The 72,089-nt window shown below is 43.3% G+C and overlaps 2 long non-coding RNA genes across 5 annotated transcripts in view; one reads left to right on the plus strand and one right to left on the minus strand.

Annotated features, from left to right (window-relative positions):
• LOC123362893 overlaps positions 1 to 10,401 on the minus strand; it is a 21,707-nt gene extending 11,306 nt beyond the window's left edge. Inside the window, exons 1-2 of one of the 2 annotated variants that reach the window (XR_006576631.1) lie at positions 10,315 to 10,401; positions 8,075 to 8,221 (exon numbers count right to left, since the gene is read on the minus strand). This is a non-coding gene — a long non-coding RNA (uncharacterized LOC123362893). Of the gene's footprint in view, positions 1 to 8,074; positions 8,235 to 10,314 lie in introns of both variants that reach the window. The other variant, XR_006576630.1, reaches the window with a different exon arrangement.
• Positions 10,402 to 30,832: 20,431 nt separating this feature from the next.
• On the plus strand, positions 30,833 to 57,027 carry LOC123362892. Of its 3 annotated transcripts, none has more exons than XR_006576628.1 (3): positions 30,833 to 30,862; positions 52,779 to 52,930; positions 55,340 to 57,027. It is a non-coding gene; the product is annotated as an uncharacterized LOC123362892 (long non-coding RNA). The 3 variants fall into 3 exon arrangements; XR_006576627.1 differs by lacking the exon at positions 30,833 to 30,862 and adding an exon at positions 35,148 to 35,427; XR_006576629.1 differs by lacking the exon at positions 30,833 to 30,862 and adding an exon at positions 51,266 to 51,369.
• The last annotated feature ends 15,062 nt before the right edge of the window (positions 57,028 to 72,089 follow it).

The following is a 72,089-nucleotide window of genomic DNA, read 5'->3' on the forward strand; positions in this document are numbered from 1 at the left end:
CCCATTACCTTTAATTAGAGAGGAGCTCAAATCCATCATCCCAGATGTAAATGCCCTCAAAATTTGGGGCTGTCTGGGCTCTGACCGTTGATCAAGATTTGGATTTTGCAAATAGCCCCTGTCTTTATAATGGCTGGATCAAATGCCAATGAATTCCCCAGACTTTTAAGGTATTTGAAATCTGGGACTAGATCCAGAGCTAAAATGGTTGGCTTCGGCACATCTATATTGCTTATATAATCAATTACCTATATGTTACATTGTTCCTCCGGTTGAAAATATAGTCTTAGTTCCTCATAACAAGATTACTTCTGGTTACCTATCACACTGTCAGAATGAAGCTGCCTAAAGACTTGGAAACAGCACCGCTTAGCTATAGGGTCCTAAATGTTTCAACATCTCCGTGAGGCAGCACCTTGACAACATAAGTAAACCCAACTAACCTTATAAATATATCGTACATGACGTTTATTTTGGAGCAGACTTGTTGCCCTGCATTCCAAGCCTCAGGAGGCATCATGCCATCCTCTTTATTCATCAAGAGTATGCCCAAATCCCAGAGTTGGCTGATTTGCAGCATATCCACATGTTTCCTGTCTCGGAAAGAAAACGCAGAACACAGTATTCAGGTGCTATCCCAATACAATTGTTGCTGGCTGAGTAGGATTTAAGGTGCTTCCTGACAGTGGTATTGATAATTGCATGTTATTTTAAGCATTGACGGAGATTGTGCTTCGTTCCGTGCAACAACTGGCCTTGATTCACGGCTCATGGGTAAGATCAATTCTGTCTGAGGGTTTTAAGGCCCCCAAGCTATTTTGCATTCTACTTGCACTGTGCCAGGTTGTGTAAAGTTAAGGGTGTGTCTACGTTTGGAGCTAGGAGTGTGATTCCCAGCTGGAGGAGACACATTAGCACTAACTCTCATCAAGCTAGCATGCTAAAAATGATAATGTAGCTACAGCAGCCACTCGAGGCTGTACTCATGGGGTCCAGATGGGTTTGGACTCAGGGCCACTAGCCCCTCCTGCTATTCACCACCGCCTCTGCTATCATGACTACACTACTATTTTTAGCACACTATCTCGATGACAACTAGTGCAAGTATGTCTCCTCATGGTGGAAATCATAACCCCAGCTCCAAGTGTAGACACTCCCTTATTCACTGAATAGCAGATTCTGATCTCAGTCACTTTGGTGCAAATCCAGAGTTACTGATCTGGTTTCCAATCCCTATCAAAGTTGTCTCTGCTAAGACTGACACACTTGGCTTAAAAGCAGTTGGCATTTTTAATAGCCTTTGCATCCATTTACCCTCAGCTACTTATTTCCAGGTTGATATTTGTGACATGAGTCAGTGTGGTACTACACAGATTGTGTATTTTGATAACCAGACCAACAGCCAAGGCCAGCTGCAATTTGGAACATATCACTCTTTATATCTCACTCTTTATTCCTCCGGCACCGGCTTTAAAAATAGATTGCGGGTTGTTGTTGTCTCTTCACAACACAGTGGCAGGTACAAAGAAGCAATGACACCAAAGTTGCAGCAAAATCAATACACACTGAAGAACCTATGCATTGAAAAGGCAAAGACTGCAAAAGTACGTCTCCCCATCTTGCCACTCAAACCACCAGGACAACAAACTGTGTTCATGGTCCGGTGGCAGTTTTTTTTATAATGTTTATACAATCAGGAAATGACATGCAGGATGTGAACATCAGGCCCGATCCTGAGCCCAGCACCTACCTCATGTAGCCAAGTAGGATGCTGGGCATATGCACAAAAGGAAGGAGGATTCCAGTAGCAGGAATAGCATATGGCCACTTCCTTGGCAATGGAGGACAAGAGGACCCACACAGTAACACATCTTCCAGCTCCACCCCAAACCCAGTCCATCCATATCCTCCCCGACTTGTTCTCAGAGAGCAGCCCTCCCAAAATTTGACTGCCTCCTTCCCACTGCTGGGGGCCAGCCCCTCTGTGATGCAGAAGAGGCAATGAGAATTGCACCATCACACGTAGCATCTATCAGCTCAGGAGTACATGTTCATTGCATGCATTGCTGTCCATCACAATGGAGTGGCCTTGTGGTTTGGACTCTGGACTCAGATTCTGGAGATGTGGGTCTGATTCCTGGCTGGCTCCATCACATATATCTTGTGTGACCTCCAGCAAGTCACTCAGCCTCTCTGTGCCTCAATTCCTCATCTGTATAATAGGGAAATGTTACATCTCTGCCTTACAGGGGTGTTGTGAAGGCTGATCATTAATGGTATAAAGTGCTCTGATATTTCAGCGATGTTTGTCATGTAAATACCTAGGCAGATGATTGGATGACCTCACAAACTCTCACTGGGATGAAAGGGTATATTAATTCCAATGAAGGTTTGGAAGAGATGAATGAATTGTGGGTAAATTACCAGGAGGGCTGGGCCACAAAGGGAATCAGGAACTAAACTTTCCCCGCCCCTCTTTCAACCCCATACAAAATACTGCACAATTGGCTGGGTGTGTTATCTGGGTGTTCCCCTACCGCTGCAGACTCAGATACAGTATTGGGTACTTCTGGAGGCAAACGCTTGAATTTAGTACTGTAAATGAACACAGTCCTTTACAAAGGAAATAAGAAGACCAGGTTTATTCCCCAAAGAGTTTACTACCTAACCACATATATCAGTGGTCTGAGTCAGTAGCGCAAAATCCATGTTCCTATACTTTGGTAGGGCTTTTGGGGGAGCCATCTAAATATTTCAAAGTCCATTCACATTCAGTGCTGTTGCCTTAATATTCCAACTGCAGGAAGATTTGTCTAACCAGAAAAGTTACAGAAATAAAAACCAAGAGAAATTGGAGAGCATGGTAAGGAAGTGATGAAAAATGAAGTGGCATTTCATATTTTATCAAATTCCCACCTCTTCACATTTTTTTAACCAGCTATGTGTTTTCTGTTTCCCAGGCTAACTATGAAGCAATGTTCTGAAATATACAAGACAAATAACAACCTCAGTCAAAAACAGCTACTGAAGCTAAGTGGCAACTTACTGCGCACAAAGACAGAGCAATAAAGTAAGTCACATGACAGATTTCCTCTGTAGACTGTCTGCTGTATTTCTTAGCTTAAAGAGAAACACCACTGTTCTATCACTAACTTCCGTAGACTGAGGTAAAATACCCAACTTCTGTTGCACTACATTCTTGCCACTTCATTTTGCACACCTCAACCCCAGAATCTCGCTATGATCAACCATTTCCAGAAAACAGCTTCTCTTGTAACAAAGGCAGGCAAAAAATATGAATACCAATAGACCTGTTTTTATTCAGAGCAGATCCTTTTTTACTTAAAATGGCTGTATTTCACTTAAAAAAAATCCAAGCCAAATTTTTCATGGTAATGGAGTCCATTTTCAAGTTCACAAAGTGAAAATACTGAATTTTGAGTGGTTTGGATTTTGTCATCCTTATTTTGCCCACATCAGTATAGCACTACCATACATATACAGTTCCTTCAAAGATATATTTCCCTCTAAAAGTGGTGTTTACTCAGCTCCCTGACTCTGAACAACATGAGCAAGAGATATGCAAGTCTTAAAACAGAATGGTACCTGGTTTATAACACCACTGCTAATTGAAGAAATGTCGTCAACGTCTGAATAGTATATTACCTTCAGTAGTCCAGGAAAATTGTATGGCAGCTACCATTTGATTTTCTCTATATTAGCAATATATACTAGAAGGAACCATTCGGTAGCCAAATCCATATTATTGTGTTGTTTGTGTTATGGTTGGTGACTAACCATTAGACTACATAAATATGCCACTTTGAAAATGCTCCATGAAAGCCAACTGACTGTGCTTGGAACCTTGGATAATCCTTGAAGAATCCAGGTCCAGTAGGATAGATAATGTTTGCTTTTCCTTCTACATTTTCTTACCTGTGAGTCAAAATATTCTTTGAACTATTTTTTTCAGTTGAAGACGTATGAGAGTACTACAGGAAGAAATCAGCCAACACTTCAAGACTTTATCAGATAAATACAGGTTCATGACCTCTCTACCCTCAGACTACATCTCTGCTCCACTATAGCAAGTACTAAATTATTCCTGGCTGAACTACCTTGGACCATGAATCACCTTATTAACCAGGCATGCCTCTAGTCAGCTTCAGAACTCAGTACATACTGCTGTGAAGAGCTATCAGCCATCATGCAACATGTCTAGGACAATATAATTCATATTATGTGCCATGCATATTATATATATACAGCCTCTCTTTATCAGAGATAGTGCCACCAACTTGTGTGTTGATTGGCTCAAATGGATGAAGCAAAGCAGAGGTTGGGAGGAGCTATCTGATTAGTAATAAATAGATACAATGATTTATGATTAAAATAGAGCATCTTAATGATTTACCATAGTTATGAAACCAATAGGCTGGTGTTCCAATCCGATAGCCACAAATTTGTATAATCCTCAGGGTAAAACAATTTAATGTGCTGTCTCTTTTATAGTTACAAAAGGCCTTTCATATGATCAATTATACATAAGAGTGTAATAAATGTAACTTTCTTCATACTAATCGCATCTAACTTACATTCTCTTGTTGGTCTTTGGAGTGTATGTAGCATTCCCCATAAAGTTTTTAGTCTAAGCTCTTAACAAAAGTTAATATACCCAGAACTTCCAAACAAATCATCAGTATAAGGATCTTCAAACTAGTAAAATTGTTCAAACAATGAAGTTTATTACCAAAGTGCAGCCTCCTCCTATGCAAACTCCTTGCTTAATACACCAAACCTACTGCTTCCTATGAACTGACTGTAGGGGGTTTGTCTAATCATTAGGGCTCTGTTTTGTTGAAAAGGCCACAGCTCTGGTGAATAACAGGATTAGCACCATCAACTGGGATAAAACAAACCTGGATAAATAATATAGGAATGGAACCACCCACAGACACACAGGCTAGTGACTGCTCTCATGAAGCACATGGACCGTCCTAAATTCTTATACGTTCAAAATTGCTATTTGTTTGTGTTTCATTTTTTTCTATTTCTGTGTTATAGTAAATGATAAATGATAAAATGGACCAAGAGTGTCATCCTTTTAAATGGGCTATTTGAGCTTTAAACACGGGATACAACACACACAAAAAGGAGGCTTAAATCTCTGAGGGCTATGTTGTAGGATATCAATAACTCTCAGAGACAAAGAGGTAGCCAGAGAGAGAGAGGTCTTTGTACTATACTCTAAATGTTTTGGATAGGCACTATTCTTTGGGGTACACATCTCCAGTATGACATGTGCACTCATTGCTAACCCCAGCTCAGCAAAACAACTGCCAAGCCTACTCAGTCCCATAACAGAGTATTCAAAAAGGAATGAAATTACTGGTAGGAGGCAGATGGAGCCTGTTGGACAGATGCAAGAAAAGGAAAGAGGTGAGGATTATTAGAGGGCTGAAGGGAGGAGATTTGGCAGCTGGTTGGAGGTTTCTGGGGTGGGAAGGAGGAATCTGGGAGATGGGTCTGTGGAGGGTATTAGAGAGAGATGCTCAGCATTTTGGAAAAGCATTCATCCATCAGGATGCTTATTGAACAAACCTGCAAACTTTAGTCTTAAAAGTACTCTGTTCCCTGTGCTTCACCCTTTTCAAGAAAAAGCAGCAGCATCTGGAAAAACAAATAGGTCCAAATTTTCACAGCTGAAGCCTTGAGGTCTGTGTGCAAATATGTACACACATAAAGTGTTTGTGAATGCAATTACTGCAGTTGTGCACAACACACCAAGGCACCTGGGCAGGCCTGTAGATAGATAGAAGTCTGTCTTTTGCATGTGTAGTTACAAAGCAGTGCTAACTTCAGGTGTTACAAAATCATAAGTCAGGGCCCCAAACATCATGAGTTTGGCTTGAAAATCATGGTACTTCAAAAAATAATACATTTGGCATTCTTTTTATTTGCCTTCTGGTCTCTGAGTCTTTTGAATTCATGTTTTCAAGCTTTTCTCTGCAACCACAAGGGCTAGAACTTTCTTTTTGAAAATAAGAGCTTAGATTCTGATGTATTCATCTGACTCTGGGAGCCGGAGCTTTATGAAAAACATCAAGTATTGCAAGACTCATGACAAAAATCACAAGAATTAGCAACACCAAGTTACTTAACTAGCAGAAGCTTTTGTGGTAGCTGTATGCCCTGTCATTGGTTTATTGTTGTGAGTGGACCTGGCTTTTAAAAATGTTGCCTTTAAAGTCTGGCGCATTTTTGGAACCAAGCTGTCAGTGAAGGAAAAATGAACTGGAACATCATAATCTGCTTCAACCACAGTAAAGAGAGAGACATCTGGTAGGCCACTTGGCAGTCAGCCAACAATGAAGACTTCAATTAAAATAATGAACATGTTCTCAGGAGTACATCTCTGAACTCAAGAAGTTACATGGCTAGCATGCTGCTTGAAAGTTCTCTACAACTGGAAGGTATGGGTCTATGCAGTGACATGGCAGTCCACCTATTCACTAGCTTCATTTGTGACACAACACGTCATCATAACATCATCAGACTAAACACACAGGTAGGGTGCTAGAGAAAATAGAGATGCAAGTCACAGAGATGGAGCTGGAATTGGTCTGGCACTTCTTATTGCTCCCCATAACCTAGGACCAATTGATGTTCTCAACAGAGAATTGCTCTAACACAAAATTTGGGCTAGAAAGCAGCCCATTCCTGGGTGCAGGAAAAAAGTACTGACGTCGTCTCTGATAAACAGAAGTTTCAGGTATCCCAGACACCTTTGTGTGCTTCCTAGGGAATCAAGGTGTTCTGAGATTTATGATTGCAAAGGGCAGGGCTATGTGTGTAGTGGCCCTCATTCCCTCCCCCACTTGCTGCCTTTGATGTATAGAAAGGAAGGAAAACTGGGCTGGCTATTGCCTCCGGGACAATCCTATTGAAAATTCTATTTATCTAGTTCAAAAAAGAACTAGATAAATTCATGGAGGACAGGTCCATCAATGGCTATTAGCCAGGATGGGCAGGGATGGTGTCCCTAGCCTCTGTTTGCCAGAAGCTGGGAATGGGCAACAGGGGATGGATCGCTTGATGATTACTTGTTCTGTTCATTCCTTCTGGGGCACCTGGCATTGGCCACTGTCGGAAGATAGGATACTGGGCTAGATAGACCTTTGGTCCCCAGTATGGCCGTTCTTATGTTCTTATATAATGGAATGGGAGCCCAATTTACCAGCCCCAAAGAGGCAGTGGGGTGAAATGGCTAGCCAGTGTCTCGCTGGGGAAATTGGGGTATTAGGCAGTATAGGGATATGAGTCCTCTCTCAGATGACAGGAATGAAGAGTGGCATATTACTGCTATCTTGGTTTAGAGGCCAGTTCCAAATTCAGATCTTGGCTATTGTTGGGATTCAGATAAATATCCCAGTGCTAAAGTCTAACCTTGGGCAACATCCAGATCTGGACACTTCCAGGCCTTCCTATCGCTAACAAAAATGTGCAGTTGTATCAGATTCTCAGTAGGTCATTTACGAGGAAAAAGACAAAAATGTCATGTGTACATAATAAAATATTAGCCCCTTCCCCAGCTTTGGACTTTTAAAAAGCTGTAGATCTCCAGTAAGGATGATATATTTAGATGAGGGATTGGACACAGCAAAATATGTTAGCTAATGAGCCAGCACAGAAGTTCCTTCTTAAGATCATTTAGAATTTGTAATAGCAATTGCTTTATGGCATTGTGAGGTCATTAGAATGTGAGATTAAGATGGCCACATTATTTCAGTGCAGATCTTCAGAGACCCTGTTACAAAGCTATTATGAGGCAATGTTACAATGGAAAAATGATTTCAGTGAATGCCTTGGAGAAGACCCCACTATAGTGCTGTTAGGGTAAAATTGCACGGTGAGATTACAATGAGAAGTAAGAGTGCAGTGCAAGTCTGTGGAGATTAGACTCAATTATGATGTCAAAACAAAAAGGAAACAATGTCAATGCAAGTTATACCATTCAGGTCGGGAGTTAAACCTAGGAAAGCAAGGAAATTCTGAATTAAACCTGCCACATTACCTTTAAGTCACACCTTTGTGCTAAGGTGTTGTAGCATGCAGAGTCCTTTGTTAAACTGTCTCACAGCTCTGGTTATTGTTATGCACCACAGATGATCTCTGGATCAAATCATTGTAGTTGCTTTGTACAGACACATAAGCGATTAACCTGAAAAGCATAACTGGTAACCAAGGATTCAATTAAATTAAAAGTAAACGGGGGAACTCCAAGCTAACAATTTATACTCTAAAAGAACAGGAGTACTTGTGGCACCTTAGAGACTAACAAATTTATTTGAGCATAAGCTTTCGTGGGCTACAGCCCACTTGTAGTCTCTAAGGCGCCACAAGTACTCCTGTTCTTTTTGAGGATACAGACTAGCACAGCTGCTACTCTGAAATTTATACTCAACTCACCATTGTGCCTGGGTGTTACAGGTGATAGTCTCCTGAAAAGGGCTTGGTCTTGTACATTAATAAATTGAAATATTGAGACCTGATGAGATGAGTTAAGAATTTTCACTCTTTAATAATAATAAGAATTCTTCTTCTTATTATTATTTGTATTGTGATAGTACCCAAAAGCCCTAAGCTAGATCAGGACATCGTTGTGCCAGGTGCAATATGCACACACCAGTAGACACTGTTCCCTTCTGAAGAGTTTACAATCTAACTTGAAATGAGAGGCAACATAGAGTGTGACAAAGTCCCCATTCTGGCACTGTGTTTTGCAAGGCTGGACCCCTGTTGAAGTCAGTGAGGCTCTGCACAGGTGCAGGGGTCTGTCTGAATGTAACATGCAAGAGCCGAAAGGAGAGAAGGCAGACAGGAGGGTGAGGGTAAGGAAAATAAGATCGTGCTATTACATAGATGCACTTCCATGGAGAAAAACCCTGAATTCAGTCCCTTCGCATAGTGATTGCAACTACTTCACCTTGCTGTTTGGCTTATTTTTATCATTTCATCAGAAGTTTAAAGGTGCAGAGTGCTTCATGGGCAAATGACAAACAGGAACCCTAATGAGCTGACAGTTTAAGGCAGAGGTGGGTGAACTACGGCCCGTGGGCCACATCTGGCCCGTGGGACCCTCCTGCCTGGCCCCTGAGCTCCTGGCCTGGGAGGCTGGTCCCCGGCCCCTCCCCTGCTGTTCCCCTTCTCCTGCAGCCTCAGCTCACTACGCTGCTGACACAGTGCTCTGGGCAGGACTGCGAGCTCTTGCCAGGCAGTACAGCTGCAGAGCCAAGGCCTGACATGATGATCTGTGCTGTACAGTGGCGTGGCTGGCTCCAGCCAGGCGACATGGCTGCCTGTCCTGGTGCTCTGAGCTGCGCCGCCAGACACCGATGCTCCAGGCAGCACGGTAAGGGAGCAGGGAGCAGAGGGGATTGGATAAAGGGCAGGGGAGTTCAGGGTGGTGGTCAGGGAGTGGGGGTGCGGCTAGGGGTCGGGGCAGTCAGAGGGCAGGGAGGTTGAATGGGGGCAGGGATCCCAGGGAGGCAGTCAAGAAGGAGTGGGGGGTTGGATGGGGTGGCAGGGGGTAGTCAGGGGGGGGATCTGGGGTTGGTCAGGGAACAGGGAGAGGTGGATGGGGCAGGAGTCCGGGGGGGCAGTCAGGAAGGAGTGGGGGGTTGGATGGGGCAGCGGGGGGCAGTCAGGGGTAGGAGTTCTGGGGGCGGTCAGGGAGAAGGGGTGGTTGGATGGGGCAGGGGTCCTGGGGCGGGCAGTCAGGAAGGAGCAGGGGGTTGGATGGGGTGGCAGGGGGCAGACCGGGGGGGGATCTGGGGTTGGTCAGGGGACAGGGAGAGGTGGATGGGGCAGGGGTCCTGGGGGGGCCATCAGGGGACAGGGAACAGGGGGGTTGGATGGGGAAGGATTCCCAAGGGGAGCCATCAGGGGGCGAGAAGTGGAGGGGGTTAGATAGGGGGTGGGGGGTGGGCCACACCTGGCTGTTTTGGGAGGCACAGCCTCCCCTAACCGGCCCTCCATACAATTTCGGAAACCCGATGTGGCCCTCAGGCCAAAAAGTTTGCCCGCCCCTGGTTTAAGGATTCAGTCCAGCAGGATGCTAAGCAGCTTCTGCAGGGTGCTGAGTACCCTCAGCTCCCATTGAGTTGAATGAGGTTTGAGAATATTCAGCATCTCTCAGGAGACACTCAGCACTAGAGAGGATGGCACCCTACATTAGCCATGACACAGTAAGGAAATGCAAACAAGAGGACCCCTTCCTCACAGCCCTTGCTCGTGTGACTAGTGCTTACTCACCAAACACTCGCAGTGAACAGGACTAATCTTGTGAGTATAGACTGCTCAGGTGACCAAGGGCTGATAGGATCAAGCCCATAGTGTGGTAGCTGGAGGACTGGCAAGGGAGGTGAGTATGGGAAGGTTGACATAACAATGGTAAAAAGTCATGTGTTCTACTTTAGTTGTGTGCACACCTTGTTAGTTCCTTGCTCTGTGATTTGTGTAGATGCATTTTATAGATCTTCTTTATGTTAAAATACTGGTTCTTATGCCAATTTACACCAGGTGAGACTGTGCCCCAGTAACTCTGGCCATGGTTCTTTTAGAGCCCCTCAGTTGCTCCAGAGCTGATAACTGCTCTCTTACAGGTTGTTGTTTTTCTTGATACCATGCTTAGCAGAGGTGCACAAAACCCACTGGATTCCATTTGCTGCGGTTCCAGTGTTTGTTTTTTACTCCTGTTTTCCTTCACTTGTGTTTGGCAACTCTTGAGGTTTGCTCTGAGATTCGGGTTCCTTAGAACCACAGCAAAACGCATTCCATCCCCGCTTATAGCAGCTCACTGCAGGAATGACGGACTTCGAATGGTGACCATTTGAATGATAAAACCAGAAATCACTCCAAAGTCAGCTAAAACTCGTCCCACATTCACCAAAACACACGTGAGCCTGGCCCAAACTTTGGGATTGTAACGAAGGCCTGGGTCCTCAAAAGCATTTAGGTGCCTAACTCACAGTGGGAGTTAGGAGCTTAAATACCTTCAAGCCCTTTTAGGTTTTGTAATGAAAGTTTCACATAGTTCTAAATACACTTCCTCTGCCAGGGATATGCAAAGAGTTAATCTTTGTTGTTTTAGATCAGTATTATCCACTGGGATAATTATACTGGTATCACCATGAACATATTGATACCATTAATTAGCAAAAAGAGTTACTCCTCAAATTCACATGGCAGTGTCTCTGTGACTCATTTGCCATGAGGGTAATATAAGTGAAGTACAGCACAGTAATATACCATATTTAGCTTCTGAGGTGTAATCATCTTTATTAATTGCCTAATGTAGCAATGCCTGGAGTAGTAAGTGCCATCCTGCAAGGTGCTGAATGGCTCCTCTGAGGTGCTGAGGCAGCGGCGGCTCCAGGCACCAGCGCACCAAGCACATGCCTGGGGTGGCAAGCCGCAGGGGGCACCCTGCCGGTCCCTGCGAGGGCTACAGTCAGGCAGCTTTTGGCGGCTTACCTGAGGGAAGTCCACCGGTCCTGCAGATTCAGAGGCAATTCGGCGGCAGGTACGCTGAAGCCGCAGGACCGGGGACCTCCCGCAGGCGCGCCACTGAAGGCAGCCTGCCTGCTGTGCTTGGTGTGGCAAAAAAGCTAGAGCCACCCCTGTGCTGAGGGCTCGTAACTCCCGCTGAAGTCATTGGGAGTTCATGGCACTCTGGCTCTGTGAGAAGGGGCTCAGGATTTTGCAATGTTCCAGCTCTTGATGCTGTATGTACGAGGCATCTCTGCTCACAGGAACACAGCCCTCTTGTTTTAGGTCACCTGGGTATGGACACTGAGGTGAAAGGTATTCAAATAACTTTTAGTCACCGTTGTGCCTGATGATTAACAACCGAACAAAAGTAGGTGCTGGTTATACCAATTAACCCTTGAGACTCCCATGGAAAGGTGAGTGATCTGAATTTAACAGTAATAAATGCATGAAAAACAAACAAGAATGCCATGTTACCTGAGCAGCAATCTCCATTAAATCCTCATCAGGCTCAAGAAAAAAAATTAGAAGAATGAGGAAAGAAAAGAGAGAGCAACAAGGTGAGGAGGAAAACGAGAGGAGGGGATGGAGAAAGAGGAGACAGGAACGGGGGGGCTCTCAGATGGCACAGTGAGGTTCATGACAGATAATAGATAGAATAGGATAGAATAGACAGAAACTTGAGGAAGGGAAAGAGAAAGAATGAGGGGCAAAAAACAGGATGAGAGATTGTTGGAGAGCAGGAAGGGGATAGAAAATGAAAGAGAGAGAGAGAGATCTTGAAATCTTTTTCTTTGTGGATGAATAGCAAACTGGAAGGCACAGCATAGATCAGAGGTGGGCAAACTATGGCCCGCGGGCCACATTCAGCCCACAGGACTCTCCTGCCTGGCCCCTGAGCTCCTGGCCCGGGAAGCTAGCCCCCCAGCCCCTCCCCCGCTGTTCCCCTTCCCCTGCAGGCTCAGCTCACCGCGTCGCTGGCGCAATGCTCTGGGTGGCCGGACAGCGCAGCGACCTGGAGCTCTGTGCTTCGCGGTAAGGGGGCATGGCTGGCTCCAGCCAGAACCGCACCGCCAGCCACCGGTGCTCCAGGCAGCACGATAAGGGGGCAGGGAGCATGGGGGGTTGGATAGAGGGCAGGGGAGTTTGGGATGGTGGTCAGGGGGTGGGGATGAGGATAGGGGTCGGGGTGGTCAGAGGGCAGGGAATGGGGGGGTTGAATGGGTGCAAGAATCCCAGGGGGCAATCAGGAAAGAGGGGGGGTTGGATGGGGTGGCAGGGGGCGGGGATTCTGGGGGAGATCAGGGGACAGGGAGCGGGGTGGGCGGATGGGGCATGGGTCCTGGGGGGACCATCAGGGAACAGGGGGGGTTGGATGGGGCAGGAATCCCAGCGGGGGCTGTCAGGGGGCAAGAAGAAGGGGGGAAGGATAGGGGGCAGGGGGCCAGGCCATGCCTGGCTGTTTGGGGAGGCACAGCCCTTGGGCCAAAAAGTTTGTCCACCCCTGGCATAGATGCGTTTCCAAGCTAACATTAAAGTACTGAAATTGGTTCTCCATACCAGGGGCGGCTCTAAGAATCCCGCCACTCCAAGCAGGGCGGCGCGCGGCGGGGCGCGCTCTGGCGGTGCCGGTCCTGCGGCTCCGGGGGACCTCTGGCAGACGTGCCTGCGGAGGTTCCGCTGGTCCTGCGGCTCTGGTAGAGCTTCCACAGGCACGTCTGCAGGAGGTCCACCCGAGCCGTGGGACCAGCGAACCCTCCGCAGTCATGCCTGCGGGAGGTCCGCCGGAGCCGGCTGCCGCCCTGCCGGCAAAATGCCGCCCCAAGTGCGCGCTTGGCGCGCTGGGGTCTGGAGCTGGCCCTGCTCCATACATTATTTCAGATAAGGTTCCTGAGTATGGAGGCACCAAGCAGGCCATTTGATTCCTCACAGCTGCTGTGTTAGTACTCAGTAGGGGATGCACCCTGAACTTTTTTTATTATTTTACAGATAATGGTTCAGTCAATGGTTGGACTGGAGAAGCCTGCAGAGCTGAAATCACAGCTGAATCTATAGTTTAAAGGCAGCATAGAGAGAAGTAGAACTCTATAACTAAGTATAACTTTTTCCGCTAGATTTATGTGCTGATGATCGGAAAGATATTCTTTTAAGCAGATGTCACAGACAATGCAGATCTTCCTGTGCCTCTGTGCCAAGGCCCATCCCACTTACTCCACAGAAAAGAAAGTTAATGCTCTGAAATGGTTTTTGTGATTTCAGGCCCAAAACCTTGATGTGCCTGAGCAAGAAGAAAGTTTAGGTCATATCCCAGCTCTTGGCTCCACACAGGCGCAGCATGGAAAAGCCTTGGCAAACAGTTTTCTGCCCTGCTCCTGCCATTCCCCACCACTCTAAAATTCCTCCCTGCATAAGACCATAATTGAGCTCACCAGGGCAAGTTCTAAGCCAAGGGGAACAATCTGACATTTAAGCCAGTATTGCCCTGCTCTGGCCTCAGGCATACTACTTAGTCTTTTGCATGAGTAATTATCATGGGGAGACCAGATCCATGACCAGCTCTATTCAGTGTCCCAGTCCTCTAAGCGATATGTACTTTTTCTTGACTTGACATCAAGCTGGAAAAATAGACACCTCAGTCCAGATCCTGGGTGCTAGGAGGTCGCGTGGTTCAAAACTTACTTTGGCACACACCTACTCTTTAGGGCCTGTGTATGAAAGGCTGGTACTGTGGGGCTGGTAAGAGCAGCTTCAGGTTCCTCTAATTTACACTACCCACTGGCAGGGTCCAAAAACACCCCAAGGGAGTGTTTCTCTTGCCAGGGCCCTGGTGCTGGCAGCAGAAAGGCAGTGGTATAGGAGGTTCTACATCACCAGAGGTTCCCATGAGTAGTGAGGCTGATCCTCTGAGGGCTGGTACATTCGCTTTCGTGGCTAGAATCTGCAGGTGTTGCACTGGAAAGCAGCCACACTGCACCAGAGAATCTGGCCACTTGATTTCTCAAGTCCCTCTTACAACTTAAGAAAGCTAACAGCTAGGCCTGCCTGGATCCTCGATGCTCTGGGGTAAATGCTCAAAGAGCTGTGTAAAGACTTAGAGTGCATGAGGAAGTAGCATTAACAACAAGCATAAATCCCTGTGCACCACTTTGAAAATGCATCCTTATATGTGTTTTATCATTTTACTTAAGGTATCATTAATGTGGAATAAATACATCTCCAAAGTAAAGAATTGCTTCTAAAACAGTACCATAGTTAATGTTTCCATTATTGATCTGCACAGAGCCATTTTAAATATATGGAGCTGCTTACTCTCTCATTTACAGCAGACTGCATCTGCTTTTGGCACGTTATGAACTCACACATTTTAGGCAGCACTAATTTGAAGTGAATGCCTTATAAATAATCCACGCAAACAATCTTTGACATTAATATACATTTAGTGATACTAAACCCAAGCAGACAAAGTTCACAGTGGTTCAAGAAGAAGACCTACATCATTTCTGGCCTTTAAATCCCATGAGGGCTGAAGCAAAACAGAGATGCACAGAGACTATGTTCTTGCCACCTCCAATTACATTTTTGTTCCTGTTTATTACCCCCCCTGATAAAAATAGGCAGTTTGTTTTTACATTGGGATTGTGGAAGTGAAGGAGATCTGTAGAAAAAACAATTCTCTTTTCATGTGTTCTGGAGGACTGGGTTGGCCTGGATAATCAGAAGCAATTAAATAAACAAAAAATTAGGTTGATGTATTTAATCTGAGGGTATGGCTTAGGTTATAATCACATTTCTCAGACAAATAATTGAAAAATTGAAAGTGTACAGTCACACCGAAAGACCTCTGTGGTCTACAAAGAATGTGGTGATTTTTGTGACCCGTACCCCAGATATTCTGTGTGTTCATTTGTACAGCTGTGCAGAGTGTCTGCAATGAAACCAGCCCCATGCCAAGATCACCTACTTTGGGGTTTTGTAATAAGGTCAAAAAGTTTACACCTTGTTTGCCAAAAAGGTCCCAGACCTTATCAGAGAATGTCAGTCGGTTTATGCTTTTGCATCAGAATCATGCAAAATTCATAGTTCTGCATGGTTCTAATGCAAAACCACATGAAAGCCAGATGGGTTTTGACTATATTTCACATTGAGAGTTTGGGTTCATTTGAACATAAAACTCTGAGCTGAATTTGGGACACGTAATCCCACATGGATTGAAACTGAAGTAAATATTTGTGAAGTAAAACTGCTGAGTTACACGCACCTCTGCTTGGATGGTCTCTAGAGTCGGTCCCTCAGAAACTACAGTGAAAGAAGATTGCCCATATCTGCAGCAAAGGGAAATTGGCCAATTTGGGGCAGAAGGGGATGGACTCGGGGCTAAATCCTGATCCCATTGTAGTCAATGGCAGTTTTGCTGTTGACTTCAGTGGTAGAGCTGAGTGAATTATTTGCAATGAATAATTAATCTGATTAATTCAGCCTACTTTTCTGCTTGTGGAGTATCTGAGGGCAGATTATGCTTTCTTCAAACTTATTTGCTATTCAGAATTATTCAACACGGTTTTTATACTGTGGATTGGGATGGGGGTGGGGCATTAGGAATATAAGAAAAAAAACCCAAAATTGTGACTGTCCCTATAAAATCGGGACCTCTGGTCACCCTAATTGAGCACGACTGATTCTCTGAGTATATTTATCAGCCACATTTTACCACTCTAAGGCCTGGTCTACACTAGGCGTTTAAACCGGTTTTAGGAGCGTAAAACCGATTTAACACCACACCCGTCCACACTGAGAGGCCCTTTATATCGGTATAAAGGGCACTTTAAACTGGTTTCTGTACTCCTCCCTAACGAGAGGAGTAGCGCTAATATCGGTATTACCATATCGGATTAGGGTTAGTGTGGCCGCAGATCGACGGTATTGGCCTCCGGGCGGTATCCCACAGTGCACCACTGACCGCTCTGGACAGCAATCTGAACTCGGATGCAGTGGCCAGGTAGACAGGAAAAGCCCCGCGAACTTTTGAATGTTTCCTGTTTGCCCAGCGTGTGGTGATGCAGCACGTGTGGTGATGCAGTTAAAAATCAAAATAAAGAAAGAGCTCCCGCATGGACCATGCAGATGTGATCGCTGTAAGGGCAGGCAAATCTGTTCTATCAGCGCTCCGTTACAGAAGACGAAATTCAAATTCATTTTTAAAAAATCTCCAGACAGATGCCATAGCAGGGACTCAGCGCACTGCTGCGTGACAAGCGTAACGGAAAGCCAAAGAATCAAATGGATGCTCATGGACTGGAGGACTCAAGCTATCCCACAGTTCCTGCAGTCTCTGAAAAGCATTTGCTTTCTTGGCTGAGCTCCAAATGCTTCTAGGGTCAAACACGTGTCCACAGTGGGTCAGGGCATAGCTAGGCAATTTACGCACCCCCCCACCCACCCCCAGAAGTGAAAGGGAAAACAATCCTCTCTTGACTCTTTTACATGTCACCCTATCTTTACTGAATGCTGCAGATAGACGCGATGCTGCAGCACTCAACACCAACATGTCCTCATCATCAGCCTATTGGCACATGGGGCAGTGCAAAAGGACTGGTAACCATGCTGACTAGCATCGGTAAGGTCAATCAAGGGGGCCTGGTCCTAATTTTTCATGGTAGATGGTACAGTATGGCTGATAACCATCGTCATCATAGCAACAGGGGGCTGAGCTCCATCAGCTCCCACCCTTCATGTGTAAAGAAAAGATTCAATTGCCCCTGGACTAGCAGAGGGATGCTGGGCTCCTCTCCTCCACACTCCTTACTGTCCTGTCTGGACTATCATTGCAGCTGGAGGCTGCCTTCCACTCATTTCTCACTAACAAGTCAGTGTGTCTTATTCCTGCATTCTTTATTACTTCATCACACAAGTGGGGGGACAATGCTATGGTAGCCCAGGAAGGCTGGGGGAAGAACGGAATCAACAGGTGGGGTTGTTGCAGGAGCACCTCCTGTGAATAGCATACAGCTCATAATTTCTGCAGGATCTGACATAGAGCAGCTGTGCTCTCTGGTTCTATGATACAGTGGTTCTCTAGTACACTTGCCCATATTCTAGGCAGGACTGATTCTATTTTTAGATACCAAAAAGGAGGGATTGACTCAGGGAGTCATTCCCAATTTTCGCTTTTGTGCCCCTGGCTGATCTCAGCCAGGGGCACTTATGACAGCAGCAAATAGTGCAGTGCAAAAGGACTGGTAACCACGATCATCTTATTACCAATTTATGGTATGGTAGATGGTGCAATATGGCTGGTAACCATCTCTGCTATCATGCAAAAGCAAAAGCATGCTGCTGTGTAGCGCTGCTGAATCGCCTCTGTGAGCGGCATCTAGTACACATACGGTGACAGTCACAAAAGGCTAAACAGGCTCCATGATTGCCATGCTATGGCATCTGCCAGGGCAATCCAGGGAAAAAAGGCACGAAATGCTTGTCTGCCATTGCTTTCCCAGCAGAAGGAGTGACTGACGACATTTACCCAGAACCACCCGCAACAATGATTTTTGCCCCATCAGGCACTGGGATCTCAACCCGGAAATTCCAAGGGGCGGGGGAGGCTGCGGGAACTATGGGATAGCTACGGAATAGCTACCCACAGTGCAATGCTCCAGAAATCGACGCTAGCCTCGGACCGTGGACGCACACCACCGATTTAATGTGTTTAGTGTGGCCGCGCACACTCGATTTTATACAATGTTTTGTTAAACCGGTTTATGTAAATTCGGAATAATCCCGTAGTGTAGACGTACCCTTACTCACACTGGTACTCTGTGAGTAGCCCCTGGGCAGCAGACCTCTTGGCCTGAGTATTGTTTCAGTTCTGTGGGTCAGGGCTACATTTTCAAAGGATTTGCACCACTAAGCTAGGTGTTTGCAGCCACAGAGCCAGGTGTTTGTGCCTACTGGGCATTTTCTTTCTGGGAATTGCTTGTGAGTAGGGTGACCAGATGTCCCATTTTTAAAGAGACAGTCCCATTTTGGGGGATTTTTTCTTATATAGGTGCCTATTACCCCTCCACCCCCTGTCCTGTTTTTTCACAGTTGCTATCTGGTAACCCTACTCTTCAGGCCCATCCCATATGCAGCCCTCTCTTGCTAAGTAGGAAGGTAAGTACCTTGATTTCTCTCATGTGCTTTTCTCCTGCTTCTCTCTTTCTGTGTTTTACTTCATTACCGTGCAACTGTGTCTTCTTCTTTCTTCACAGACATTGAAGATGAAACTTCTGTTTTGTCACTGGTGGTTCCCTGTTTAAGGTTGGTTATTGAACTGTTTTGTCATTCTAGGGCCCTTTCTATTATGCAAGGGTAGCAGAGACAACCACATCCTGCTGTGGGCTGATGTCAGGCCTGCACATGTATTTCAGGATTGTGGGATGAGGGTTAATTCTGTAGGTATTTAGCAGCCATTTGGTGTGTAAGCTTCTCCCTGAGAGGTGCTTCCTCCAGGGGATACCTCCTTTTTCACCCAATGTCCACTTTCATTCTCAGCTACTTCCTTCCCTTTATCTTTCCTTCTGATTCTGTCAATATCTGGGGCTGTATTCTGCACTTCCTGGTGGCCTTGGGCATAGGGTGACCAGATGTCCCTATTTTATAGGGACAGTCCTGATTTTGGGGTCTTTTTCTTATATAGGCTCCTATTACCCCCCACCTCCTGTCCCGATTTTTCACATTTGCTGTGTGGTCACCCTACTTGGGCATAGCCAGTCAGTGCCAGTGTGACTAGAAGCTGAGCACTGTGATTGAAGAGTTGGGGGAACGTTCCGTGCCCTGACCCTGCTGAGCTGCCCTGTAACTGCACCTGCTTCCTACTGTAGCCTGGTGTGGGTTTGAAAATGTCACTACTACTAGCAGATGTGCCCATTGCGCCAAACTGTCAGTCAGTCCAGTCCATGTGCACTTGCTTTTGTGTGCCTTATGGGTGTGCTCAGACAGGCCTAAAACCAGCAGGCCCAAGGAGTAGGGGCACACAAGTGATTTGATTGTGTGCACAGCTCAGGAATTTTGAAATGAGGCTTCATTCAGATTGCCACACCACTCTGCAGGCCATGAGAGGATCATTTTCAGACACTCCAGGGTGGAGTAGCCAGCTCTGTCCACCTAACATGTGATAACTGTTGTGGCATACCCCAAACCACCCCAAACCATGCAAAGCATGCCAGGCAGCAGGGATGAGGAGGCTAACTCCAGTTGTGTCCTCTCTCCCTCTCTTTTCTTTCCCATGCCTTCCTAAGACCAAACAGATGCAGCGTTGCTGCTTATTCTTGGGTCTTCCTCAAAATCCCTGCCTGTCCCTTTCTCCCACAAGCACCCCCATTACCCAGCTATCTTCTCTGTTTTGCCTGGGCAGCAAGAGCAGCAGCTAATTGAAGTCTCATTGGAAACCTTCTCCACTTGCACCTGCCAGAACCATGGCTAACTAATGAATGCCTGTGTAGACTTGGAGGGGCCAGGCAGTTCTCAGAATAGGTGCCATTTGGCACTGCATCCAAAATCTAGCCCATGCATACACATCCTTCTGCATGCACGTTCTGCTCACTTCCGTCCACTACCAATCTCCTACTTGCTCCCTGTAATACATATGCATAAGGGGCTGAGCATCCATGCAAGCTTTCAAAATGTTTGTCCCACAAGGGGTCTTTGTGTTGGAAGGGGTAGCTGGTCATTCATCAGATTGCTTCTGTTCCAAGCTTCTGTGCCTCTGTCTACTTCCAACAGTTGGGCTCTGTACCTCTGAGTTGCCGGGCAACCACTTTTGCATGGTCTGTAGGAATATAGGCCCACATTAGACCTGGGTGGACCATAGCGTTCAATTGGGTTTGAATCTTAGCATGAGTGGTAGGCCCAATGCGTGTGATCAAACAGAATGAACTCATGAGAAAGGAGGATTGTTTGTGTTAAACTTGTAGTGACCCTGGAAATACCAGTGTTATCTTATTTAAGGCTTGGGTTAAGCAACAGAAACAAAGAAATCATGGTTAATTGGGCACCAGATGCAGTAAATAATTGGTTAAAAACACTTTGCCCAGTAGCAAGAGGAAAATATGGCAAAGTGAGAAAAGGGGGAAAACCTTGGAGAGAGCAGAGTACAGCTCTAAACCAGCTTCAGCTGATTTTAACTAAGATCCAGTAATCAGCAATGACATCACGTGTTTGTTACAGTGTATGAAAAACTGGATTGTAGCTAGGATATAGACTAGAGAGGTGTATATGCTTATATTTGTATTTTGGATGTAACCAACACTAAGTAGCCTTTGAACTATTAAAGGAGGGCTTGTGTGGGAACAGAATCATGGTAAATCTTAATAAACATATCAGGGAAATTGTTCCCAACAAGGTCTTTAGAAAGTGTTTGTAGTGAAATGGAGGTGGGGACCATACCTTCCCAGCACCCCGTGCCCAGGCCTGCCAAATCTTTTCAATGGGACTTGCCTCCTAACTGTCCTTACAATGGCTTTTAAAAAAGAAGGTGGGGGTGGTATAGCTCTATCGCTGGTGCTATATTGTTCAGCCCAGCTTTTGCTGCCACTCTGTGACTTCCAGACTGCTTCTTCACCATCTCCTCCCCTGCCTGACACTCCAGTACTCTGACAATGAGGATATTCATTCCAGCTCTGCAAGACCAAAATGTATGACAAAGACACAAAAGAGGGACACACTGGAAAAGGGAAGAGGAAGGTTACAGGTTCACCCTTTCTGATATTATTAATTTACAGAGAAATAATAAACAGAGAAAGAGAGCATAGGCTTTTATGGGGGATGGAGGTAAATGTGGATCTGTAAATGAGTTATGGACCTCGTAATCAGGTACAGATGAGAGGCAGGCAGATGTGCAATAATAACTGCAAAGGCAGCCAGTCTCCCCCTTATGTTTGCATAGTGCACAGAGAGTCAGGCATACATGGATGCACATATTTGCACCATTTAAAATGTCATGTGCATCTATGTGCAACTGTAGGCTCATTCACATGAGCACTCAAATCTCATTTTCTCTATGCACACGTGTCACTTAAGGCTTTGAAAATATTGCCTTGTAAGAAAATATTGTGTCATAGTGCACTATTTTGTCATTCCAGCCTTACCAAAATAAAATAAATAAATAAATGAAGATTTCATACACAGTAATTTCATCAGCAGAATTTCTCTGTCTCCATTTGCAATATGAAATAAATAAATACTCTGTGAAGTTATCTGTCTGACATTGCCCTTGGAGATAGTCTCTAATGATCAAGTCGGTATAACATAAGATCTGTATCATTTTTTTCTCTAAGACTCACTGTAAATGAAAGAATTGTGCAATATATGACTTTTAGATGATAATATGACTTTAAGATGTACAAATACATAAGACTGCTTGGAATTATACACTTTACATATTTCAATAAGAGACTTTAGAAAGAATCTAGGAACATTTCAGGGAGATTATAGGGAACACAGGGGAAATTTTTATTTAAAAATTGTATATACGGAGCTGATGGTAGGTACCTGAAGAACAACTATTAAAAATTAAATTACTAAGCCTAAACTAACTAAAAATTCCTAATTCCCATACTCTCTCCAAACCTCAGTCAGCCCCATGGGTTCTGAAAGAGACAATGTATTTAAAGCACAGTACTAATTCTTCAGGACTCCACATTTAATGACATCTACAGATGGACTGGTCCCATAGTTAGTACTGTGCACTGTGACACAAGAGTGGATTTCAGTCTCCAGACCCAGTTTCTCATTCCCTAAACGAGCAGATGCTGGATGTATTGCAAAGGCAAGCTTGTTCTAATGTGGAAGACACTGATGAAGGATGCACATTACTTTTACTGCTAATACCTCTATCTTAATTTGGCCCTCAATGTTCTTCCCCATACCCAACAGAGGTTTGGATTTTAGATCCTACTTCTTACTCTGGCTCCATCCGTTACTGGGCCATACGGTAATACTATCTTATTTCCCCGGCCTGGAGTGAACCATTGTCACTTTCAGTTGCTATTTGCTATGAAAACAATGGCTTCTGGATAACAAGGGTTGACGTGACACACTCTGCAAATACCACATTGTGGCAGCAGGGAAGATAATGTGTGTTACCACTGAATTCACAAGGGAAAGAAATTTGAAACATTTTAAAAATGCAGGTGCACAAATTACTCATGCCAGGAGCAGCAGTGGCATTTTGTAATAAAATCTTATGTTTATTCTCTGCTATTGAACACACATACCTTTGAGTTCCCAGAGAGAGACTCGTATTATGCTATCCAATGAAAAGTTTGCAGATGGATTAAATACATGTACAAAAAGAAATCAAACTTGCAGATTTAGAATGGACACCGTCAACGCTTGTACTGTGCATGGAATTCCCATTGATGTCAATCGGAGTTTGGTACGTAATTGAGTGTAGAATTGTTGTAGCTTTCCTAAGGTGGACTTTTAGACCATTACTGCAGGATAGCATAGCATTAAAAATACCACTGTATCCTATAGTAACGGTCCAGAACTCAAACGAGTCAGCTCCCAAAAGGTGACGAGCACTGCCTTTAGTACATAGCTTGTGAGAGCCAAAAAAACATTTCTTATATCTTTTCTATTTTGACTAGGGTGACCAGATAGCAAGTGTGAAAAATTGGGACAAGGGGTGGGAGATAATAGGAGCCCATACAGAAAAAAAGCCCCAAATATCAGGTCCCTATAAAATTGGGACATCTAGTCACCTTAATTTTGACTGCTTGGCCTTTCTGATATGTTCCGTTTTATGGTACTGCTGCTGGAACCAGGAGAAGAGGGGGATGGGAAGCAAATGTAATAACAAAACTCCCAATAGTCAACACTGAACGAATGCCGAGTCCATGTTCCTGTGTATCATGAGTATAAATGGGAATGGGACATGGCACAAATGTAGTCCATTCACATGGTGATTTGAAGGTTGTAATACCAGTGTCCACGTACTTCTAATCTGATTGTTATCTGGTGATCCCTATGGAATGCCCAGCCTCCAAGAAGTTATTTTCAGGCATATTCTTGGAGTAGAAATCACCCCCAAAAAACTTTTTTTTAGAAAGCTGGTAGGTCAGGTTGCCTCATCATCCACGGTAGTTCTCTTATTTCAACACCTGACTGTCTTTAATTTTTATTTGAAACAAGCGCTCATTATAAGAAATCTGCAGTATCCTGCAGTAATAAATCAGATATTTGCAGTCTTCATTCATTACTCAGTTAAAACTCTCATTGAAGTTAATGGGCCAAATTCTGTGAACTGATTAACAACCTACTGAGCACCATTCATTTAAGTGAGTTGTGAGAGCTCAGCCATTGGCATGGGGGAGAGTTTTGCCTGAGGCTTTGCCCCTTCAGTAACACTCTGGGTACGTTTACACTGTAGCTAGATGGTATCATTCCCAGCTCAGGTAGATGTACACGTGCTAGTTCTACTTGAGCTAGCACACTAAAATAGGAGCTTGGGCTAGTCACCCAAATACAGACCTAGGGTCTCAGATGGGGTTGTACTCGGGTGGCTGCCCCAAGCCATTGCCTGTGTCACCATGACCACACTTGAGCATGGCTAGCATTCATATGTCTACCTGAGTTGAAAATTACATCTCCCAGCTGCAGTGCAGACTTTCCCCAATATAAATTGTAGGGCTATATCCTGAGAGGTGAGGAATGGAGAAGAAAAGAAAAACACTAAAGAGGAAACAAAAGCATTTCCTAACTATACTGTGAATTTTCTCTCCCTTACTATACGCCACTACTAACTTCAAGCAATCGGCATGAGTAGATTGATCAGTCATCACGTAGGGCATGCTGAGCTGATGGATCAGCGGTGGCATATGTACAGCTGTGCAAGTCTGGTATAGAGGTATTTCAGCCTGTCTCTGCTAACTTGCTACACATCTGCAGCCATCTTTTGTTTCTGTTGTCATTTCATCAATCAGGCATGCAAGAAAGAGGAATTGCCTGCCCTCCATAATGGGCTCTGTGTCTTTCTCACTTACTACTTCTCAACTGAGAGCACTATCAGACTCTCTCCAACAGGAACATGGGTTGTTTTGGTATAATAATACCATCTGCTATCTGTTCTTTAGTTCTTGTTTCTTCTAAACAAAATTTTGGTCTTGAGTTGGTGCACAGTGGACTTAGGGGAGGAAGAAAGGACATTACACTTGTGGCCCCTGATTCTCCTTATTAAGCAGTTTTACATGGGTCTTTCTCTTCTCAGACCTGAGCAACTCGAGATGAAAATGGAGTATCAGGCCTTTAATATTACTGAAGAGTGTCAGCAGTGGCTCTGCAACTGACATATTTGCCTGGTGCTGCTTTTTTTTGCCAACTTCTATGTTTATTTTGGCTGTACTCAGGTTTCATTTGCTGTATGTTCCCACGCGTAATACTGTGTGTTGGTTTCCTGCACACTCCTACATGTATTTTGGCACTACTGGAAGATAGTTTATTGCAAGCTTCCATATGAATTTTGCTGACACTGGAGGCTGGTTAGCTGCATGTTACTATTGAGCATTCAGATTTGTAATGTTGAGTAAGATTTTTGCATATAACAATTATTTTAATTTCCTCATAATGGAAGGAGGACAAGAGTTATTTAAAGGAAAAAAGAAGTTTGTGATTTTAGCTTGATAATGACACAAGTGAGCTATGGAAACTTAGAAAATATATAATATTCCATGTTCCTTGAATCCAAAACAAAACCCACAGGTGATTTTGGTTTTGCTGTTGAAAAGGTAGAATAGAACCACTGAGGTTTCATTAAAATCAGAACCAACACATGATCACTTTGGCCCTTCTCTAGTGTATGGGGATATGGACAACAACACTCAGTTATGACTAGGACAGAAGGATCTTACAAGCCCTCCAAAATGAGCATATATCCATTTGCAATTTAGGCATCTAGTTTTGAATTTTGGCTCTATGGCAATTAGTTAATCCCAAAACAATCAGGAAGTTTTCAGGTCTATTGTACACTTGATACTCTATGTATATTAACTCACATTAACAACAATTCTATAATTGTGAGCTATTCATGGGGGCTGAGCATGCTTATCCAAGGAAGAATGACCCCCTAAAAATTTACTCATCAGTACATAAGCACAGTGTGGCATCACCCCAGTATAGCTCTGCTGTGCATTAGTGTGGAGATTTTTGGCCTTATTTTTTTCCTCTCACTTATGGTTTTAAACAGGGGAAGATCTACTGACTTCAGTGGAGTTATTTCTGGTTTATCTGGGTCTGAGGGGGAAATCAGGCCCTCAATCCTTTATTGTGATTTTCTTTGCTGTTTGTCTCACTTGTTTTAGGCCCTTTCGATGTAGTTTTCATTGTCAGTTATTTATATAATTAAAGAGTAATTGGCTTAATGATGCAATTAGTGTAAATGTGTGTAGTATTTGCAATGTTAATGACATAATTTCTTTAGTAATGACATAATTATGACGTTTAACCATGTTAATTAAACTCTGAGGAAAATACATACTGCTCTTCGGTTTTGCTATTTCAGGTATTTACAAATATTTTTGTTTTAAGACACGCTAGAAAAATAATTGACCACATTAGACTTAGAGAGCTTGGATGTTTGGGGAGGAGGAAGGTGAGGAATCAGAGCTGACACCAGCGTCGTATTGACTTTGCTATCAATACAGTGCAAGTGAGGTGAGACTGACTCTCTGTTTCCTTCTGGAAAGGTCACGGAAATCCCTGTCAGAAGCACAATTTGCTGGTCTGCGCTGCTGGGTGCACACAAATATCTACACATGTGCAGATAACAGTCAGGCAACTTTGCTGCATGCCAGGTTCTAACCTCAGAGCTTTAACATACCTTGCCATGGAATTACCATTGTTTCAATGGCATTACTATTGGTTACTTACTGTGAGCTTGATTCTTCAGCCCTTGCTCATGTCATGCATCACTTGTTTACTCAAACTGTCCCATTCACTTCAAGTCATTGAGTAAGGATTGCAGAATCAGGTCCCATATAGTAGGAGAGCTCAGACAATATGGTGATGGGCACTATAGAAAAAACCTACACTAGATTATCACACAATATCCTGCTTTGTTTTACTTTTGAACACAGGCAAGACTGTCAAGCAATCAGATTACTGCTTGACTGATGAATATTTATTTAGGTACATCATAAAATTGTAAAAATTCACCATTCATAAAATAGCTTACTACCAAAACATTCTCCCACCTAGGTACCAATAGTCCAACTGAAATGTATAATACTGTAAAGCTGTACTTTATAACTATACTTTTTTTTAATTGGCTACAGCATAGAAAAGAAAATCCCATTTCTGATCCATCATGCTATAAGGACACCAAGGGCACTCTACTCATTATATATATTCATTGTGTACTCCTGTATTCATTACATAAAGCGACAGTGTATTAATTGCAGTGATGACTTCTTTAGATTAATTTATTTTAAGTCATTCTTTAATTCAATATTAATTAAAATGAACAATTTATAGTGCCTCGTTGCCTGGTTGTAACTTCTCCTCTCCAGCTTGTGCAACTGATGCTGATAACACCAGGTCTGCTCTTTCATTTCTGCTGATTTAGGGCAGAATGCACTGCATCCACATAAAGACAAAGTGTCCAGGATTTATTGCAGGGGAAGTCCATGGGCATTGGCCATCAACTCAAGTTCAAGACACAGGGCTGCATTTTAGTTCCCCGCAACTGCCATTCCAGTCAATACAGAATCTCAGAACCACATACACAAGCTGTTAGGGTTCTGTGCAATCTTGAACCCTCCTCTGGCCCACAATGCCCCATCCCATCATGAGTCTCCATTCTAGAGTAAATGGGGACAGTGTGGAGACCTCTTCATGACACCCAGAATCTCCCCTGTGTCGCTACTGTGCTGGAAGCGCCACCTGTACAGCCAGACTTTATATTTGTCATCTGTAGCAAGGGAAATGCCTCCCTTATTTTTGATGCATTTTAATATTAAGTATAATATAGATTCACAAAATCTGAATGTCTCTTCCTATTGGCCCAATACTCCCATATTACAGCCTTTGCCTGATTTCGCTTCAATATTTCTGCGTCCATGGTAAACTGCCAGCACGATGCAAACTCCGATTGCACTGCTGCATAATTATTAATGAACTGAAAGGGAGTTTTGCCTGAGTTAGGAGGCATGAGGGACAGATTGTCTTCTAAGATGCGTGCACGGAACTCCCCTTGAAATCAACGTGAGCTACACGAGAATGAGAATGACAGGGGTTTGGGTCAGGACTGCAGGATTTGACCCTTACTTACACTGTAAGCTCTTTGGGGCCAGGATCATCTCTTTGCTATGTGTTTGACCAGGGCTTAACACCATAGCCCTGACCTATAACTGGGTCTCTTAGGCGCTATCACAATACAAATAGATACAATAATAAAAATGTGGTAACAAGATTTGGCTGTAACCAGGACATTTTTAAATATACTCTTTTTTTGTGCATTTTTCCCCCACTTGGGGACTTCTCCCTACAACATTCAGTTCAATAAAGCCTTTGGGGACAGAAAACTTTCTGTAGATACCAAGAAATAGCCACTAGTGATGAGCAAACGACAAAATATTTCAGTTTGGGTTTGGAGGCACACCCACAATTTGGACACCATCCCAAACAATCAGAAATTCTTGAGTCTACAGCAATAGCCTGGCAACTTTATTTATGGCAATTTCTATTCCTGAGCAGGCTGGAAGTACCACCAAAATAGCTTTTATCACCCATTTTACTTCAGGACTTCATCTTTGGGACTTGGCTGGAGTCAGCAAGCGCAGAGGCATTAAAAATGGAGAAGAAAACAAATAAATGAAATGCAACAACAAAAAACCACAAGGATGGAAAGGTTATACACATTTTGATCCTCAAAAAGGGTTTGATACATTTTTCCCTGAATCCAAATTATTTATTCATCCCTAACAGCCTGCTTCTTCATCACAGAAATAATAATATATCTATAGCACTTTCTACCTGGAGATACTAATATGCTGCACAAACACCCTTGCAAAGAAGGTAATTGTCTCCCATTTCTCAGATGGAAATACTGAGACAAAGTGTAGCAGTACAGAGCTCATCTTTCAAAGGAACCATAGGTGGCAACTGTCCTCTACAAGAGGGGGAAGGTCATTGCTTAAGTAGCTTCCCCCCACCCCCCGGCAGCATCCTCCAACCTCTCAGAGCCTTCCATGGTTCTAGAAATAATATGGGGAGTGAAGATCAATACTGAGGCAGGCTAAAGGTGGGCCGGGGGGTGGTGTTGGAATTCTATCATCCCCCTCAAGCCCTACAAGAAACTTGCCAAAAAGCACATACAGCCTGAGGCTGCACTTACAATTGTGCAACCAACCCTCCTTCTCCACACACCACCACCACCACCCCTCCCTTTCATTTGTGTAATTCACAGGGCCTCCAGGGAAAGTTTGAGTGGAGGAGACCCTAGCAGTCCATCTCCACTGGAGCTATTCTGACTCAGAAGAGGAGGCAGAATAGGGGAGCCCAGAGCAGAGGCCCAAGATTTCTGCATGGGTGACCCTATGCCTCTAGTGGATCCACATAGATTTCAGGAAATCCTGTGGATTCTAGAGACAAACCCCCACTACCAAAAGAGAAGTGCCCCTTTGATTAAGCCACAAAGAGAGGTAATTAGCAACCTCAGCCTTTAGCTGCTAGTAATATTGCCACAGTCTCCTTGATGGCACCTGAGCAGTTTCCAGTGAAACATAATACTAATAAAACAATAAAAAAAAACCATCGTACCAGGGCCCAATTCCACAAAGGGACATAGGTGTTGCAATGCCTAACTTTTTAGGCACTTAACCACCCAGTGGAATCCACAAACTCTGGGTTAGGCGCAGAGGCGCCTTATGCACAATCCCAATGATAATGGGATCCAGGAGAGCCAGCACACTAGGCAGAGAGCTGCCTAAGCTAGCCCATGGTAGACAGTGAAGAGGGGGTCATGCCCTAAGCCCCACTCCTCTCAGTGAGTTTGGGTGGGAGGAAGGTGACTATCTCTGCATGGGATCCAGAGCTGTGAACCCTCTCCTAAAGTCAAGCACCTAAGCCATTTCTTGCAAGAATGGCAGCGACACATGCCAAACTCATAAATATTTAATAAAGGGCTCCTCAGGCTAGCAGAGAGACATAGAACATGATCCAATGGCTGGGAGATGAAGCTAGACAAATTCAGACTGGAAATGAGGTGTACATTTTCAGCAGTGAAAGTAATTAACCGTTGGAACAATTTACCAAGGGTCATGGTGGATTCTCCATCCCTGATCATTTTTAAATCAACAGTGGATGTCTTTCTAAAAGATCTGCTCTGGGAATTCTTCTGGGGAAGTTCTATGGCCTGTGTTACACAGGAGGTCAAACAAGATGATCACAATGGTCCCTTCTGGCATTGGAATCAATGAATGCCACACAAAATGGCCAGGAAAGGGGAGCAGGCAGGAAGAGAAGAAAAATAAGACACCCATATAACTTTAGGGAACTCACTTAGGATATAGGAGACCCCAGTTCAGTTCCTCCCCTCTGCCTGATGAGGAGAAGGGATCTGAAGATGGATTCCCACCTCTCAGCTGAGTGCTCCAATTTCTGGATAACAGTCACTCACCCCCTTTATGGCCCAATTAATATTAAATTATTTAAGTATTTATGCAAAGTAGAACAGGTTCTACAGGAGAGATGGAATATCCAGTAGTTTAGTGGTTGGGGTACTCCCCTGAAAGATGGAACCCCCCCTTCTCATGAGGTGGAGGGGGAATTGAACTATAGTCTCCCACACCCCAGAGGAGTTCCCTGCAGGTGAGATAGGCAGAGGAAAGCCTGCCTTCACCTGGTTTAAGACTGGGTGAAGTGGAAAATAGGTGACTGGGTGCCTAGAGTGAGACAGCAGTCCTCGGAGCAAGTGCACAGGCAGAAACTTAGGCACTTTGGGGACTTTTACGGCAAAAATTTAGGCAGGGAGTGAGTCTAGACTCCTACAGGGTTAGAGCAGGGGTTTTGTAGATTGCAGTGGTGCCTAGATCTGGGCCCAGGCTCCAACCTGGTAAGCCTAGGATTTCTTTCAAGCAAATGTCTTGTCTCAAAAGCAATAAGAATTTCTTTCTTTCTTTATAAATAGCTAGTCACTACTGAAATTCCCCAGTATGTGATCACTGCTATATAAACCTTTCCCAGCATGCTTTTTAGGTAGCTGGCCTTATATATTTGGAAGAGACCAGCAGCTTTAATCCTAAAATGGCCGCTTTCCTCCCTCTTCCCCTTCTGTCTGGTGAGTTTTATCTTTTTCATTTTAGATTATATGTTCCTTGGCCTTGGGGTAGGGGCCATGTCTCTGGGTTTCTGCGCAGTTCCTAGAACCAGTGAGCCCTGATCCTGAATGGAGCCTCTTGGAACTACTATAATATAAATATTAAACAATAATAGTTGAGGAACTAGCACATCCGCCAATTCAGGAAATATTTTTTCCTCTTGATGAAGTATCTTACTCACATTGTTCTCAGGAGCAGTTGGTCCTGCCTGTTACATACACACAAAAAAGAGCATGACCTAGACATTGGGAGCAGGTTGATTTAAAAAACAAAACAAAAAAACCCCAAGAACAACTTTTTGGAACTGTTATATGTAGTGCAGGGTGAAATGAATCAGTGGGCAGTGCACAGATGGGAGAGGCAAGTTACACCATGAATGCAACTGATCATATGACTATCCTCCTCACACGTAATGTGTATTTATATTCTGTTCAAAAATACACATTAAGTTTGGAAAGTGAAGCACTCAGTAGGTAGGCTGTGGCAGAATTAGGGTTGCCTGTGCAACTTTTAATTTGGGCCCCCTAGAGTGTATGCATTATGACTAGAGTGGATTGAAAAATAGGGACACTTTGTGCAAAAAACAAAACACAAACTTGGTCAAAAAAACTTTGGAATCTGAAATCTTTCAGCCAGCTCTAATGATGATACAGTCTTTCACTACAGGAGTGCATGCTTTTATTCCTCACACCCCACGCTGTGTTTATCACAATGGGGCCTTGGTCCTCACTGGGACCTTTGGGTGCTACAATAAACAACATAACATCTCCTGCCCTACTTTATTGCTTCCCACCCCAAAGGCTCCTCTCAAAAACTCAAACAAATGCATTGACACACCCACCTTCCCCAGAATCTGCTCTCACTTGCAGGCCCTCCCCCCCATCCCATTCTGCACACATGGGTCTTGTTACACAGGTTCCCCTATAAAAAGTCCTCCCACACATTCAAACTCCCCTTCTCTGCTCTTCCCCCATTATCCCAGACTTTCCTTAACCACTTCCCTCCCGCCCCCGGCTCACTTTCTCTGCATCCCAGTGCTTTCTCTCCCCTCCTCCTCTAGGCCATCCATTATCTCCATGTGCTGCCCCCTCAGTGTCACACAGGAGGGGGGAAGTGCTGGAGGAACTAACTTCCTCTGGACTGGAAGACTGAAAGGGCATGTCTGCACTGTAGCTGGAAGCGTGCTGCTCAGCCCAAGTAGACAAACACTCTCTCTCTCTTGAGCTAGTGCACTACATATAGCAGCGTGGATGTTATGGCATGGGTGGTGGCATAGGCTAGCCCCCTAACAAAAGCCTGCCCCACCTTCTGGGTCCATACTTGGGTGGCTACTGCTCGCTATGCCACAATGTCCACATTGCAATTTTTACCATACTCACTTGAGCAGACCTAGTGTTAGTGTCTACCCAAGCTGGTAGTCCCAGCTGTGTTGTAGACCAGGGGTTTTCATCCAGGGGCCACAAGCAGGTTTTAGGGGTTTGCGAAGCAGGACCAGTGTTAGACTAGCTGGGCCCAGGGCAGAAAGCCGAAGTCCCACAGCCTGGAGTTGTAGCCTGGGGCCCTGAGCCCTACCACCTGGGTCTGAAGCAGAAGCCTGAGCAACTTAGCTTCACGGTGCCCTCTGTGCATGGGGCCCTGAGCAACTGCCCTGCTTGCTACCTCCTAACACTAGCCTTGGCTTTTATATCAGAAAACCAGTTATTGTAGCACAGCAGGCCACAGAGTTTTTATAGCATGTTTGGGGGGCCTCAGAAAGAAAAAGGTTGAGAACCCCTATTGTAGACTGGTTTGGGGTACCTACCCCATGCAAGGCCTGAGTGGAGAGAGAAGGCCAATTAACCCTGTGATGAGCTGCACCTGGAGGAGATTCAGGGCTTACAAACTTTAACTGGTAATGAAGCCCACCTGGATAGGCTAAGCTGCTATAAAGCCCAGCAGCAGAGAGTAAGAAGGGGGCTGTAGTCACTATCAGGACTTAGAGACAAATGAAGAAATTGGGGAGAATAGAGGCTCTGGGGGAAGTGAATATCCAGAGGAGGCTGGAGAAGGAGCCTGATAGAGGCAAACTCAGAAGCAACCCAAGGAAACAGCACCAAGGTTTGGGACACTGTGGACCTTAGCTGCTGGTTGTAGGGTCCCTGGGCTGGAACCTGGAGTAGTGGGTGGGCCTGGGTTCCCTTATAAGCCACTAGGGAAGTGATACAGTCTAGGCAATGGACTGGAAAACTGCCTGAGACAGATTGTTTGGTGGGACTTTGATACCCTGGAAAGAGAGGATTAAGAAAGAAAGAACCAAGCCAGGAAGAGGGAGTACCTTGAGTCCATAGAGAGAGAAACAACAGAGCAAGTGACTAAAGGAAGGACCATCAGACCTGAGTGGTGCTAATCCCCCAGATATGGCCAGCAGGAGGCACCTAGCCATGAGTGGACATACACACACCCAAAGTGATCTGGCAATGGGGGTATCAAATGGTGATAAACAGCAACAGGGGGAGGCATGTTTTAAAGGAAGAGGGAGAAGTCTTTTCATTTCTAACTCTCCAGCTCTAGGCAGGCAGATGTTTGGGGGTTTTGCAGTGGCAATATTGCCACGCAGGAATTAAAGGGCACCTGTGGTTCTGCATGCCTGCCTCAGAATGCCGACAAGCACATGAAGAGGCTCAGTAAGGGCAGATCATGTTCTGTGCAGATGGGACATTCTGAGACTTAGCAGCAAGGTTCTAGCAGGTTCTCTTGAGCCTGACACAGACTGGAAATGGTGACTTTGAACAGTTTATAACCTGGCCAAATCTGGACAGGATTCACAGGGACTGCAAGAGGCTGCTAAATTTTGAGGTTTTGATATAAACTAAAGGGGCACTAGAATTCTTTAAAATAACAGTTGGAAAAAGTGTAACGTAGTGTGTTAGGCAATATACGTAGAGCAGGGATCTCAAACTCAAATCACCACGAGGGCCACATGAGGACTAGCCTGAGGGCCGCATCACTGAAACCTTTTCATACAACGATACAAAAGTATAGTCAACAATGACAAAAATGAAGAGTAATATAGTATGTTATTAAAAGTCAATTGTATTAACTTTTTAAAAACTGTAATGTGAAGAGGGGTTTTAATAAAATATACACACCTGTAACTGGACTTTTCCCAATGACTAGCTGCTGCTGCTTTCCCGGCTCCCTTCTCCCCCAGCGTTTCACACTGCACATGGGATCAATGAGGATGGATTTCAATGGTGGGTGTGTTTGGCCCTCCCTTGAGGGAGGGGAGATTTGAAGAGTGGTGAAGGGGCTGGCTGAGGGTTGGTGTGAGTTGGGGTGTAGCTGGAGGGGAGGACTGGGGATGCAGGAAGAGCAGGCTCAATGGCTTGGTCGGGAGCAAGGAGCTGCAAGGCTGTTTACCCAAGTCAAACTACCCAAGCTTGACAAACTTCATTGAAATGCACACAGCAGACATCCCCACCCCTAGAGCAAGAGTGACTATAAACACTGCCTTAAACAGCAGCTCCGAGAGCTCGCCTGCCCTCCTCCCCAGATCATGTGTGTGGGAGCTGGCAGCAGCAGGGCCAGAGATGGGTTATGGGTTGCTGATCCAGCTAAGGACATCTGCCCTGCCCTGCCTCTCCCCACGCCCTCCATGCCCCTATTCCAACCCCTTCCCCAAATCCCTGCACCGGCCCCACCTCTTCTCTGCCTGAGCACACCATGTCCCTGCTTCTCCCCTCTCCCTCCTGAAAAGTCCTAAGCACCACCAAACAGCTGTTTGGTGGCAGGAAGTGCTGGGAGGTAGGCAGAGGAGTGGGGACGTGGCACGGAGGGAGGGGCGGGGGGTGAGGGGAACTTGGCTGCCAGTGGAATTGGTGCCTATGGCAGGCTGCAGGAAATGGCCTGCGGGCCATGTGTTTGAGACCCCTGATATAGAGGTTATCACTCCTTTTATAAACTATAACACTGCATATTAACAAGCTCTCTACAAATCCCAAATTATCATAGCTACTGTAACCCTCCTGCCAGGTGGAGACAGCAGCAACCAGGGCCGGGTTCAATATCTAGGGGTTCCCCTTCAACAATACAACACAGAACTGGCTCTATACCCCACCCCTGGGCACCTCTGAGAGGGAGGGAAGTCACCCGACATTAATTAGGGAAAATGCCACAAGCTGTATTCATAAACCTAAAACTGTGAGCAGGAAACCTACCCCAGAGTCTTCTGCCTCATGTTCTTGAGTTCTACAACCAGAAGTTCCATTACTGTGTCCCACTCTGCTCCCTCACCATACCCCACTTACAGTGGTTGTTCTTGGTCAGTGAGGCCCCAGGGTTCAGAGGTACATCTGTGTGAGTTCACCTCCCACTCAGGGAAGAAGACACCTGCCTTGCTCCACCAGCTGAGCACTTGCTCTGGCTGGCCACCCTGCCAGCTGAGCCTCCCACAGTCAACCTGCTTGCCACTTTTGCCGATCGCTCCTACTGGCTACCCATCAGTCACCTCCTGCTGCCACCTGCCTCTCTGCTGTGATCTCTGCAGGTCAGTCTCTTAGTGATTTTTAGATCTCATTGGGCTGGGCAGAAACACTGCCCCACCACAAGTGATTTCAGTTCTCATTGAGTACTTAACATAACAAGAGGCTCCTAATGGAGCCTGTTTAGCTCTATCTTTGAACAGTGGGGAGGAACAGGTTAAACCAGACAGGGGACCCTTAAGGAGGGGCCACATCTCCTGGCTGGGACACCTGTATCTGCCCCTTTTACTTTCATGGGGGTCTGGCATTCGAGCCCCTAGCTTAACAAGGTCTTTTCAGCTGAGGTTGACCCCTTCATTTTGGACAGGTTAACTACAATTCTGCTCCCCTTTATTCATACAATAAAGACAACAACATTGATAAAAGCATTTCACTGTCCCCACATTCAGTACTAAAGTGATTTGTAACCCAACACCAGCCAAAGCTGATCACTTTGAGCAACAGGGCTCTATCTGCTGGATATCTAAGCAGAGTAGGTGTGTTCCATTCTATGCATCCGAAGAAGTGAGCTGTAGCTCATGAAAGCTCATGCTGAAATAAATGTGTTAGTCTCTAAGGTGCCACAAGTACTCCTGTTCTTTTTGCGGATACAGACTAACACGGCTGCTATTCTGAAACCTGTGTAAATACAGTTTGCTCCTGAAGTCTCTCTCCTCCCAGCTAGGTTTCAGGGGAGAGTTCATCCAGACCCTGCTTACATTAGTTACAGATTTCCCAAGTCTACTTATTTTCTGATGGCACTAATAACTGCTGTATTTACACATTAGGAAGACACTACAGTGACTGAGGCCATCCAAGTGTTGGGGGGCAAATTTATAATTATCCAGGTCAACTATCTGGCAGCTGTTATAAAAGTGCTTTAGGTTTTACCCCCACCATGGGTCTGACTGTGCATCTTGCTGCAACACTTCACGTTGCATCGCATCAGGTTGCACCAGTCATATCTTATGTCACTACAAATCACTTTGTTTTTGTAATGCAACTCGATCGACAACCCCAATGTGATGTGCCACAGGCCAATTTGTCAGCCAAAATGACAGATGCAAAGAAATGTTTGTTTGTTTGTTTGTTTTGTTTAAATAAATAGAATTTGCTATCCTTAATGGTGTTGCAGTAGCATCTAGAGACCCCATCAAGACCAGTGTCCTATTGTGCTGGGTGCTATACAAACACCTAGTAGGAGACAGTCCCTCACTTAAAGACTTAACAATCTAAATACTGAGAGTATGAGGGAAACAAGGATTGAGTGACTTGGCCAAAGTCACACTTTGAGTTAGTAGCAATGCCAGGCATAGAAGCCAGTCCTTGCCCAGTCAAGTGCCCTTGTCACTAGACCACTCTGTCTCCCCATGACCATGCAGCTTCCCCAGCTTCTTATGAAGCTATGAGAATATTTTAAAAAAATCTGCTCTGCTTCAGTTTAGGATTGTGCCAGGTAACCTACACACTGTGATCCACGAGTGAAGCAGTTTAGTATAATCTTTCTTTTCTAGTATGGATTGTCCATCATGGATAAACAGCAGCCTCTCAGACTGGCTTGCAATCAATAAGCAATACCAAGCCCACAATGTTTAAAAAGATAAGAGTCAGCCATATCAAAGCCAGTGTAGGAGTTTTACTTCAGTGCTTTATAAAATGGGCAGCTCTGTTTTCATCCTATCAAGGGCAGCTATTGGGTTTCATATTCAGGGGAAACCTAAAATTCCATAAGAGATGCAGCACTTGGCCCTCTTCATTTACACACACACACACACACACACACACACACACACACACACACACACACACACACACAATTCTCCCTCCCCTTGCCTGAGGAGGGAAATTACCCCTGTGCTTTGTGCTACCTATGCTTGTGTACAGTGGTGGTAAAGGGGCCATCAGGCTGCTCCCTCAATCCTGGAAATATTCTTGACCCACGGAGCCTCTGTTGCAGGAGCAGAGCTGGCTACACTGGTTCTGCACTTCCCCTGCAGGAGCCTGCAGTGCCTGAAGGGTGGAGGAGTAGGGATGGGGATGGTATACCAGACGTGGCAAGAGAGGTGGCTGTGGAGGTCATATGTTTCAGTTATCCCATGGCTGCTACAAGGCCATGGCACCAGGGATACAAGCCAGGAGAACCCTGGGGGATACCCTAAAATGAGCAAGGGGACGAACAAGCCCATGGTAGTCCTTGGGTCAGCAGGCACAAATCAGCATCCCCACCATCCCTCAGCTGTTCTCCACAATGTGCTCCACAAATCACTTGCCCAGGGTCCTCACATCTTACCTCTCTCTTCCCAGCTATGCAATAGAATTTGGCAATTCCCCGGCATTCAGACAATGGCTTATTATCTGGATTTGGGCCATTGTGCAGATATTATTTTGGTTTTTATGCCAACTTCGTTGTCACCATATACAGTGAGCCAGTGTCATCACCATCAAACAAACATCGCACCCCGCCCCTTCCCTCCCACCCTGCAACAAAGAGAAGAAAATGAAGAGCAGGACTTGTCGTTTAATATCTGTGTCAATGTCAGAATGAAGGCATGCATTATTCTTTTGCCTTTTGCAATGAATGTGTGATACCTGATATAGTAGGTATTAATAAAGTAGAGTGGTTTATGCTATTTATATTGGTAATATGATTTCAATAAAATCCCCAGCTAAGAGTGTAGGAATGTAGATTTTCCTTTTATATTATTGCCCAGCAATGTCTGATCAAGTATACAACATGCACAAGTTTTCTGCTGGTGTATGCTTTATTTTGGATTTGCTCTAATTAAAACCAGCTATCTGTCTTTCTCAAACAGATGAAGTGGTAACGGGGCACCGGAGTTGTGGAAAACTCCAGGATCTATTAATGTGTTTTAGGGTATGTCTACACTGCATCTGTGAGTGAGCCTCCCAGCCCAGGTCAACAGACTTGCGCTAACAAACTACAACTAGCCATGTAGACATTCTGGCTTGTGCTGGAGCTCAGGCTCACACGTCTGGAGGGAGAGGCTCGAGAGTCCCAGCTCCAGCCTCTGCAACAAGCGGTGAATTATGTTCTCATAGGTGATTTCATATTAAAACACTGAGGCAGATCCTCTGCCCTGCGCTGCTTGGGGAGGGAGCAGAGGCAAACTCCTACCTTGGGATTCTCCCAGCATGAAGGATTCTTCAATGAGTCTGGTGCCTGCTTCACCAGCTCTTATGCCTCCCTCCTTACAGTTCCCCAGTACAAAAGGTAAAATGTGGGTGTATTGGGGTGGAAAGGGGAATGGCTGGAATGCTAGGTGCTCCAGCAATTCCTAGTTTAGGCACCATTGCCAGTCAATACATGTTACAGCACCCTGCAGACTCCTTTAACCAGGGTCACGGCTAAAGCAGGCAGAGAATCAAGGAGTTCATTACTGTGATGGGGTGAACCAGGCCCCCTGCTGGAGGCTTTGTGGTCCTACCGCACCCCACTCCAGGGAAAGTGAAGCAGAGGTGGGTCCTCCAGGACTGCCTAGAAAGGCTGCAAGGAAGCAGCCAATCAGAGCACAGCAGGCTCAGTTAAAAGGAGCTGCAGGACTAAAGCAGGTCAGTTGCTGGCTGAGACCAGAAGGGTGAAGGAGGATTAGAAGGTTGTGAAATTCTGCAGGTAAAGAGACTTGAGAGAGACCCTACTCAAGCAGGGGTAGGACTGTGAAGCTCTCTGGGCAGAAAGGTCTGGGACAGGGAACCTTGAGAAATCAGTACCAAGGCTGAGAAACTCTTCTGGCAAGGAGGCTTGAGGGAGACCCTGCTCAGACATGGAACAGACAGAGAGCCCCAGAAGGTGATGGGACAGAGTGGGAAGCAGCCCAGGGAATGCTGCAGCAGCAGCTATTAAAGAAAGCTACATGTGGCTGCTATTTGGAGTGTCCCTCGGTTGGGACCTGGTGGACCCAGATCCACCCACTGGGAAAGTGGCCTATGCCCCAAGAAGGGGATAAGACTCAGTACTAGAAGCCCGAGAAAGAGGCTAGAATTTAAATAGGCCTATAGATGGTGCTTAAGACTCTGGAGAGGTCTAACCATTTGGTGGACTGCTACCCTGAAGGGATTCCTTCATGAATTTAGACTAGCTGAAGGGGTGAGCCATTGAAGACCCAGCTGGCGAGGGAAACAGCCAACAGACGGTGGTGGGAACAGAGAAAGGAAAGAGTGCAGGATTGCACCCAGCTGATAGGAGGCGCTCATGAGAGGTGAGTGCACCCTATCACAGTTGCACAGTGTAGGCTAGATGTGGTAGAGAATCTGTGCTATTGTTTCAAATTTATGGCAGCAAGCTATTAGCTAGGGATGAATGTTCATGTTAGTGCAGATGACTTGAGTCCTGAATTTTCACTCCAGAAAAGGACAAATTTATTTTCATTTGAAGTTCAAAAAAACTTGGTCAGTCTTTTGGGAGAAGAGAGAAGAAAGAAGTTTGTTTTTTGCCAGGACAGGTGCTTAGTCATCTTGTTTTAATTTTTATGTACTTCTGTACATTCTGGATTTAGCTGGGACCAGAAACTACTAGCCATGTAACACAATAGGTCTGTATGGTGTTTTGGATAACCTTCAGATGAGGCTTGGCTAGGCCACAGAGAAGCACCCAAATATTTATCACCAAACTTTTTGAAATTTGCCAGTCTCTGCTATTGGGGAACTACTTCCAGTCAAAATCCATGACTCTTACCATTTAAAAATCTCTGGGAAGAAATCTTCATCCTTTTCTATCTCACATGACTTGTCACGTGACTTCTATTATGAGTCAGAGACCACATTACCATAAGCCTCAAGAAACAATTAGGGTTGTGGTCACAGAAAGTTGCAAAGTGTGAGATGCATTAATTGTACCTTGTTATAATGTGATAATGCTGCCATGTCACAAATTTAGAATAACATGGAGGGCATGTCTTCTAATACTAAAAATGAACCTGAAAAACAACTCCAAAATATTCCCAACCTTTGAATGTTGGCTCCTGATCTAAATGTTGCAACGGGCTAATATTTCTATAATAAGCTAAACCCAAATCTTGGATCTTGCCACCAACTATTTTTGGACATATTCAGATCTAGATCAGAGGTCTTCAGTTGGGGACCATCGCTAGTATTTACTAAATAATTTCACAATATACAACATCTTCCACTGAACTGCAATTAACTGAGGTGAACTGCTATCTGGTATTTTCAATGATATTGCCTCTAGTTGCTGGAGGAATGAAAGCAGTACCCAATAGTGGCTCAATAATCCCTATTGTGAGTCATCTGACTTGTTATTACATATCCACAGAAATGATATGTCTACCAAGTACGAGCTCCAGTGGAATAGGTCCACATGTTGGTGTACTAATGGTTACATTCCATTTGGTGTAGAGGAAGTACTTAATGTGTCACCCACTAGTGACTGGAGGACTGAAATGCAACTGATTCTGACCAAAAAAAAGTTCTCCTTTAGCTTCAGCTTACCAGTGAAGCTACAGGAGAACTTTTTGGGTCAGAAGCAGTGGCATTTCAATGAAGCTGAAGGAGATCTGAGGGTTGTCACTTTAAGTCCAGGTATTCATCATATATTCAAGACACAAGCAGTATCCAGCTACTATTAAAATAGTGATATCATCATGCACTAAAATAAAGCTCCTTCTTACAATCATCACTCGTAGCATTAGAGCGTCTTTTTTCCTTCTTGGCCCATATGACTACACGTGCAACCCACTCTAAATGATTTCTTCTCCTTTTCTCTGAGGGGTCAGAACTTGCTTTCTGCACCATGTTTCCCTCTATAGGTGTAGCTCCCCTACACATCCTGTAGCCAGCTGACTGAACCAGTACCCTCTTCCTTACCTCCAAGATGCTCAAAAGTTATTTTATGGCTTGGTGAATATGAGACAGTGTCAATTCCCCCTGTAGCCCAGGAACTTCCCCTCCATGACAAACATGAGGCCTAACCAGCCTGACAACTGCATCTATGTTGCTATTATCAATTTAGCAGGGAACAACTTCCTGAACTGCTTGAAGGTAGTGGGACACACGAGCACATTTTTCTCTTGTCACTGTTGCATTTTATTTTTTTTAAATGCAGAAAATCAGACTGTAAGAACTAGGGCTGGGCCTGAATCACAACATATGTGGCCTCTAGGGAAGTTTGGATCTGGATCCAGATCTCACTCTGAACTCAAACATCTCTAACAACAAAGCCCTTCACTGACCACCCCGGTTCTTTGTTTATACTGCCTATAGCTCCCCTCCCTAGTGTTGTCTTTTGGATTCCATCCTACGGACATAGTGTCAGTATTTCAGTGTTACTACTCAGCTTGCATTTTGTTTAAGATGTATGTCAGCTTCAAAATGCAACGACAGAGGACATGAATTACAAATATTATGATGCATTAAGCTGTGAAAAGACAATGGTTAAATAAGGAAGCTGATCAGCTGAGACCAAAAGAAAATAACTGGAATTTCATCAAAAGGAAAGATGAATGAACAGAGCTACAGTGACATCTGCTGGTCCATTCATTAGTATTAGAGATGGTACTGAAAATTGGCACAGCGAGGGGGAAGCGGAATTACATGCTAAACTTAATAAATCCTAAACTAAAATCTTCTTTTTGATGAAGATACATCATGTTTAACTGCCATAATGTATAATTCTGCACCCAGGAGAAAAAACAGTGATTGGAATGGCAGGTTATTATATTTATCATAAAATCATACATAGCAGGGTTGGAAAGATCCCTTTGCCATTTAGGATAACTACTACCCATGATGGCCTAATTTTTCAGAAGCGAGCAATGATTTCAGGTGTCTCAATTTGTAGGTGTTCATCCTGTCAAACCTTAAAGGGGCCAAATTTCTGGTAAGTGCTGAGCACCTACCCTTTGAGAATTTGGGCCTTTTTAAGGTGTCTCAATATGAACAGCCAGAAACTGAGGTACCCCAAATCTCTGGTGCCTGTATATGTGTATTTGGGGGGAGGGGTGCTGGAGTGATTGCTATGAAGGAAAAATATCAATTTACAAGACATCTGGAGAAGTGGCATCACTCTGATCTGTACCTTTAGCCTAATAACCAGGAAGTCTCTGATAAATACAATCTTTGCAACTGAGATGAAAAAAATTCCTCTTCTCCTACAATCTAGAAGATCGTACTCAAAGCAAATAAAAACATTGTAAGGTATATTTCTTAACATAGAGGGGAGGTTTCTAAAGCAGCATATACTTTAGCCTATATAATGATTGTCAGATTTCAATAAATAAATAAATACATGTTTATTTACTACTTACCATATCTTCCCAAGCAAGATGCCTTCTCAGCAGGACCTCTTTTCCTCAAATGAGATATTAATAATACTTTTCTGTTGCCATTACTAAAAAATTAATAAAGTTCTATTCGTCTGGAAAACAGCTGAATTATTTAAAAATATGCAACACGCACCTTTGCTTTCTTAATCCAGATGACAAGGGGGATAGGCAGACAGACTGACAAAAGGAACTTTCCATTTCATGTCTAAAATGCTGCTTTGGGATTGCTTATGGTGCACAGAACATCCTTCTTGCACATCTAAAAACCTGAGGAAAAGAGATCATATTATTGCAGTTTGTGGGAGGGAGGAGATATATAAATAACAGAAGTGCATAAAAATAAAGACATGAATGATACCATTGGACGCCACCCTACCTTATACCTATATTAATCAGTCAAAGGAACCAGTAGCACTTAACAGCAATAAAATGTACATTTGATAAAACAGTGCTCAGAGGAGTATCCCTAGGTCTATGCAACTCACCCAAGGTTGTCCCCATAAACACCTCACCTCACCTGCCACAAGACCACTAACAAATATAAGGAAATTGCATGAGACTTCCACCCTGTCTTCATAGCCAAGTGCTATCGTTGTTGTTGAGTAAGTGGTTATGGAGCTCACTTTCCAAATAAAGTAGGGTTTGGGGATTTTGTTTTAATTTCCTTTGTTTAATCAGAACGTTTCTCTATTGCGATCCATACATGGTCAAGATGCTTATTCTCTGGTTCAGATAACAAATAATCCAAACCTTCCGCCATCTCAGGCAGTGTCCTAATCCATGTTACATGCAATGCATGCTGGGGTACTTAATGACTAGGGAGTCTCTAAGTGAAGTATATTTGTGGGGAGTGACACCAGGAGGGCTGTCAAAGAGGCTGACTACAGTACAGTTTTTAAAAGAGAGAGGCCTATTAGAAGACTACGGAGTGGAAGGGAGTGTTGTGGGACTATTGGAGGGTTAGTGGAAGGGAAGGGAAGGGAAAGCCTAATTGCTGCTGTAGTGTTGGCAAAGAGAGAGAATGAGTGAACTATTGGAATGTTGCAAGAATGGACCTCAAAAGGTTTGGATAGCAATCTAACATTGGGGTTATGTGAACCATGTTGTACTTCCTAGGCCTTTGAGGTTCACTTATCCATGTTGCCTGGCTATTAACATCTACTCTAGTTTCCTGTCCCGAATTTTGAATTTTCTGGAGTAGGGGTTCTATTTTTTACCACTTTATAATTATGCTGCATTGAAAATGCAATGTGCGTATTGTTCAGACCTGCTCAGTTCCTACTAGAGCTGGGTAAATAAAGCATTTTTTTTTGGTTCACTGGCAATTCTGAAAAATCAGAAGAAAAATTGTTTTGGGTCGAACTAAATATTTTGTTCGACCAGAAACAAAAAGTTTCATTTGGATTTTGAGCAATTTTTAATGTTTTGATTGTCTTTTTGATAAAATTACAAGAAACTTTGAAACAATCATTTTGAGCTGATAAATTGAAACATTTTTATTTTGAAAATATCAAAATGAAGGTTTTTTTAATTAAAATATTTTTTGTTTCGTTTCAGTAAAAAAATAATTTGGTGAAATTGACACAAATTTGTGAAATCTTTGTGTCACTATATCTGCATTTTTGTCTAAAAAAAGTTTAGTGCGAAAAATTTCATCAAGCTCCAGTTCTTATCCATTTCATTGACCTACAATCATCATATAATGTTGCTCAAATGGTTAGCTCAGTTGAACAGGGCTTCCCATCCACTCTCACTGTGTTATAGTATTATTACTTAGGGTGGCCATACGTCCCATTTTGGCCAGGACAGTCCCTTTTTTTTAAGCCCTGTCCTGGCTGTCCTGACTTTTTTGGCAAAACTGGCATTTGTCCCATTTCACTTGCCAACTTGATCAGTAGGGGGAGGGGGGAGGAGCGGCGATGCCAGCCCCGTATGGGGGGACGACCTTGGGCGAGCAGTGAGGCCAGCCTTGTGCAGGGATGGGAGGCCTGAGTGAGTGGCTTGGGTCGGTCCCACGTGCAGGGGGTACAGGGGCCTTGGGCCAGCCCTGTGTGGACAGGAGGGAGGAGGGCTCAGGCTGGTCTCATTGCAGAGGGCAGAGGGCCTGCGCCATGCGGTGTCCTGTTTTCCATTGGGAAAATATGGTCACCCTATTATTATTACTAGGCAGAGTTAAGTCTAATGTAGAATGGAAGGATTACATTGAAAAGCCAAGAGAAGAGAGAGCAAGACAAGGTAAGAAACTTGAAGACTGGGAATAAGCTAAAAGTGCTGATAATATTGGAAAATGGACTGTACTTACAAATATGGTGTAGTGAATGAAAAACAGAGCAAAGGTTATTGGCCAAGAAAAGCATGAGATCAACTGCAAAGCTTAACATGTGGTCACCTCAGGACTGAAGGACCCCAGTGGTTTTGTCACCCATGCTGATTTTGATGTGTCTGTCCCATGACCCAGTTATTCCAAAATTCTTCCTGAGACTGGCAGAGTTACTAGATGATGATTTGGTGTTGTGCCATGATTACTTTGCATTGTGATTTGAGGGAAGAAATACCATGACAGCTTGACACAACAATCAGAAGATAGTTTAAAAAGCAGCCATGCTATTTCATGGTAATGGTGGCCTTCACCCTGCATTAGCTAAAATAAGGCTCTGAGGGTGACTTTTTTACCTCTGTGATGACTACTAGGAGTTTTGGACCTGCTGTGTTTGCCAATATCTTTGTACTTATAATCTAATCAGAGGTAGATTTTATTATGGGTTGTCTTTTGCTTTATATTCCACTCCTTTTCTTTGATAAGTTGCAGCTTTCAAAATTAAAACACACCATACTTTATGCATCTGGAGTTAAGGCCAATAACATACCCTGCCCATCAGATATATGCCTATCTTAAAAAAAAAAGGCAAAAATTTGGGGTGGCATGTTTTAAAATAAAATAAGAGGTTCACACAGAAATAATGTCACATGTGGATTTTTAAAAAATAAGAGAGAGTAACACACAAATATCTCCAAAGAGAAAATCAGCCTTCCCTGGGCCATGAGCCACATGCTTGGTTTGTCATGTCGCTTCTAGGTTGGCCTATCTTAGCAACGTGCTCTATTTAGGGAGCATCCTTGGAAACTACTCAGAGCCTTCAGCTAGTGTACAACATGGCTTTCCGCTTGCTTAGCTGAACGAGCCATGACAAGCGCACAGACTAAACTCTGTGTGCGTACTGGTTTCCTATGTGCTTCTGAGTGCAATTCAAGTTGTTTTAATCTATTAAGCCCTATGTGGTCTGGATTCTGGCTACTTTAGACAGTGCCTCCCTTTTACGTACCCTCTCAAAAGCTGAGGTCTGCCAAGGCACTCTGACTAAAAGTGCTAAGATTTAAGGCTGACTGTAGGGCATTTTTGATGAAGGGTCCATTACCCTTGTAGTCATTCCCCACACCAGAGTCAGAATTTGTTGACCTTCAGGATTCACTCCATGGTCCATCGTGTTTGTCCATACAGTTTCCTGGATAAAAGTTTGGAGGAGAGATAACTCATGTCTAAATGGTTTGGTGGGGATGGTGTTCTGAGTTCCTTTAGATTAGAGAAGTGGTTGTGATTGATCTAGGAAGTGCCTGCTTACTGCCAGTTCAATGCAGTTTGTCATTTTAAAAACAGTAAAGATGCAATGGGACCTTGTCTTATACTGGAAATTCTGAGAAGCATTTCTAATAATAGCAAGAAAAAAGAACCTTGAGTCATACTGATGAAGGGAAAACAAGGTAATGTGTTTGGACCCTTTCTAGCTCATTTGAAGGCTCTAGGTTCAACAGAGAGAGGCACTCTCTGAGTCATGGGAAGAAGCCCATGGATGAGTGAATGAAAAACTTTAACCCTGAAGCAAATATTTGCACTTGGTAAACATTTGGGGGCAGGGATTGTCATTTACTATATGTCAATGCAACGTCTATCACAAGGGGGCACTGACATGTCCAATAATTGTGGACTTGGGATAATTAGAGTTCAAAGAAGTTTGTGAAATTAAAGAGAAGTGTGTGAAATAATGGCAATCCTGGTTTGGTTAAGGCAAGAAAATCCTTAGGCTCATATTTGCCTATTTCCATGTAAAATATGCAGAAGGGCGTAATTAAAAGATCTTTGGTTTGTGGATTGCTACCACTTTAGAATCTTCACTCATGGTGAAGAGTTCTACTGACTTCAATGGGGCTCCTAATAGAAGTGACCCATGGGGTTAAGTGTTTGCAGGATCAGATTCTTAGACACTGACCCCGCAATCACTTACGTACATTATTAACTTAAGTATCTGACCCTACTGATTGTCTGCAGGATCAGGGATCTCCACTGTAAGTTCCTTGGTTCGAAGACTGAGCACAGTATCAGCAATTACTGAGTAATTAATAATAAGAATACATTTAATATATGGAATTTGATAAAGCAAAATGTCTGAGTTTTTGTTAAAAACATACACAAAAATAAGCCTATAAATCCAATTGAGCAGGCTATATGTAACCTTCCTCTGACTTGACACTGTAATAATTTATACAATTTCCAAATCCATGTTGTAATTGAATACAATAGGTAATCTGCAAATGCTTGTCTTACAGGTGACTCAATCCATTTGTCTGATTCTTGAAGCCCTGCTCTGTATGCATATCACATGCAAGATCTTGTTTCCACATACGCAGAAAGATTTGATGCAGCTTTTGTGCTTTTGACATCCAAACAACCCAGTTCCCATCCTGACACAGCAATTGAAGCGTGTCAACCTGGCGGCCCTGAGTGTTTACTCTTGAATATATAAATCAGTTATTTCACCGCGCGGTTGTATTTCCTCGAAAATTATATTCTGTCCAAGTCTAAGGCTTTTAAAAAACAAACAAACAAAAGACAATCCCACATAGACAGTAGAGAAATGAGCTGTGTAGCTTGTCACCCCCTTACGAAGTGTTCATTTTCTGCCTGCAACAGTTGTCCTTCAGCAGGCGGCTAATGAAGCAGCAAAAAGAGGGGGGGGGAAAGGCTTGTGCTCCAGTGATGTGGAATTCTGAGACCTGTAGATTTAGTCTACCAAGGCTTTTTTTTCCTCCCTCTGGAGTATCAACAAAGCTGTATGACACTCCAGGCTCCTAATTCATGGGCCAGTAGCTGTTCATTCTGCTACCTGCTGGGCCTCCGTCATAATGATGAGTTCCAGCCTTCAAGGGTAATATTTTACATACTGTAGCTACTTACTCTCTACACACAGAGGTACAGATTACATTGGGAGAGTAGCATGTTCTATACATGCACATACCGATCCGAATAAGCATCTTGATGGAAAAGCGAAAGTCACTATCTAGGAAACATCAATAGATTATAGGAGGGGTGAATTACTGAAGTTTGGAGATAAATGTAAAACACATTAAACTAATTGAAAACCTCACAGGCAATATATGCCTAATGTATTTCTACTGATTTTCAGGGGTGTTGAATACTCCCAGCTCCCATGAATATCACTTGGAATTGTGGCTTCCCAGAGCCTCTGAAAATCTTGAATTTGAAAAAAATGTGTTACTACCAAGTAAGCTGGTAGCTAGACTAAACTAAATGGACACTCAGCTCAAAACTTACATTTCAAAAATACTTTTTTCCATTTATTAACAACTAGAGCTGGCCAAAATGTTTCAAACAATTTTTTTCTTTGAAAAGCGTCCATTTCTCGTAATTTGGAAGTTTTCTTGAAAAAGTTGTTTTTTTCTGAAATTTTCTGGGATTTGGGGCTTTTTCTGTTGTGATTAAATTAGAAAATGAAAAATGTAGCATGATCTTCAGATTATGGTATTGCCTGGTTTCCCTCCTTTTTTTCCCCTTTTTCTCCCCTTTTCAGTGACAAAACAGAAAGAGGAAAATGGCAGAAGGAAAAGGAAAACCAAAAACTGAAAACATGTCATATTTGATAATGTTTGAATTTTGAAATATTTCATATGCCCAGAAATTTTGTTCCTTTTCAAACCCTGGAAAATGACTTCAAAGTTTTTGAAAATTTTCAGAACATTTTTTTCTATTTTTTGACCAGCTGTAGTAACAACACGTTAGAAACCTCAAAGTCAAATGTGTTTCTAGATTTGCCATCCTCCACTTTAACATGCAGAGGGGAAGGGATTGTTGACACATCCTGGTAGTTTCTATTCACATGCCCTGGTATTGTAACAGCATCGTGCTTAAGAACTGCTCTTGAAGCTATGTCCTTTCCCATCCATTCATTCTATGCTGTGGAGAAGGGCATTTAGGAAGTTGAGGGGGAAAGAATTCCATCCCAGATACAGTGTGTTATGAGAGGGACCACACTGGACACAGCTGATATTAAGAGGATTTCCTCCTATTCTGACAATCTCCTTATCGTCCATAGCTTCCCCAATACAAAGACTATCCTGATAATTGAAATAAATAAATACTACTGTTCAATGTGCAGCCGTTTTTTTAAGGGCACTGTTTATCTGATCTGCCAGACAGTAGAACACAGCTTCTAGCTGAGCATTGTCTCATTTTTTAAAATATCAGCAAGGTAATAAAACAAGTAAATACTTTAAAATTATCCCAAAATTAGAGCTAATCAAAATTTTCCAAATTTTAATTTTTAAAATAATTTTTCCCTTAAAATTTCAAATTTTGTTGAAAAAGAGAAAATAATCAACCGTGTTCTCAGGATTCCCACCCCCAAAACTTCAATGAGCTCTACCTGAACTTAATAATGAAACAAAGTTATTGTTAAATATAGCCATTGGGAAGTGTTTTACTAATAACTGTTATGCTTTTTCTTTTTCTTTTTCTTTTTCTTTTCTTAACTACAGTACTAAGAGGAAGGGCTAAATTGATTCCATTTTAAAAAGCATCATTCCAAAACTTCAACAAAGCTTAATCTGAACCAAACCTTACTTGTGGGCAAAGTTCACCTAAGTTTTTCCCACATTATTAATCTTTTTTCACATGCCTTTGATTCTCCTGGTACAATTCAGGACCAAAAATAGAAATATTGGATTCCTCACAAGAATTCTAACCAGTATGGCACACTCAATTCACATTCAAAATGTGAATATTTTGGCTAGTGTTTGGATAAGGAACCAAAATTTTGAGTGCCTCTCCAAACCCAATCCAACTTAATTTATTTAGGTCTAACTACCAATTTAAAACATTTGACTTCTATTTATTTTGATTTACAGTAGTGACTAGAGGCTCTGGCCAACATTTGGGCCTTACCTGCTAGGTGCTGTTCATACACATAGCAAGAAAAAGTCCCAGCATCATGGAGATTACAGTCTAAATAGACAAAACAGCTAAAGAAAGTAATGTTTTCCCCATTTTACAAACACTGAGATAAATGACTTGCCCAAGGCAGAGAAGGGGAATGAAACCCAGATCTTGTGAGTCTTAGACTAGTGTCTTAACCTCAAGATTACAAAGCTTCTTCTATTTGAATTATTCTTGAAATTTGGTTTCCAGCTTCCATTTACGGTGGCAAAATCAAAATTACAGGGCATTTCTAAAGAGAGGACTAGGGATTTGTGCGTCACAGAATTACCAAATGGCATAATGATAGGAACATAATTACATGTTCAAAGAGAGAATGTATTATACTACTTAGAACCTGAATGTCTGAGACAATTGGGTTCTGAAACAATTAGGTCCATCGATTCTCTGGGCCATCTACATGATGCGTTAATCTGCATTAGAGGGGCATGAATTCTAGTGAACGCTAGAATTTACTTCCCCGCCAGTGCAGACTAATGGACTATATAGACAAGCCCTTTCCTGCTACCCACCACATCCTCCCCTGAAGCTTCTCTTCTCGTTCTTCCCTTGCCTTCCAACACTTGCTCTTCTACACGATTCCTATAACCACACAGCAAAGTTCTATCAGTTAATTCCTTCCTTGTGACCCACTTTCTGATTCTATTGCTTCCTCTTATGATAACTGTACACACACACCACTGATTTCCAAGGTTATAGTTGAAGGTACCATGACTGAGATTCTGTTGAAGATCCTCCCTTCACTATACCATGTATTTTCAAATATTTTTACCTCAAAATAAGTTGTCTGAGAGAGGATGAGAGCCAGAGGTTGTATATTGTATTTCTGTCTTGCAAGCGGGTGCCCTAAGAAACATCTATTTGTAGCAACAAGATCCAGATGCTGTAGGGTACTCCTTTACAGGACAGTCTGGTTCTTTCCCAGGAGTTTTGCCTTCCCCCCCTCTGAGCGGTAACCTCACAAAGTTTTCTCGTCCTGGTCTGGCTCCTCGGTACTAAGAAACTCATAACTAATTACTATGACTTCAATTCTTAACTTGACCAGCTGTGTCAAAGCAAGAGAGCCATAGTCTCACAAGTGCTGCAGGATCTATAATTTATCTTCCATATAAAAAAGTCAATATTGGACAAAAGAATGACATTTAAAAATCATAAAATAAGTAGCTTGGTATTTACCTAAGATGCTTTTTTCTTCCCCTAGTTTTATATAACATGCACTGCTCTGTTTATATTCCTCTTGCACCTATTTGTGAGCAGAATAATTCTCTTCCTGCTTTAGAAGACTTCTGGACAAGAGAAGAAACTACTAACAAGACCACTGAGGAAAGATAACAGAGGATGGGAAAGCCTCTGAAGATGTTGCATTTTTAATGCTCTGAAAGAGGGTAGGACTGTGTAACTTGTGTTTTTCTTAATTCTAAAATAGTGTTTCAAAATAGCGTTGTTCTGCAGGTATACAAAGGGAAACACTTCATTGTACACTGTCACATTGCCCCTGTGTTTGTTTGCAGGCGGAAAGTCACAGTCTCACAGCAACAACAGCATCAGGAAAAACCACTCATTCTTTTAATGTTAGAGCAGCAGCAGCAAACACTTCATCAAAGATTTAGGCACTAGTTCTGCCTTACTCATGTGTGTAGTAGGGGCTGCAGGATCAACCACTCTATGCTGTCTTGCCCCAAAATGGAGCCCAGACTACAATTCATGTTAGAGGATCTTGTTCTCTCTGGTGATCTCAGAAAGACAAAGGGTGGGGGGTATTAGTAAATTAGGCCCCTATTCTACTAACACTTAGGCATATGCATAATTTTACTTGTGTGAATTGCCCCTTTGACTTTGAGGCTACTCACATGAGTAAAATTATGTATATGTTTACATGATCCATGTGGGACTTAATTAGTATTGGGGGACCCCAGGGATTGGTATTAGAACTGCTGATATTTAATAATTGTTTTGAGGCAAATGGATACACTTGGATACCAAGGCAATAAGCACCTTAGAAGTAGTTAGGAAAGACAGAATTAGACAGCAAGTTGGTGTGGATTGCTGATAACAATAAGGAACCATTGTGGATCGTTCAGTTAAGATATCTATTCTGTGTGCAGCCTGATTTACACACACAAACATGTTTTGCACATTTTAAAAAAGGAAAAGAAAACAGTACATAAAAATATTTTAGAATGACGTTAAGTCTGCCTCTCTGCTTCTTTACACCAGCCTTTTGCACACCAGTGTAAATTTATTGACTTCACTGTGGTTACTACTGGTTTTCACTGCCAAAACCAGAGAGTCGGGTCTGTTATATGAAAAAATGATAAACCAGGATTTGGAGCACTCTTTTTAATTTTGTCCACTTCACCTTCAGAAAGGTATAATGGAGAAAGAAATAGGTCAAGAGAATGAAGATGGTTGGAGATACCAAGGTACAGCATGATGTACACCCAAGAGTCTACATAAACTAGGATTATTTAGCCAAGAGTCTGGAAGAGTAGGAGGGAATTTGACTGAGATATTAAAATTATAAAGAGTATAATGAATAGGGTTCAGTTTCTTGGTTTTGATCCTGTCTTCTTTTATGAGAGCAAAAGGACACTTGGTGGAATTAAGGGGCAGTAAAATAAAAACAAAACGAAATAGTAATGTACAGAATTCACAGGTCATTGAATTAAATCCTCTGGCAAAATTTATAAAAGGGCAGTTTCATGACCACTGGCTACATTTGTAACTTTGCTCATATTTCAGAATATAAACTGTTCAAAACCAAATGTTTTAATTTTAAACTCTATTTTTGTAGGGACCTGAGTGAGAATTGCCAATACTACAAACTCCATGGATCGTACAACAGCATAGGAATGACATTTCCAATTTACATCAGTGCAGTGAAGATCAGAATCTGGTCCAGTGGGTCCAAAAGGAATAAAAATGGCTTCCCCACAAATATACCAGGTGAGGGGAAAGGGAATGAAATACTAGAGAGTAAGAAATAGGGAGGGAGTTTGTTTAATGATTATTCAAAAAAGGCTGAGTTAATGAACTACTGTTTTAATACTGGTCTCTAACAGGAAAAATAAAGGAGAGGAATGTGACTAAGCAGGGGATGTGACAACTGTCAACAGATATTTGGGAGTATGGGAGAGGAAATGTGAAATATGGCCCAATAGCTTATAAATAGAAGTAGAGGGATGAAACTGAGCCAAGAAAAATCAGTGTAAAGAAGTTGACCTGAAAAGAAAAGATATTAGCAGCGATCAAAATACTTATTTTCTCTGATATTTTGTTTTGGTGCAGTGGTATTGGCATGGTTGTCTTGTCTTCTTGCTTTTGCTGTTTAGTTTTGTGTTGTGTATGCAATTGGGTGGGAGGGGATGGATTGTAGCCATTTATTTCATTTAATCATCAAATAGAGGATTTATTGTTGTGGTTAAGTAAATTAATTCATGTGTGATGGATAGGTTTAAGTAGGATAGTATCATCAGAGTGTAAGGTTAACAGCATTTGTGAGGGATGAGTGTGTATTAGGTATATAAGCAAAGTAAGGGTATAATACAAGACCTATAGGTTGAGGCCTGTAATATTTCAGCTTAGCCATACTAGGTTTTAGGCCTAAGGAGAGCTGACAGAAGTAGGTTACCCAGGAATAACCCTGTACCAGTAAAGTTACAATTTATTGTAAAGAATGTGCCAATGGGTGATGTTTGTGAAAATGTCAGAATGTACTTGTCTAGATTGCAAGACACCAGATTGTAACGTCATGAGAACTTCTGCAGTAACTGCAGGTTACCACTGGGATTTGTCTTCATAGATGGTAAGGGGAACTAAGAAAAGTGAAGCACCTCAAAGTTCATGGGGTATGGAAGTGCAAATAAGGATGTCAATCCCTTTTTCCCTATGTGTATGTATGAGCCTTAGGAGGTATAAGCATAATTCAGATAAAAGGTATTGCCCAGTGTATGTGCTGGGGGAAGAAAGGCACAGGGAGATGGCAGAACAACCACTGTGGGTAACAAGGAGGAGGGCAAAAATGACTGACTCTCCAGGGTCCCCCAGCAGGAAATGGGAGTGATGCTGGTCATAGGACTAAACTCTCTGCATTCTCTGTCTGCTATTGTATTTTAGTATTTGTGAGATTGTTTCTCTGCTTACGGAATTTGTTACCAAAGTAACTTGTAATAAACTGGAATCGTTTCTTCTGTGCTTCTAGGGTCTCTTAATACTAATAATATTCCTGATTCTGTAGCCCTCAGGAGACCAAATCTTTAACCAGAGCAGTGTAAATGATTAATCAAAATATGCCCATCCATCTATAAGGCTACAGTGTGTTTTGGGGAGATTTTAGCGTGTGTGAGAGTTGTGCAACTTTGTTCTTTACTGGTTCTTTACTAATACAAGTGAAAGTATTTTGTACTGGACAGCCAAAGTTTTTCTAATTCTAGAACTTCATCAGATATTGGACCTTAAAACGAAATCATTCTGATTGCCAATTTGCTATCTTTTCTCCATTTCAGTTGCTACATGATTTTAGCAGCTGAAAGCTTGTGAAAGAGGTTAATGTTTATAGTTTTTATGGTATAAAGCACTGATTTCTAGAACACTCATTACAAAAGACTAACTTCTAAACTAGCATGAGAATTCAAGCAGGGGAAAAAGAAAGATGCTATTTAGAATGATACGACTTTAAAGGTCTGATCTCACAAGTTACTAGAACTAGAAGTGAATGCTGTGTACCATTAGGAAGCAATGGTTTGCAAGACAGCTGTTAAACCTTAAATCCGTCACTCGTTCCTCATCTACAAATACTTTTGCTCATGGTCCCGGGGCTGAATATAGCAGGTCCTAGATTAGTGTAATTCTCCATCCATGATTAGACTGTGGATTAATCTCCCAAAAAGAAGGGGTAGAAGCTGTTCATAACTAGATTGTAGCCTTGTATGCTTTGCCCAGAGGATAATCCAGCAGCTGGACGAAATGACCTAATAGGTTGTGAATGTCTCTAATTTCTGTGATTCTATGACTTGTTAAACACCAGTATATTATCTCTGTTTCTCCAGTGGATTTGTGAAATATGAAAGATAACAAGGAATTTTCTGGGAATTGGCAAGCAAAGATTTTTTTAAATAGCTATACACTTCCCTCTGACAGACATTGAGGATTTTCTGTTATATAGGCAAGCTTCTTCTCATTGATTGGAACCTTTTAAATGGGTATCCACTATCCTCCTGTTGTCCAATCTAGCAAGCAATACAATATCCTGAAAGCCACAAAGTATTCTGATTCTGCATTCACATTTGTACTGCCAGCATATCTCTGATATTCATTAGCATTCTGACCCTTCTTTCCTGTTCATGTGCACTGCAGCTGACCTTCACAAAGATACAAATTCCAGTTTACATCGCTTCAGATGCAAGTGAGTGAGTCAGCACCCTCAGGGAATAATGAGGAATTCATTAATACCACACAAATGAATGATGTAGAGGAAGCAATGTGTGTTTCTCTTCCCACAAAGAGAGAAAGAAATAGAAGACAAGAGCACCAAGCAGAAACCCAAGAATTTTGGGAAGTAATCTGACATGATGGATGGGACTTGAATCCTTACTCTCTTGGGCTGTGTGATCTCATTAGCTTTCACAAACTAAGACATGTCTGGCCTGGTCAGTACTTGGAGACCTCTAAGCAAAGCAGGGATGCTACATGGAATGGGACTGATGATTCCTCAGGTGGCTATCTTCACGAACAATCAGAACCACTGAGAGCACTGTGTTGTTGAAGGTGAGGTCTTTCAGATCAATGTAAAAATCAAGATTACTCCATTATAGAAATTAGAAATGGAAAAGACATAGTAGAGTATTTAATCCATCCCCCTGTTGGTGCAGATTATTCCCTCTGGTCCTGTCAGTTTAGTCGTTTGTTTGTTTTTTACTATCCCAAGTGATGAAGACAAAAGATTCTTCTGCACCCATGTAGTCATTAAAGATCCCATCACATTTTCCACAAAGATAAGGGTGTTAGACTTCCAATTATAGTATGACTATTTAAATTCCTCCTGAAATCACTTCATCCTCTTCACTTTCTGTCCCATGCTGTTGGGTAGTGCTGCTGTGAATTGTTAAAAGGTTGTCCTGTTCCACCAGAAGAGAGGTGGCTGCATTTAGAATACATATTGCATTTGGGATCCTTGGGAATGAAAAGAGCTATATACATGAAGGTTTTTGTTATCAACTGCTTAGGATGTAAATGTAATTGGAAGGAAGTAGAGAAACTCTAATATTAAAGAGGCAATGTGCATATGTATACCTTGGGCATGGAGAAGCACCCCTTAAAAAGTTTGCATAAATATCCAGTATATTGTATACTCACTCACACATTCATTCTTATAGTTTATAAATGGAAAATTCATTTGGATTTAAAAAACACACCCAGGAGAGCAGTGAAAGGTTAAAAATTGATTGGGAATAATTAATTACTTCCTGGTTTTCTTTTAGTTAAAACTGAAAAAATAAAGGAAAATTTAAAATGTAAATATATTCTTAAAATACTTTACAATTGTTTGTGTAATTGTTAAACGATTGATATACTTATTTTGGGGGGGTAACAAACCATTGGATATAACTGAAAATAGTTTGTGGGGTTATCCTCATTTTTATTATTCTTTATGTTAGATTTCCATAAACCACAAGATATAGCCTTATATTTGTTTTCTTGCCATAAAAATTTTGCATTGAACTCTGAAAAGCCCCTAATAGTTAAGAATACTGTACTCCATACATATTGACATCTATGGCTAATATTATAATGCATAAAGATGTCTTGTAAATTATAGTCAAACATCTTTCTCATTCACAAGGATGAATTAGATCCAGTACATAATGCCGAAGTCTTGAAATGGATGGATTTAATGATGATCAAATACTGTGTGGAATTTTGTACAAAATCCCCATTTCCCAGAAATTAAGGGATTTCTTCAGATCATGTGATCTAGATTAACCATTCTGCTTAATCCAGTCATAATACTCCACTGCTTTATTGCCTTTATAACATGTTGACTTGGGGGGGGTGCTGAAAAGTGCAGGTTTTTTTGTGTTCCATGTATTACAATAAAGTTTCCCTGTCAAGTCCTTGATTCAATCTCTCAGTATAATTAAAACCTTTCTCTGGAATACAATGAAGTGTAAACAAATATAATATAATTCCAGTTATCCGAATTTTCTTTATCCAAAAACCCTAGTTATCTGAATCCACAGTGTGTTCCTCATGTTAAATAATCACCTGCTAATAAGGTCTCAATTAGTCTCTTAGCACCTGTTAGCACTATCAATGGTTGTGTAGTTGTATAGCGGTTCTGAGTGCAGCAAAGAATCCTGTGGCACCTTATAGACTAACAGACGTTTTGCAGCATGAGCTTTCATGGGTGAATACCCACTTCTTCGGATGCAAGTAGTGGAAATTTCCAGGGGCAGGTATATATATGCAAGCAAGAAGCAAGCTAGAGATAACGAGGTTAGTTCAATCAGGGAGGATGAGGCCCTGTTCTAGCAGTAGAGGTGTGAAAACCAAGGGAGGAGAAACTGGTTCTGTAGTTGGCTAGCCATTCACAGTCTTTGTTTAATCCTGAGCTGATGGTGTCAAATTTGCAGATGAACTGAAGCTCAGCAGTTTCTCTTTGAAATCTGGTCCTGAAGTTTTTTTGCTGTAGAATGGCCACCTTAAGATCTGCTATTGTGTGGCCAGGGAGGCTGAAGTGTTCTCCTACAGGTTTTTGTATATTGCCATTCCTAACATAAGAACATAAGAAAGGCCGTACCGGGTCAGACCAAAGGTCCATCTAGCCCAGTATCTGTCTACCAACAGTGGCCAATGCCAGGTGCCCCTGAGGGAGTGAACCTAACAGGCAATGATCAAGTGATCTCTCTCCTGCCATCCATCTCCATCCTCTGATGAACAGAGGCTAGGGACACCATTCTTACCCATCCTGGCTAATAGCCATTTATGGACTTAGCTACCATGAATTTATCCAGTCCCCTTTTAAACATTGTTATAGTCCTAGCCTTCACAACCTCCTCAGGTAAGGAGTTCCACAAGTTGACTGTGCGCTGCGTGAAGAAGAACTTCCTTTTATTTGTTTTAAACCTGCTGCCTATTAATTTCATTTGGTGACCCCTAGTTCTTGTATTATGGGAATAAGTAAATAACTTTTCCTTATCCACTTTCTCAACATCACTCATGATTTTATATACCTCTATCATGTCCCCCTTAGTCTTCTCTTTTCCAAACTGAAGAGTCCTAGCCTCTTTAATCTTTCCTCATATGGGACCCTCTCTAAACCCCTAATCATTTTAGTTGCTCTTTTCTGAACCTTTTCTAGTGCTAGAATATCTTTTTTTGAGGTGAGGAGACCACATCTGTACACAGTATTCGAGATGTGGGCGTACCATGGATTTATATAAGGGCAATAATATATTCTCAGTCTTATTCTCTATCCCCTTTTTAATGATTCCTAACATCCTGTTTGCTTTTTTGACCGCCTCTGCACACTGCGTGGACATCTTCAGAGAACTATCCACGATAACTCCAAGATCTTTTTCCTGACTCGTTGTAGCTAAATTAGCCCCCATCATGTTGTATGTATAGTTGGGGTTATTTTTTCCAACGTGCATTACTTTACATTTATCCACATTAAATTTCATTTGCCATTTTGTTGCCCAATCACTTAGTTTTGTGAGATCTTTTTGAAGTTCTTCACAATCTGCTTTGGTCTTAACTATCTTGAGTAGTTTAGTATCATCTGCAAACTTTGCCACCTCACTGTTTACCCCTTTCTCCAGATCATTTATGAATAAATTGAATAGGATTGGTCCTAGGACTGACCCTTGGGGAACACCACTAGTTACCCCTCTCCATTCTGAGAATTTACCATTAATTCCTACCCTTTGTTCCCTGTCCTTTAACCAGTTCTCAATCCATGAAAGGACCTTCCCTTTTATCCCATGACAGCTTAATTTACGTAAGAGCCTTTGGTGAGGGACCTGGTCAAAGGCTTTCTGGAAATCTAAGTACACTATGTCCACCGGATCCCCCTTGTCCACATGTTTGTTGACCCCTTCAAAGAACTCTAATAGATTAGTAAGACACGATTTCCCTTTACAGAAACCATGTTGACTATTGCTCAAGAGTTTGTTTTTCTATGTGTCTGACAATTTTATTCTTTACTATTGTTTCAACTAATTTGCCCGGTACCGACGTTAGACTTACCGGTCTGTAATTGCCGGGATCACCCCTAGAGCCCTTTTTAAATATTGGCGTTACATTAGCTAACTTCCAGTCATTGGGTACCGAAGCCGATTTAAAGGACAGGTTACAAACCTTAGTTAGTAGTTCCGCAACTTCACATTTGAGTTCTTTCAGAACTCTTGGGTGAATGCCATCTGGTCCCGGTGACTTGTTAATGTTGAGTTTATCAATTAATTCCAAAACCTCCTCTAGTGATACTTCAATCTGTGACAGTTCCTCAGATTTGTCACCTACAAAAGCCAGCTCAGGTTTGGGAATCTCCCTAACATCCTCAGCCGTGAAGACTGAAGCAAAGAATCCATTTAGTTTCTCCGCAATGACTTTATCATCTTTAAGCGCTCCTTTTGTATTTTCATCGTCAAGGGGCCCCACTGGTTGTTTAGCAGGCTTCCTGCTTTTGATGTACTTAAACTATCCTAATATCTGATTTGTGTCCATTTATCCTTTTCCTTAGAGACTGTCCAGTTTGGCCGATGTACATAGCAGAGGGGCATTGCTGGCATATGATGGCGTATATTACATTGGTGGATGTGCAGGTGAATGAACCGGTGATGGTGTGGCTGATCTGCTTAGGTCCTGTGATGGTGTCGCTGGTGTAGATATGTGGGCAGAGTTGGCATCGAGGTTTGTTGCATGGATTGGTTCCTGAGCTAGAGTTACTATGGTGCGGTGTGCAGTTACTGGTGAGAATATGCTTCAGGTTGGCAGGTTGTCTGTGGGCGAGGACTGGCCTGCCACCCAAGGCCTGTGAGAGTGTGGGATCATTGTCCAGGATGGGTTGTAGATCCCTGATGATGCGTTGGAGGGGTTGTAGCTGGGAACTGTATGTGTAGGCCAGTGGAGTCCTGTTGGTTTCTTTCTTGGGTTTGTCGTGCAGTAGGAGGTTCTGAGTGGTTATCTGCAGTTACTGGACCTAATCCTGTTTCAGGAGCAACAATTGTCTGGAAGGGTCATGTCCAGTATTAGTGCTAATCAATGGTTTTGTATTTGTATAGTGGTTCTGTTGCATCAACTGCCTCAGAAGGCTGTGCAAAAAAAGAGTTCTCAATGACAACAGACCGTGATTATTCAGTTTTTTTTAAAGAAGATATAATATTCAGAATTAAATTATGCCCACAGTGCTTTTAATACAATTTTGGTGTTTTATTAAACTCAGGAAAGTTGGGTGTTTTTACTTTTTAATAAAGTATCAAGGAAATATCAGTATTGCTTCCCCATATTTACATACATAATTGGAGATATACCAATCTCCTAGAACTGGAAGGGACCTTGAAAGGTCATTGAGTCCTGCCCCCTGCCTTCACTAGCAGGACCAATTTGTGCCCCAGATCCCTAAGTGGCCCCCTCAAGGATTGAACTCATAACCCTGGGTTTAGCAGGCCAATGCTCAAACCACTGAGCTAACCCTCCCCACAACACATCAGTGTGAAACTGCAGCTCAAAAGAGTACCTCCATTTATCCAAATGCCCACTTATCTAAAAGTCTGGGATTTCCCCCAGGTCTTTTGGATAAATGGGAGTGTACTGTATTAATAGTTGTGCAAGCTACTAGCATATCTGATTTTTCACTCCTTTGTGAAACAGACAGAAGCCATACAACCTAAGTCATAGAAGTTAACGCAGGAAAAACCTACTAAATTACCTAGTTCCTCTTCCTGACAGTGCAGGATTATCCCCAACTGTACATATTTGGCCATGTTTTATCCATACTAGAGAAAATGTCCCATAGCAATTTGTTCTTCCACTACTTCCGCTTGACACTGGGGGTTGAGCAAACTGGAGTTGTTCAGATTTGGAGAACCCTCTGAAGGGTTTGGATCAGTCAACATTTACGCACTTGAATGTAAGCACATAATTTATTATGGGTTTCTTTAAATGAATTTAGTAATTATATACAGCATAAACAGCTGCAGACATAGGCTTTCCCTAAACAACCTACAAGTTTGGAGGTGAAGAACTGGTACGGAAGCTCCACAGACTTTTTCTTCATATCTGGTATAAGAAGAAGATTCCAGAAGACTTGAGAGATGCTAACATAGTTACAATCTTTAATAAAGGCAATAAGCCAGAGTGTGGAAATTAACGAGGCATTGCCTTGCATCTACAGCAGGGAAAATTCTTGCCCGTATCCTCTTAAATCAATTACTTCTCCTTGCTGAGGAAATATTGCCAGAATCTCAGTGCAGTTTTAGACCATCCTGTAGCACAACCAACATGAGCTTCATTGTCTGCCAAATCCAGGAAAAGTCTGGGGAGCAAAATCAGGACCTGTATATGGCTTTCATCAATTTGACAAAGGCCTTTGACTTTGTCAGTTGCGAAGCCTTGTGGAAGATGTTGGCCAGATTTGGCTACTCTCCAAAATTTATTAAGGTCCTAAGGCTTCTCCATGATCAGATGACTGTTATGGTTCTCTGTAATGGCCTTGAGACAGAACCTTTCATCATCAAAACTGGGGTTAAGCAAGGATACATTATTGCCCCAACCCTGGTTTCCATCTATTTAGCAGTCATTTTGGTCCTCATTAAAGACCACCTCCGTAGTGGAGTTGACATTCAATATAGAATGGATGGGTGGCTCTTTACCCTTTGATGTCTCCACTCGAAGTCTAAAGTCTTCATGGCATCCATTAATGATCTTCAGTATGCTGATGATTGTGTCATCCTCCTTGCACACACTGAGAATGACCTTCAGTCCACACTGGATTTTCTTGCACAAGCTTACCGAATCCTAGGACTCTCACTCAATATTGAGAGGACTAAAGTGCTCTATCAACCTGCTTCAGGCCTTGCACATGACTCACCACAAATCACCATCAAGGGTCAGACTTTGGAGGCAGTTGAGCACTTTGGTACCTCGGTAGCCAAGTTTCTCAAAACGCAAAAATCGACACTGAGATCCAGCACAGAATCCAGTGTGCAAATGCTTCCTTTAGAAAATTGTTCCAATGCGTTTTCACAGACCGTGACCTACGGCAGGACATCAAAATCCAAGTCTATAAAACAACTATTCCTACACTCTTCTATGGATGCAAAACCTGCCTGACCTATCGACAGCACCTCAAGAGTTTGGAGAGGTACCACCAATGATGCCTCCGGAAGATCCTTCATGTCAAGTGGCAGGATCACTGCACTAATGCCAGCCTCACTGAAGCCAACATCACCAGCATTGAATCAATGATCCTCATGCACCAACTTCGCGTGACTGGACATTGTGTGCGGATGCCAGACTCTACTCTCAGCTCACCCATGGTCAGCGATCCCGTGGTGGTCAGAGGAAATGCCACAAAGACACACTGAAAGGGTATCTTAAGAAAACTGATGTGGACATCACAAGCTGGGAAGAGCAAGCTACCAACCGACCCCAATGGCACCATATCCTCCATCAGGCAGTGGCCCGCTTTGAGGAGAAGTGCCTTGCCCTCAAAGCTGAAAAGAGAGAGAGGAGGAAGGAAAAAGAAATAACTTTCTCCCAGAAGGCCGCTGGCCGGCCACAAAATGTCTGCACCTACTGCGGGTGAATTTGCGGTTCCAGGATCGGACTCCTGACTCATCTCAGGATCCATATGTAAATCCGTGGTACAGGTCATCCTCGAATCAAGAGATTGCCAATCAATCATAGGCTTCCCCAGTTTATTTTCATTGCCACTGCATTGCTAGCAGTACTTTCTGATGGGTACTTGTCCTGGGAAGACCACCTCTAGGGGTGAGAAGTACAGTCTATCACTCTTTGCTCTCTAAACTGAGATGACCAATAGGAAAGAAAGGGTAACTTGTGTTCGTTATGGTGTCTGTGGGGTGGAGATGTATATCTTACTAGAAACCAGGCTTAGAACATCATCTCATTTCACATATGCTACAGAACAAACAACACATGCTAGCAGCCTTCAGTCTCAAGAGAATTGGGGTCAGATTCAAATCAGAACCTAGAGGTGAAAGTCTCCTATCCCATTACCAAATCCTGAGACATCCAGTCCCCCATGCACATGTTAATAGTTGATCATTATGAATTCCATGTTGGGATAATTAATTACTGCATCTGAACTCTGCCTTAGGATTTATGAGATCATCTGGGGCCTATAATTTATTTTATTTAGTGCTGTATGAAATTTGCTTCTTTTTTTAACTGTACTTTATGCTTTCAGAAGTGCATAGTGTTTTATACAACATGCAAGCCACAACATAAATATCTCATATTGGGTCTAGAGTAGCCCTACAGGATTTGTTAGAAGGCTATGATGAACAGCCATGCATCCAGCTAACAAGCTGGCCCAGGGGATAAAAAACTCACCATGTCACCAGAGATGGATGCAAAGTGAGAGATAGGAGGATGGCAAAGAATGTTGCCATCTGATGAGCCTTAGAGGTTGTTTCAGATATGAAAGTAAAGTTTTTTGCAAAAGACTTTTTTTTTTCAATTAAACCCCAGAACAATAAGTGAAGTTTATTTCTTAAATGTATATGCTACTGGCCTCATTTATTTTTATTGACAAGTGCACCAACTGAAAGCCCAATTCTTCAGACATTACTCAATCCAACTTTCTAAGGGTACGTCTATACTACCTGCCGGATCAGCGGGTAGTAATCAATTTATCGCGTCTCATCTGGATCCGTGAATCAGTGCTCATACTCCACCTCGGCAGGAGGAGTAAGCAGCCTTGATGGGGGAGCCGCAGCAGTCTACTCGCCGCCGTGAGGACAGCCAGGTAAGTTGAACTAAGATACTTCGACTTCAGCTATGCGAATAGCAAAGCTGAAGTTACGTACCTGAGATCGATTTCTCCCCCCCCCCCCCCCCGCAGTGTAGACCAGTCCTAAGAGACTTTGGTAAGAAATTACTTCACTGAGCATTTGCTTTAAATAAGGACAGAGTCAAGGACTGGAGGAATTTGGCCCTTAGTGTACCTAAGCACAATTCCAAGGAGGTTGCCAGAAGCCCAATTCTATATGTAAATAGTTAGGGAAAAGCATTCACAACCTTTTTACTACTAAGAGTACTTGTTATTCATCCTCTGCTGCAGGGATTTCTCTCAGTTTATGCTTAAGTTATTTCAAATCTAAGCGCCAAATTCTGCCCTCAGGTTTATATGTATGATTTATCCCTTGAATTATACATATTTGTTTGATTGGTTGTTAGTTTTGTTTTGATACGTTAGGCTAAAAATACTGAATATTGACTTTTCTCACCAGCCAGGGCACTTTGTGCTGTTTTCATTGGTGCCAATAATTGGTGGGTGTCTGATCATCAGATGAAAATTCTCTCTGTAGGTATAAAATACCATCCACATTTGTTAATAAACATAAGCCACTGTAAAACCTCAATTTGTACAGTATTTGTCTATGCAGCAATATTAACCCCTACATGTTACTAAAAGCATCTACAGACCTTCCCAAAAAAAGTGCCACGCCAGAAAAATTGCCTGCATGCACTGGAAATCAGAAACACTCATTCTCTTCCTTCACCTTTCCAGGTGCTAGGAGCCACATTTACCCAAAGCTCTAGTAAAGTCCCTGCAGATTGCTTCCAAACCAGAAAGATTTCCCAGTATTCTAAACAATAATCTCTAGCTCATCCATATATTATGTGCTTCATGCAAGAATCACTTGGTGAAACTGAAGGAGGCCATAATGGGCCATAAAATCTATGAATCTTTGATCCACTGAACATCTGTGTGGATCTGCACTAGCTCTGTGTGCATAGTACTGGCTCTTTAGTTCCTCAGTCAGTGGCAGCCCGAAGGTCTCTTTCACAGGGCAAGTGTTCCCTGTCCAGTGCAGGGTGAGTGCACCCGCACTTATGTCTCTGTAGCCAAAGTCAATGTATTTGCCCCAGTCAGCAGGGCAGTAAGGCCTACTGGCCACAGCCCACTATTGGCAGGGAAGGGGGCCGCCACTCATAAAAAGGGGGTGGTGGCAGCCCGGGTAGGGGGGTCTAGGCCCTGCCTCTCCACCAGGCCAAGCTCAGGGCCCTAGTAGTGGCCAGAATGCATGGCACTGAGTCAGCGGGGGCAGTCTGACCAAAACACGCCGACTCAAAGTTCTGGTTCCCTAACCGCGCTACTACCTAATTCCCCTGGGCTGCTTCCTACCGTGGCTCCTGCTGCTGCAGTCGGAGAGTCTCCACTATCTCCAGGTTACTCGCTCTGCGCTGTCCCCAGCAACTCCAGACTGTCCAGGAAGGGCCTCCATGGGTATCCTGGTATCTGCCTGGCTTGTGGCATCTCTGGCTCCCACGGCTTTGGTCTTTGACTGATCCTCGTCTGGAGCCTGCATTAAGTGTCCTTCCCCTCTGTCATTCAGTCCCAGTTGAGCTGAGCTGCTCCCTTTTATACTAGTGCATTCGGATTATGCCCAATAGAGCTGAGGGGGCATGGCTTCCTCAGCCCACAGTATAGGGTTACGCCTCCCCACTCCAGTGCGGGGCGAGTGCATCCTGTCACATTCTCCCTTAAGGGGGTATCCTACCATGGACACGGCTCAACAAAACAAAGAACAGCCCCTACCTGTATTAGCATTTTCATTTGTGGTCTAGAGGGGGAAAGATGTGACCTTCCTGCCCTACGCCCTTAATGTGGAGCTGCCCCATGTCTGCACCCAGCATGGTCATCTTCTGTCACCTTCCTCTGTGGGGACCCTGAGGAGTCCTAGAAAGGATGCAAGGAGAGTGCTCTTGAAGAGGCTGAGACTTCTCTTTCTGTGCAGCAAGCATGAGGTCTATGTTTGGTGCGTCACTTCTTCTAGATCAAGGGAGATTCACTTTCCCCAGGTCTCCTTCTGCTATTCGAAAAGGCAGATAAACATATCCTCTACTTTAAGTGAACTCAGCAAGTTTGCCTGGATTAGCCTTTACATTACTATTCTCCCTCTATTCTATTAACAAGCTGTCTGAGTCTGTGTGTGCGTGTACACATACGTGTAACTCCCAAGAAGCATAGTTTCATCATGCTATATCTGAGTTTCATAACTGAAACCAACACAATCTCACGTGTTACTACGAAGACATGTCATAGTTCGTCTGTTTTAAGCTGATGTCAGATCAGCATTTTAAGGATTAGGAACAGTTACTTTGGCTCATGCTACAAAGGTTTGCTACCTGTATTCCTTCTGGTTCTATCAGACTCTTTTGAAGGTCACAGTGTACCATCTCAGTTCTGAGACCCTCAAATTTGTAAATGTAGAACACTTCTTAGTATGTCAGAATACATGAGTTTACTTATGTTCCCTTAAAACAAATGCATTACTTCTTACGGAGATCACATAAGAAAAATAGCAAGCATCGGTTTTGAAGTTTGTTCTCTCAGGGACCATCTACCCTAAGAAACTGACCTTTTTTTTTTACTCCGTCTCAACTGATATTGAAAGTATTTTATCTCCTCGTGTGTACAGGACCAAACCATTTTCAACCATGAGTGAGATTAGATCTCAGTCACAATTAGCTGGCCCATATAAATAAATGTTCTTATTAGTAACTTGCATCTTGTCTTAAACTAGGCCCCAGTCTTGTAACTGAGTCCATGCAAAATCAAGTGCAGGATCAGGACCTTAGATTTTAAGGTCTTTGGGTTAGGGACTATGTGTACTTACGTGTTGGTATGGTATCTATCCCTATGGGGCTTGTGAAAGCTACCACAGTAGAGAATGTAACTAAGATATTCAAAACTTCCATGATGGGTTTTTGAAGAGGAAATTGATGCTGGTTTTTTACACATTCTATTTGCTTTTGGCATGTTGTGTGTTTCTTTTTTCTTTTTTGAATAGCACTGCTGGAGTTATTTGGCTATTTGCAGTGGTGATTCTGTGCTTTAGGAAATGTGTTTATTACATGTAAGTATTTGAAAGTGGGTTCTGGCATGTGGCACAACAGAACCTCACTAATAACTGGGAGTACCATTGCATATTACAGAGCTTGGCAAATATGTAAACAAATACACAAGCAAGGATAATATCTCTCAAAATATATTCTATGTATTTTGAGAAGATAATTGTAGTTCAGTTTTAATTACTTGATAATACATAAAATGCTAAGTGGACTTGTTGCCTATTTTGTAAAACTAAATTCTTAGTAATATACATGCATTCCATACAACACTGTCTGGCATTACATCTTTGTTAAAAAGTGGGAAGTGGCTACAATTTTTTGTTGTAAGAAAATGTGTCGATTAGTGTGGTTCTGCTTTATATGAGGGCTTGCCTGTTTTATGTTTTTTGCTATGTTGAGCCTGTGTACTCGAGAAAGTTTATGTATCAGAATCAGATAGAAATGTATAAGAGTTATGAGCACTTATTGTGACAGTCTTTGACTAGTTGTGGGTCCTCTGGTTAGATTGGATCTGGCACCATTAAGTCTCAATCCACCAAAACTAAAGTAGCATTCCATGATGCTTCCAGGCCAGTTGTCTGCCTATTAATTGCTGAATCCATTCCGAGTCTACTAGTGGGGCTCTGTATTTTCATCTATCCTGTTACACTGTATACTTCAATCTTTCTTTACAGTGCTCAGAGGTCTCCTGGCCACATGGGACAGCTCCAGGCTCAGGTCTATGACATTTTTCAGTGCTGGTGATGATCTAACCTCAGATGGTTCATAGGTTCAGCCCAGAAAAAGCACTTTAAGGTTCAGATGTTTATCAGAACCTTCTCTGAGACATCTGCACTCTCTGCAAAACTGGATGAGAAATCTAAAAAGAGACACATTCTCTCTCGAAATTGGTGGTACTGCTTGTTTGGAGCAAGGCTTGAAACTCCACAGGAACCAACCTCCCTTTTTGTAGTCTAGCACTTTTGTGTCTACTTCTTGCAGAACTAGGAAGGTCAGGAGAGTATAACAATGAAAACATGTTTTTTAAAAAGTAAACCTAATATTTTAAAACCTCAAAACAGTTGGGTGAGATAGGATAGGTGTTTTGGATGAATATTCAGGCCAGTTCTTATGTTACATGAATCAGTTCATTCATCCCTGGACAACAACTTTTCTTCTCTACATTCAATGGTTGTATCACAACTTTACAGGACAGCACAACTCTATATGGAGACCAAACGATGGCTGAGTTAACATCCTCATTTGCTTTTGCAAGTGTAACCCACAGCCACTCAGTGTGGCACTCTGTCTGCCTCTACTTGTTGCTGGGCCACATGGAGAGGTTGTTGAACCTGCTACTGCCTTGCCTAACGAGGGTGAGTCTTTTAGCTCAGGCAGTAGGGCTCACGCTTGGAGATCCTGAGGTCCCATGTTCAATTTACACTGCTGGTGACCCACCCAGGGGCATGGTGTTACATAAGTTGATTTTGCAAACCATGAACGACCTTCCTGCCCTTTCCATGCCTAAGCAGTGGCTGTACATTGAGATAGGTTTTGTAGAGCTCCTGGGGAGACTGCTGAATAGTGCTCTACTCCACTGAAGAGTCTGTAGGAAATGTGCACCATACTATGTTTCCTCCTGCAGTAGAGGCGGATCTCACAGAATTCAAAGAAATTCAAGACTTTTCAAAGGCTGTCAGGGTGCACAATATGACTGTTTCACCGATAATCAACCATAATCCCACTTGGAATCAGGAACAATAGCACTTAAATGCAATCAAATTATCAGAAGTCTCTTTCTTTACCTGTACTACCCCTTCACATGGGCAACAATAATCACACTTCTTTTGTAAAATTAAAATAGCTGGCTGATTTAAACATCTACTGCTGAGGAGGTATTTGCAATTTGGAATTAATAGCCTGGACAGGATGTTCTGTCAAATCACCCTGGCACTTAATAGCATGTGGCACTTGGTATATTGAATGACCCTGGCACTATTAGCCCAAGTTGGCTGGTATTTCAGTCCACCCTGGCACTAATGGTCTGGAAGTGGTACTTGTTTTTCAGATTAATGAGTACCCTAAAATCTGCACAAATTTGAATAAGAAAAAAATGTTTTGAAGGGGAGAAAAAAGGCAAGTTGGAACTGCCTGCTGCCTTTTCTTTACTCACATTCCCTGTCCTCCTCTTTTCTCCTCCTCTAACAGTCTGCTCTGATCCTTTTTAAATAACTCTATCCTTGAAGTTTAAGCCCTATAGTCTGAAGCCCTAGAATGTGGGGGGCTTGTATTGACACCTGTTAGTGAATGACTGAAGAGAAGCCCAGAGTTGCTCGAGAACTCCAGCTAGACAGAAGTTCCATCCAGGAGAGAGGTCTCTGCCAGCATCTGTTGGTGAACAAGGTGGAAATGACCTAATGGGTCAAGCCTCATTTGCATTTCTATTATGTGACCCTTTGGGGTATTTTGGTCAAAGTTCAGTTGTTTTTTTAGGTTTGCAGTAACAAAATGTTGTTATCCCTGTTGGGAAATGAAAGTACCCAAGAACTGCATCAAATATGCCCTGAGGTGAGAGGTCATCCTGACCAAAGGCTCAGTCTTCCACTGATGTGCTGTGGAGCCAGAGATGAGAAAGAAAGAAAAAAGCTTGCTTCCTCCAACCCTGGTGGGAGAGTATCCCAAATAGTAAGGACTCTGGTCAGGTTCCTATATGCCACTGATGCCACACTGAAGACTTTGTGAAGAAGTGCTTTTGAGGTGTGTGACAGCACAGAGAACAGCAACATAGTGGGAGGAACTCTGGTGAGGGCCCACCTCCCCACCAGTCAATAAAGCTGTAATCAGAACAGTTGTGTTACTTCCCTTAGAAGCTGGAGATGGACTTTCCTGAGCTCTGGACTCTCTGTGAATCCTGAACAATAAACAGTGCATGGGGGTGCAGGGGAGTAGGGAAAAGAGGACTATTGCAAGAACAAACTGCCCTATTGAAACCCATGCTGTGAGAATAGGACTGAGTTTAAGACTATTGCCAAGACGCCCTGGGAAGAGGAGACTTTCACTTAATAGATCTATAAAGATATTATTGATTAATTATTACTGCCTTTCTCAAGTTTATTCTGTGTCCCTGTAACAGGTTGTACTTGCCCTACACTGAAGGGGTTTAAGCAGCGTTCTTAGCAGCAGAAGCCATGCCCCCCGACCCTGCTGGGAATGCTCCAACTGCTGCTGCAATATAAAAGAGAGAAACCTAGCTTAGTCTGGGCTGGCTGCCGAGGAGGAAGGATGCACCTCTCTGGCTCCAGCTGAGGAGCAGCCGGAAGCCCAGGCCACAAGGGCGGGGGATGCAGAGATCCAGACAGGCACCCAGGTACCGGCAGACACCCCAGAGAGATTGCTGCCACCGAGGACTGCACTACCCAAGAGGCCTGGAGACTCTGGGGACACCCTAACTTCAACTGCAGGAGTCAAGGTAGGAAGTAGCCCAGGGAGACCCTAGCCAGTGTCCCTGCAGTAGTCGGCATGTTACGGGCAGATTCCCCGCCGACTTCATGGTGAACCCCTTTGCCACTACCAGGGCCCTGGGCTGGGACCCGGTGGAGCAGGGAGGGCCCAGGTCCCCCTACTCAGTTGCCCCACCAAACCCCCTCCTATTGACTTTGGCCATTCCACCGCACTTCCCTGCAGCCAAGGGGAGTCCCACTGACTCTGGCCATTAGGCTGTGCTTCCCTGCAGTCCAGGGGAGCCTTATTGACTTGATTGTCAATCAAGATCCGCATTTTGAGGATCTTTAACAGGGGAGCTCTGTTGACTTTGGCCACTGGACCGCAGCCCAGGGGAGTCCCACTGATGTTGGGTATTGGGCTACGCTTCACTGCCACCAAGGAGAGTCCTGCTGACTTTGGCCAGTGGGCCGTGCTTCCCTGCAGTCCAGGGGACCCCTTGCGACTCTGGGCATCAGGCCGCACTTCCCCACAGGTGAGGGGAGCCCTAGTGACGCCGGCCATTGGGCCACGCAGCCCTGAGGTTGAGCCCAGCCATATTGACTTAACCGTGGGGCTGCCATGCCCTTACCCCACCCCCAGGGTCATAGGGTTTACTTGCCCTGCGACAGTCCCCTTTTCTCTCCAGATAACATTTCCTTTGTCTTTTACAAAGACAAAGTGCTTGTGCTGGGGGAACCATTACCTATCAAGGGCGCCCAGAGGGTAAGTTAATTTTCCTTGGTTTCCAGGTGGGAGCTTGAGCTGGTCGTGCTGTTTTGAAAAGGAGTATCTAGAAAATTGAACCTGGCCCTTTTTGTACCAACAACACCTGGCAGAAGGGTCACAGAAGACTTTACATCTTTAGCTTCACTGTGCACTTTTCCATTCACTATTGATGTTATTGATTAATTACTTATTTTGGATTTTTTTTAAAAATCTAAAGGGGAAAATTGATTATAATGTGCATAGCAATTATGGGATGAGGCAGAGCCAGCTCATCTTCTGGTCTATCCATAATCTCATTTGTGTCCTGTCACACTTTGTTCGCATTTCCACTCTACTCCTGGGTGATCTTAGGGTTTTCCAGGCCATGCGCAAAGTCAGTTGCAGAGAGTACTAGACAGAATTCTGTATCCTACACATCTAGGAGGTGGAGCACAAGGGTTCTGCAGGTTGGAGTGGTTGGTCTGATCACTCCTTACTTACCGGCTGATAATCAGCAAAGGTTTTGCAACTGTATGGAGGTCCTGCATCAGTTTATTTGAAATGGCTGACCCCACTCCCTAACCATTCTGATATCAGATCTGCCTACACCTATCCTCACTGAGCCCAATTCAATTCCACGCAGGTGCAAGCGTTCACCTGCATGGACCCTATTGCAGGGTCTCTGGAACAATTTTTATAGTGGGGGTGCTAAGAGCCATTGAACCAAACTGTAAACCATGTATATAATGGAAACCATTCCAAGCCAGGGCGTGCAGCAGCACCTCAAGCATCCTTCATTCCAGTACCTATGGACCAGGGAGGTCTGTGTTGGAAT

Source organism: Mauremys mutica, chromosome 2 (genome assembly GCF_020497125.1).
Source record: "Mauremys mutica isolate MM-2020 ecotype Southern chromosome 2, ASM2049712v1, whole genome shotgun sequence".
NCBI classification, from domain to species: Eukaryota; Metazoa; Chordata; order Testudines; family Geoemydidae; genus Mauremys; species Mauremys mutica.